Source organism: Megalops cyprinoides, chromosome 17, assembly GCF_013368585.1.
Source record: "Megalops cyprinoides isolate fMegCyp1 chromosome 17, fMegCyp1.pri, whole genome shotgun sequence".
Taxonomy (NCBI): domain Eukaryota; kingdom Metazoa; phylum Chordata; class Actinopteri; order Elopiformes; family Megalopidae; genus Megalops; species Megalops cyprinoides.
The window spans coordinates 30,640,947-30,701,894 of record NC_050599.1 but is presented as its reverse complement, the minus strand read 5'-3'; the positions used below and the strand labels follow the sequence as shown (position 1 = coordinate 30,701,894).

At 41.2% G+C, this 60,948-nt stretch overlaps 2 protein-coding genes and 1 long non-coding RNA gene across 3 annotated transcripts; 1 reads left to right on the top strand and 2 right to left on the bottom strand.

Annotated features, from left to right (window-relative positions):
- The first annotated feature begins 516 nt into the window (after positions 1-516).
- On the top strand, positions 517-26,249 carry LOC118791871. The gene is made up of 4 exons (XM_036549348.1): positions 517-538; positions 885-1,082; positions 24,873-25,214; positions 26,203-26,249. Exons 1-4 carry the CDS (start codon positions 517-519, stop codon positions 26,247-26,249), a joined length of 609 nt encoding a protein of 202 aa, XP_036405241.1.
- Positions 26,250-35,103: 8,854 nt separating this feature from the next.
- On the bottom strand, positions 35,104-41,218 carry LOC118792607. Its single transcript, XR_005005609.1, has 3 exons — positions 41,138-41,218; positions 40,896-41,022; positions 35,104-35,379 (listed from the first exon to the last, which is right to left on the bottom strand). It is a non-coding gene; the product is annotated as an uncharacterized LOC118792607 (long non-coding RNA).
- Positions 40,994-52,784, bottom strand: LOC118791870 (papilin-like). Its single transcript, XM_036549347.1, has 17 exons — positions 52,727-52,784; positions 52,021-52,124; positions 51,532-51,592; positions 50,894-50,996; positions 50,140-50,270; positions 49,628-49,751; positions 49,457-49,537; positions 49,040-49,212; positions 48,522-48,675; positions 46,458-46,584; positions 43,999-44,203; positions 43,710-43,886; positions 43,146-43,296; positions 42,777-42,860; positions 41,576-41,732; positions 41,155-41,222; positions 40,994-41,022 (listed from the first exon to the last, which is right to left on the bottom strand). Exons 1-17 carry the CDS (start codon positions 52,781-52,783, stop codon positions 40,994-40,996), a joined length of 1,986 nt encoding a protein of 661 aa, XP_036405240.1. The 5' UTR covers position 52,784.
- Between the last annotated feature and the right edge of the window lie 8,164 nt (positions 52,785-60,948).

The window sequence follows — 60,948 nt, the reverse complement described above, 5'->3', positions numbered from 1 at the left end:
TTTCCCGGGAGAAACAACAAAACGGGAGGGCGCTGGGAGATGGCTTTTGACTCATTGCAATGAAAAGCAAATACATTATTTTGTGTTTACATCCCAGTTTGAACGTGTGGCATAGCTAGCTGGTTGGACGCTCAATGCGCGGTTACCAGGCAACCAGCTACTCGGTTGGCGGTCAGGAAACACAATCAATTCCCTATTCCTATAAATAGGTTGTGGTAGCCAAAGAGAAAAGAGAACGTCTTACCTGTTTGGTTCCGGTTTTCCCCTGGGCACTCTGAATACATGTCCCGAGAAGGTAGGCTGGCGTCTTCATCCACTTGTCGTACTGCTTTTGGCAAATCTGACGAGACTTGTTCATTCTAGGTTCCTGTGGACAGACGGGCGCTGCTTGATTGAGATCGCTGTCATTATATTCCCAAGGTAAAGTGACAAACTAAATAAGATGTAAAATATCTGTAGTTGAGAGTGTCGGTTTCCCTGGCTCTTTACCCTCTTAATTCTTGCAATGATAGCTACATGAAGCATTCTACTCCTCATGGTATATATTGCACAAAGTGGGGAGAACCTGCTAAGAAAAGATTACATCGAGATAACACTCGTTTTAACTGCTTTTCCTATTTTTATTTTTAGGATGGCTGGCTGCTGTTTTGCCTGAGTGTTTTAGCTAGCTAGCTTTTATCAATTGTTGCTAGCGCATATCGTGTTACCAGACCCACGGACTTGCCTAGCAAGCAAGCCCCCTTTCCCAGTAGCTAGCAAGCGACGGGTTGCTTACATTCTGTGTGGTGTCGGGTATCGATAATCTTTAGCTTAGTGGACAAACCAACTGTAGAGTTGGGGCTCGGCCTCCGTTTTGTTTTAAAATTGTTTTCTTTTTGGTTGAGTGTGTGCGCGGTGTGAGACTCCGTGTCGGTGGAGACGGGTGACCGCGCGCTTCGGAAGGGGATCTTTTGTTCACTTAAGTGTGGGTGTGCGTGTGCAGACATTGAGTCACCTGAGGTTGTTTCACTTATTTGTGCTTCACCATTTTGCAGTGTGTGAATGTCGGCTACGGTCACGTGTGCTTGGTTGGTCCCTTTCCGGTAAGTCACTGACTCTCCCCGGTAGCTCTCTCACCCGCAGGCATTACAGCCGTACCTCCCCTACTGGCGTGGAGGAGGAGCAACTATTTTTTATTGATAAAATCTGTGTTTTTTGTGTGTGTGTTTTAATACTTGTGTTTGCTTTTGCTGTAATAAACAATATTTTTTTTTTTATGGGATTCACGTCTCTGGTTGCTTCATTAAATTGAAGGGGCCTGTGTAAGAAACCAACGTGTTACCACAAAGGGGTAGAGAATTAATTCTTTGGGTGCAACTCCCAAGGTGGCGTAGTTTGCATAGTAGCTCCTGCTACAAACGAAAAATAATATGAGCCCTGTGTTGGAGACAATGCAGACATTTGCTGTGATTTCAACACCGGATTACTCGACAAGGCTTCGTCACACAGAGAAATATAGTATCATCGGAAAAGGTAAGTTCTGCTGTTTATTTTGATATGCGGTACGTTGTGAAGCGATAGGGACTAAATGACTCATTCAACCGAGAAGCAGGAGTGTGAAAATGGGTGAAGAAATTAGTAAAGATATTACTTTGCAGAAGTTTTATCTTTCTTCATAACTTGATTACTTAGGTATGTACAAATATGTGACTAGCATCATTACAAAGTTCAGGTTCTGCTTTTCTCTGTGATATGTGTTCCATATCTATGCAATGACGAGTAGGCTAATTCAAACAAGAGTAATGGGTGTGGAGATGGATGCAGAGCTGTATACAGATTGTAGCTATGATTAAATTTGATGTAAATTCAAAATTATTTTTCTCGCCAACATTTTGTCGCATAGACAAGCAACGAGCATCGTTAGCGATGAATTCTTCGTGAGCAATTCAACCGAGAAGAAGGGATGTGAATTTGGACGCAGGCTGCGTCTGTCGGGCTTTAAGGGTTAAAAGACATTTTAGTGACAATTGAAAGTGACAAAAGTTTTTGAAGATTTTTCCAGAGCCCCTCCCCCAGTTTTTGCTGTTGAGGCTTTCAGGGGGTCTCAAGTGTGAATCAAGCGGTCTAGGACCCCCAAGACCCCCGTATTTCGCACCGCTCTGGCCAGGAGCTTGTCCGCGGTCTCCAGGAGGTCTCCAACCTAAACACCAGGCAGGCAACAGACCATGCAAGATTCCTTGTCGCGCGAACACACAATGCTATCTACTTTTCTAATGATTGAGTCCCCCACTATCACCAACTCCCTTTTCTTGGAGGATGAGGCCACCTGGATTCCCTGGGGCTCTTCAGTCCTCCCACTCTCTTTGTTCCTAACAAAGAACATAAAACATTATATTAGGCTAAACAATTTCACTAGCACATCCAATCCAATCCAAACGTAACAGAAAGTAATTAGGTTATGTTACTTTAATATTGTGACATGACCTGGCAACATATTCCATGTATTAATAACTCTTTGTGTAAAATAATATTTCCTTATATCAGTGTGGAACTTACTCTTAACTAGTCTCCATTTATATCCTCTTGTTTTACAGACTGAACTCACCCCAAAGAATCTATTATAGTTAACCTTATTGAATCCTTTTATAAATTTAAATACCTCAATTAAATCACCCCTAAGCCTCCTCTTGCTTAGTCTAAATAGGTTAAGTAACTTGAGTCTTTCCTCGTAGCTTTTATATTTCATGGCAGGAACTAATTTATTTGCCCTTCTTTGAACCTTTTCTAGAGCTTCGGTATCTTTTTTATACTGCGGTGCCCAGAACTGCACACAGTATTCCAAGTGAGGTCTGGCTAAGGCATTGTATAATTTCAATATAACCTCTTTAGATTTATACTCAATACTTTTGGCTATATATCCCAGCATCCTGTTGGCCTTTTTTTACTGCTGCAGCACACTGCCTAGATCCTGTTAAGCTTGGCTCAACTATTACTCCCAAGTCTTTTTCAAATTGAGCACATTCTAGTTTTTTTCCACCCATGAAGTAGTCTTGTCTAAGGTTCTTATTTCCCACATGCAAGACTTTACATTTAGCTAAATTGAATGTCATCTGCCAGGTATCTGCCCACTTTTGGATGCTGTTTAGGTCTTCCTGTATTACCTTGGTTGATTCTATACTGTTGGCTAGACCCCCTAGTTTTGTGTCATCTGCAAATTTTACTACTAACCTCTGCATCAAGATCATTTATGTATATAAGAAATAGCAAAGGCCCCAACACCGATCCCTGCGGGACTCCACTTCGTACAGGATCCTGCACTGATACAATTCCTCCCACAGTTACAGTCTGCTTTCTATTAGACAACCAACTTCAAACCCACTCGGTGATAGCTTCTATAATTCCTGCAGATTTCATTTTCAGTATGAGCCTCTTGTGCAGAACTTTGTCAAATGCCTCTTGAAAGTCCAAATAGATAATATCATAAGCTTGGTTTGAGTCCAGACATGCTGTAGCTTCCTCAAAGAAGTCCTGCGAAAACCATGTAGGCTATCATTTAAAACACCATTTCGTTCCAGGAATAATTGCAAATTATCCCTAATGATGGATTCTAGTATTTTGCATGCGATACAAGTTGAGCTGACAGGCCTATAATTTCCTGGTTCAGTCCGGTCTCTTTTCTTGTAGATAGGTACTACACTGCCATGTTTCCAGTCATCTGGCATTTCTCCAGTTTTAATGGATTGCTTAAAAATAACTGTCAGAGGCTTGTAAACCACCTCTGCTAGTTCTCTGAGAACTCTTGGATATATTCCATCGGAGTCTGCTGCCTTATTTGTTTTAGGTTTTTGAAGTTTATCTAGTACTTCTGCATCATTTAAATCAATTTCCTCTATAAGTCTCTGAGAACTGACTGCACCTGAAGGCATATGCGAAAACACGTCACTAGTGAAACTCTCCACAAAGTAACTGTTTATTGTATCGGCAATAGCTTTGTTATCGTAAACCATAACGCCATCCTTATTTTTTATACCTCTTATTTCATCCTTAACTATGCTTTTTCTACCGTAATATTGAAAACAACGTTTAGAGTTACTCATTGCATCTAGTGCAATCTGTCTTTCAAAACACCTTTTAGCTTCCCTTAGTTTTTTCTTAACTTCAGCTCGCATGTTACTGTATTCAATCTTATTACTATCTGAGCTCTCCAACTTGTATTTTCTAAATAATGTCCTTTTTTGTTTCAAACTGTTCCGTAGGGACTTATTCATCCGCTGTGGATGCTTCTTTTTCAGCTTCCCTTTTCTCACTTCCAGAATGAATTTTCACTGTACATCCAGAATAATCGTTTTAAATATGCACCACATTTCTTTGACAGTTTTACCACCTAGAAGAGGTAACCAGTTTATATTCCTTGTATAATCACGCATTTTAATAAAGTAAGCCTGTCTAAAGTTGAATACTCTAGCATTGGAGAATGCAGACTTAACTTGCCTAAAAACTTCAAATGTAATTGAACTATTGTCACTTGTAACGAGTAGTTCCCCTACCTCAATACTGCAAATTCTATCAGGATTATTACACAGAACCAGATCTAGGATTGTGTTCTCTCTCGTGGATTGAGTAAAAGACTGTATCAAGAACAGTCATTTACAACATCCAAAAACTCTTCCTCACATTTACCTTGACCTGACACAGCTTCCCAATTAATTGAAGGGTAGTTGAAGTCCCCCATTACTATTGTCTCACCCTCCTGACATGCTAGTTTAATGTTATCAAAGAGCATACTACTGACATTGCTGTCTGAGGCTGGTGGCCTATAGCATACTCCAACATTCAGACCTTTTTCATTTTCCCCCAATATCTTAATCCATATGTCTTCACTAACACCAAGGGGCTCCATTCCTGGTATTTCCTGAATATTAAAGTTATCCTTTACATAGAGAGCTACGCCTCCTCCTCCTCTATTGATTCTATCTTTTCTTAGCAGCTTGTATCCCTCTACGTTGTACTCATCCCCATCCCCTGCACCAAGCCACGTCTCTGTAATCCCAACAACATCAAAGTTACTATTACTCATAACGGTTTCCAGATCGAGAATTTTATTTTTTATGCTTCTAGCATTTAAACAGAGGAATTTCAGGGTACCACGTGTGCCTCTCTTGCCCTTCACCCCCGCCCCCAACTGCTCAGAACCACCTCTATTACAGTGCTGCTCTGACTGATTTACAAGCATCGTTTCCTCACTACCAAGAAAATATTCAGCCATGGTGTGTTCTATTCCAGCAGTCTGTCTATCCCTGCCCATCTCACTGTATAAACTCCCTGCCCCCCCCCCCCCCCCCCCCCCGACCCTAGTTTAAATAACCCTCTGCTACCCTAAGCATACGCTGGCCCAGTGCAGCTGTACCTGCTTGTACAGGTCACCCCTGTTCCAAAAGGAGTCCCAGTGCCCCATAAACCTGTACCCCTCTTTCCTACACCAGGTTTGTAGCCACGTGTTAAACCTCCATATAAAGGCTTGCTTCCCTTTGCTTGCATGTGGTACTGGTAGAATTCCAGAGAAGACTACCGTGGAGGTTCTGCTCCTAATCTTCCCCGCTAGCTCAATAAATTTTTCTTGCAGAACCCCGAACCTACCCTTTCCTATGTCATTGGCTCCAACATGGACCATGACCACTGGATCCTCCCCCGCTCTGGCCAGGAGCTTGTCCACGCTCTCCAGGAGGTCTCCAACCTGGGCAACAGACCATGTGAGATTCCTTGTTGTGCGAACACACTATGCTATCTACTCCTCTAACTGAGTCCCCCACTATCACAAACTCCCTTTTCTTGGAGGATGAGGCCACCTGGGTGCCCTGGGGCTCTTCAGTCCTCCCACTCTCAGGATCGTGGGCCAACTTGTCCTGCAGTGGCACAAAACGGTTGGTCACCACGATCCCTGGAGATGCCGCCCCTCTTGGAATTTTGTGCCCCTTTCTACGCCTACGCCCTACTGTAACCCAGCTCTCTCACCCTATCTAATCTGTATCTTCCCCCCTACCCGGCTTGGGTGAGCACACTATCTCTCTATAGGACGTACTAATCAGTTCCTGGAACTCTAACTATTCAGCATTACTGTGGAGTCCAACTAGTTGGGCCTCGAGATCAAGAATCTTGTTCTCCAAGTGCTCAACAAGTCGGCAACGGTCGCAGATGAACTCATCCTGGAGGTCTCCCTCCAGAAATCCGATCATCCGGCAACTCTCACAGAGTTTTGGCCACATCTTTTGCCCTAACTGAAATGCTTTCCCTAAATAAAGATTTACTGCCGAGACAGAATTACCAGCTAAAAAAGTGCTATAAGCTCCGAGATGGCTCAGAACAGTCAAAGGCAGAAATCAAGCACAAGAAATGCCACTTAGCCTAAATACAATAAAACTACGTTTACAGTTCAGCAGACGCGCTAACACAACCAGAATAAGAATATCCTAAAATCTGACGATGAAAAATAGTAGAAAAAAAGTAAACAAGCGAACCGGCTGGCTAGCTAAACTACCCGACTAGCTAGCTAAAGTGTGCTGCTTAATTATTTAAGGATTTGCTCCTGAGAGGGCGAAAAATCACAAAAAACCCCTCCTCGGATAGAGGCGAATTAGCTACGACGGAGGGAAAAAGTGGAAAATTCCCTCTCTGTCCCCTAATGGCAACAAAAGATTCAACTGTAGGAGCAGATCAGACCTACCTTATGTAATAGCTAGGTAAATAGCCCCAATTTTTATTTTTATCTTATTGAATGTAATAGCACATAGACCACTCCACAAACACAGCAGGAACTCGTCCAGGCTAGAGCAATCGAGCAAGAGCAAGGGATTCTAGATTTGTTTTACAGAATGAAAATTGATACAGCCATGCTTCAAGAGACGCATCTCTTGCAAAAGGACGTCAGGAGACTGAATAATAAACACTGCCGTGTACTGATCTCCTCATGTTCGATAAAACTAGAGGGGTCGCGATTGTGGGGAAACGCACCCTAAAATTGACTGTACTTGGGGAAGGGAGCGACACCGAGAGTAGGATCGCTTTGTAAAAACAATGATATGCGGCAGGAAAATTGCATTTGTGAATGTTTATGCGCCTAACTCATACGACCATAGTTTCTTTGATAATTTAACCAAGACTGTATTAGATTTGTCAGGGTTCTGTCTGGTCGTTGGGGGCGATTTTCATGCGGTATGGGAGCACTCACTAGATATGACTGGTTCAGTGGCAGGGAGGAATCAACACCTGGCATCCATGGCGTTAAGAAGGTGGGCATCGGAAGTTTCAGTAATAGATATGTGGCGTACGCTAAATCCCACAACTAGGTCTTATTCTTTTTTTTCAAACAGACATAAGACTTACTCGAGGATCGATTATAATTTTCGCATCCAGGGACATACTTAAAGATGTTGCCGATATATTATTAATACCTGTTGCTCTTTCAAATCATATTGTTAAGTGTTCGATACAGCTATCAGAATTATCGGACGAGCGGCTAAATGGCGTTTCAGCACCACTTTGCTGCGGAATGAATCGTTTAAATTACAGTTTAAAGTACAGCTGGAAGATTTCCTACGTTTTAATAAAGGTTCCGTAGACGATCCTCGGATAATTTGGGAGGCAGTTAAAGGTTTTGTCAGAAACAACGCGATATCTTACGCTTCCAATCTAAATAAAACTCGGTTACAAATCATTTTCACTCGAAAATCATTTAGGGAGGCTCGAAAACGCATTGCAGGTAAAGTTTTGTGACAGAACTGCTGCAGAACGTGTTATTGTCAGGAAAGATCTTAATTTATTAGAACGTCACCGGGAAGAATTCCTCATTCATAAGGTTAGACAACGATACTATTTCAACGGATCACGTCCCAGTCGGCTTTTGGCTTTACGTCTCCGTGCAAATGAACATTTTACCGATATTGCTGCAATAGGGAGAGAATTGCTTAGTGAACCTATGCGGATAAATTCAGAATTTCGTTCTTTTAATGCTAATCTGTACAAATCGGATATTTCTTACAGTCAAAAGGAATGCGAACATTTCCTTCAGGACTTGCAGTTACCACGCCTCGCTCGGAGTACCCATTACGTTACAGGAATTCGAGGACGCGGTGCGCAGCATGAGTAAAAGGAAGATCACCAGGCCTGGATGGGATTGCTCCAGAATTCCTCTTGACATTTTGGTCACAATTAGGCCCTCTGATACTTGACATGATTCATTCGGCAGTAAAGAAGGGATCTTTTACGAATGATTTGAACACGGCGGTCATCTCTTTATTGTTAAAAAAGACAAGGATCCACAAGATTGCGGTAGCTATAGACCCGTCTCTTTAATTAATTCAGATGCTAAGTTATGCCAAAGTACTTGCTCACCGTTTGGAAAGACACGTGACGAAACTAATAGCCTACACGATGACCAGACAGGCTTTATAAAATCTCGTCTTGCATCGGATAATGTGCGTAGGTTAGCCTACTACATATCATCCACTCAGCAACAGAATTAGATTCGCCATGTGCAGTATTGTCCCTGGATGCAGAAAAAGCATTTGACCGGTTGGAGTGGCAGTATCTTTGGGCGGTTTTGGAACACATCGGTCTCGGGAATGAATTTATACATATGGTAAAGGTTTTATATGATAATCCACCAGCTATGGTGGATTATCATATAAAACATCATAATATCAGGTTATAAAATCAATTGTCTTAAATCATCTCTTTTTCCCCTCAATGAAAAAAGGAGAACTGCAAACATCCCGGTGACATTACCTGTAGTTTCTCACTTTAAATATTTGGGGGTTGATATCCCCTTCTGTACAAACCACAGTCACAGTAAATTGCACTTATATTTTTAAGAAAGTGTGTGAAGATTTGGACAGATGGGACCAACTTCCCAGTTCGTTTCGGAAATGAATGTATTACCTCGGGTGAATTTTATCAGCTCTATGCTCCCTCTTTCCCCCTCCACTGATTTTTGGGACAAGCTGCATTCAAAGGTCTCTAAATTCATATGGAACAGTAAACGTCCAAGAATTAAGCAATCAACCCTGCAGAGAGATAGGAGGGATGGAGGTTTATCTGTCCCCAATTTTGAATTTTACGTGTGGTCTTTTGTTCTGCGGTCGCTCAGTACATGGTTTAATCCTAAACCAGATGTCTCTTGGCATTTTTAGAAGAGAGGCTGGTCCATCAGGCTTCAGGAACTGACTTATCAAATGTTCCACTCAAATTTTCTAAATTAAGATTTGGCCCTATAGTCTCTTACCTGTTGACGGTTTGGCGTCTTGTGGAAAAACACACAAAATAGTTTTTCATTGTAATTCTCCTATATTTAATAATTTCTCATTACTGGCAGATCTATAACCTATCCTGCATGGTCAAAAAAAGAATACATACACTGAACAATTAAGGGTGTAACCGTACGTGTATTCGTACCGAACCGTCACGGTGCGGACGTCACGGTTCGGTGCATGCAGTCGTACGGAGAATACGCGACATTTATGTGCGAAGATTGATGAACGTAATGCGGAACCATTTTACAAGCGCCAGTTCCACCTGGAAACCTTAAGCTGTAAAGCTTTAGCAAGTTTAGCTCAAGCTAATTGGCGTCTGACTGAGTCAGTCACACTATGCCGAGTGTAAACAATGCACAGGAGCTAGAAGACCCGCCTGCTTCTTTTAAATCAGCTGTGTGGGAAAATTTTGGGTTCCCAGTGAACTACGACAACAATGGAGAGCGAGAGGTGGATCGGACGAGGACGGTGTGATGGCGTTGTTCGACAGTTGTAGGGTATGTGTGCGGAAACACATCGAACATGCTAACGCATATTCGACGGCATCACCCAGATGTGCCAATCACCGGAGCTAGGCAAAAAAAAAACATAACAAAACAAAACAGGAGTCCAACTATCGCCGCTGCTTTTAAGCAGCCTCTAGATGCGAGTGCAGACAGACAGCAGACGGCTATGCGCCCATATGCAGTGGTAGAGGACCGCGGCTTCAAGTATTTATTAAAAGTGCTCGAGCCTCGTTACAATGTTTCATCCCGTGCGCACGTAAGCCAATCCATGGTCCCTGCCCTTCACAGGCGTACACGAGCAGTGATCGAGCACGAGTTGTCCGCTGCACCCGCTGTTGCACTAACAACCGAAGGATGGAGCTCCTGTGCTACCGAAAGCTATCTCACAGTGACCGCCCAGAACCACTATCGCAGTGACCACAGACAATGCAAGAAACATTGTCAATGCCGTCAGTGAAGCAGGACTAGGTCCACATATAGCATGCTTTGCCCATACCTTAAACTTAGCATCACAGAAAGCAATGGCAGTCAACCAGGTATCTCGACTCCTGGGGAAAATCCGAAGAGCTGTTAATTTTTTCCACCGAAGCACAACGGCAGCTCATATTTTAGAGAGCAAGCAGGAGATGCTTCACTTGCCAAAACAGTCTCATCAACGATGTGTCCACGCGCTGGAACTCCAGCTATGACATGGTTGAGCAGTATCTGGAACAGCAATCTGCTGTTTACTCCGCGCTAACAGAGAAGGCCCTCAAGAACAAGGAGATTGCCAATCTGTCTGACCTGGAGGTGAGTTTTGCAGAGAGTGTGATTGAGATTATGAAGTCTTTGAAGAAAATTACTACAATACTGAGCACTGAAACAACACCATCGGTTTTGATGATTCTACCACTGAAAACAATGATCCTGAAATCCATGGAACAAAATGATGACGACACTCCCACTGCCAGGGAAATCAAGCATGCCATCAGAGAAAACCTACAAAACAGATACTCTGACCCTGGTCTTCAGGACTTCTTTCACAAGTGCACTGCTCTGGATCCAAGGTTCAAGACACTTCCTCACTTGGATCCTGCCTGTCATCAGAGAATCTATGAAGATCTCATCACAGAAGTTCTGAGCAGAGCAGAACATGTATGTATTATGTATTAATTTTACATTAAGGTTTATATTTTAATATTTTTAAAAGACCTCTCATGTCTTAACTTAACATTTTACTGTTACAGTGGTCACTGAACTCACTAATTATTAATGACAATGTTTTTGTCATTTCATACTGCAGGGTGAGACCAGAGAGACTACAGAGGTCAGTCCATCAACTTCACAGGCCACTCCATTGCATCTTCCCCTCCTCCAAAGAGGTCAGCCATGGCAGAACTTTTTGGCCCACTCTTTAAAATTGGCCAGAGGAACCAGCCTGATTTGAAGCAGCAGGAGGAAGTGTATGCCTACATGGCAAAGGAGTGTGTTTCAACTGATTGCAACCCGCTTGCTTGGTGGAAGGCTCATGAGTCTGTTTATCCTAATCTAGCCATGTTGGCAAAATGTTTCCTGGCTGTACCTGCCACCTCAGTCCCCAGCGAGAGGGTTTTCTCGACAGCAGGTGACATAGTTACTGCCAACAGATCTGCCCTCACTACTGACAATGTGGACAAACAAGAAAAACTTGAAAATGGAATGAAGCTTGATTACCTTTAGGAGGTACATAATGGCCTTACAGTAGTCACATGTTAATCACAAATGTGATACATTGCTCCTAAAGGCACAGGTTTTATTTTATCTTATGTTTTATTACATTGTATTTATTTTGTATTTTCACACCAGGAAATGTTATTCAGTTATGTATTGCCTTTTATTTTGCATCAGCCTTAGGCCGAAGTAATTGGAAACACTTTATTTATTTTGTAGTATTTTCATAACATAAGAGATGCTTTTCAATTTTGGAGTCTATTGTGACCTTTTTGTTTGACATACCTGCTATCTCAGTCCCTCCCTACTACCAAAGGTGTTTTCCTTTGTCTTTTTTTTGGAAGGGGTTGGGCTTAAGCTTTGAATGTTTAAATATAGCCTAAGTGGTACAAATTGAAACACTCCTAATGCACGAGTTTTATTTTTTATTATTCTATTTATTTTGTACTTTTATAACACAAAGGGATGCTTTTCAGTTTTGAAGCCGATTGTGACTTATTGTCTTTTGTTTTTTATCACCCCTCCATAAAATATGACCTATGCGAGAGTGTATGTTCACTGTTTACATTTTACTGCTTAATACACTACAGGCTGTACCAACTGCCTCAGGGGGGACTATATGACACTAGGTGGGACAGACTGTAACTTGTAGCACTACTGTCTATTCAAAATAAATGAAGAGAAACCTAGCCTTATACATTTGGGGTTTTTTGTTGCTTTTTTCCCCCGTTGTACCGAACTCATACCGAACCTTGATGTCCAAACCGTGGTGTGAACCGAACCATGACTTCTGCGTACCGTTATACCCCTATGAACAATATTTTTGGAGATCATGGTCTGTGCTCGTTCCAGGACTTCATAAATATAATTTACCTGGTGTGACATTTTTCTTTTATTTGCAAATTAGGGCAGCTTTACATGCATATGGTGTCCCTTGGAGACTCACACTACCTTTACACACTCTTCATGGTATTCTGGACACGGGGTAAAACTAAGGGAATGGTGACTAAAATATATTCGGTTTTGATAAAGGCATCATATTTAGCTTTCTCCTCTAGTTTAATTTGGTCCAGGGATTTAAATCAATTGGAAGTGGTTATTAATTGGAGCACAATTTGGAATAATGTTATCCTTTCGTTAAGAAACCCAGATCATCAGATGGTTCATTACAATTTCATTCATAGACTATATCTGACTCCTAGGAAACGCTTTCTTATGAAATTGGTAGCTACTCCTTTGTGCCCATTTTGTCCACAAGATGATAGTAATACAGCCACTGGTACCTTTATGCATATGGTCTGGGGCTGTCCTGGGGTGGCAGAGTTCTGGCAAAATGTGGCTTCTGAACTATCAGATATTTTTTCAGTACAGATCCCCTGTTCCCCAACTCTTTTACTCCTGGGAGATGACTCAGATCTAGTCCTCCCCTGTGTCTAGAAGAGAGCTTTGCTAGCAGGCATTACAGCTGCTAAAAAGATGGTGGCACTTAGATGGAAGTCACCACACACTCTCTCCATGAGACAATGGTTCCTGCCTTATTTGGATATATTACACATGGAGACTTCAGTCACAAGAGTACATGGAGCCAGAGAGAAGTCAATACATTTCTTATACACAATTGTTACCCGGATTAAAACCAGAGATGTATGATGCTGTTTTTTATCTGACTATAGTCTACCAGGGCTCAGGGAAAGGTGGGGAGGGGGTATTGTTGATGTACTGAGGTGCGATTTTTTTTTTCTTTTTCTTTTAACCTCCTTTCTCTCTCCCGGCACAAGCCTGTACAATGGGTGGCTTGTTATATGTTGATTAATAAAAACAATTGATCACAAAAAAATCTAATAAATAATTAAGAAGAATAATAGATGATATGGCTTACTTGAAAATTATTCTCAAAGAGTGATTAAAATGACCAAAATTCAAAATGTCAAATGAGATTGAGAATTAAAAGGAGAGTAGCAGGGGTACAGAGAAGTATCACTAAAAGCAATGGGGCATACTGTTCATACTGTTCACGGTGCTCTCACCCTGACACCCAAATCAGAATCAGAATCAGAATAGACTTTATTGTCATTGCACGGTGGGGGTGCAACGAAATTGTGGGTGGTCTGCAACAGCAGCGCACTGAGGAACATTTATGTAAACACAGTACAAATAAGGCACGCGACATAGGAAAAAAAATATACAAAATATACAATAAAATACAATAAATACAGTAAAATACAAATTTACAAATTTAAAAAGAAGACACATTGTAAATGAAAAGAAATATAAAGAAAAACTTGTGCGTTAATATGGCCTTTTTTAAAAACTACTTAAAGTGCACAGTGGAATTGCACAGTTGTATTGAGGTAGAGGGTTGGGGGGGGGGGGGGGGGTCAGTGTTTGTTAGCAGTCCGTATGGCCCAGGGGAAGAAGCTATTTGTTAGTCTGGTGGTGTGGGACTTGATTGACCTGAAGCGCCGTCCGGAGGGCAACAGGTCAAACAGGTGATAGGCGGGATGTGAGGAGTCTCCTGTGATGGCCTTAATTTTACTGAGGCAGCGGGATCTGGATATGTCATCCAGGGAGGACAGAGGGCAGCCGATAATTTTTTGGGCGGTGTTAATAACCCTCCGCACAGCCTTCCTGTCCTCAGCTGTGGAGCCTGCGTACCACACCCCAGAGAGTATGTTAATATGCTCTCCACAGAGGAGTGATAGAAGGCCAGCAGCAGCTTCTTGTCCAGGTTGTTCTTCCTGAGGACACGCAGGAAGTGCAGCCGCTGCTGAGCCTTCTTCACTAAGGCCTTGGTGTTGGATGTCCAGGAGAGATCTGCAGAGGTGTGGGTGCCCAGAAACCTGAAGGTGGTGACAGTTTCCACACGTTCTCCATTTATGAGGAGAGGGGCGTGGACTTGTCTGTGTTTCCTGAAGTCCGTGATAAGTTCTATGGCTGTGTGTCTTTCCACTAGGGCTGTGTGCGTCCAGCAAAACAGAGCTCCCTTTCTTCTCAAACACTACACCAGTGAGGCTCACAGCTCTGCCCTCCCATGCAGCATCTGTGAGCCAGTTAAAGGTTGGGGTATGCAGTCTTCTGTTATATCACTCCTACAATAAAAACATAAAGATTTTTAATAATGGGAACAGGCCATTGGATCCATTGAAGTTTGTAATTTTGCCTATAGTCTAGACTGTGTCTAGGACTGTGGTCCCGAACATTCTGCTTCCACTACAAATAATGACAATTCTGAGCATGTATACCTTTGTGAGGCTAAGAATACTGCTTATAATCAGTATAACACTCAGTTTATGACTTTTTGTTCTGCTGACAGAGCTGATCTTAAATCACTTCTGTCAGCCACTTTATTTATCCCTTTAAAAAAATAAAAACCTCAGTCAAATTTCCCCTCATTCTCCTAATTTCTATACTTAAAAAGTGCCTTATGTCTGCATTCATAATTTAAATGATACCTGGAAGCAGTCTTGTTGCCCTTTAATGCTATAATGCCCTTCTCTTTAATTTTTCAAGGCTTTCTATGTCCTTCTTTACAGTGTTCTGCCCAGAACTGGACTCCACACATGGTCTGACATAAAATACCATTACAAGTCTTATTTTGGGATTTTTTTGGTTTTTTGACTGCTTCAGCACAATGTCTAAATCCAAACAGACTTACATTAAATATTATACCCAAGTCTTTTCATGGTGCACACACACTAGTTTTGTACCACCGGCTGAATACTTCTGCTTTACATTAACATTGCCAAACATAAAGTTCTAAATGTGGGCAATAACAAATTCATTACTGCTCTCCATCGTTAACACAAGAATGGAGTGACCTACATGCAAACAACAATCAAGTAGGCAAGTAATGATGCTGGCCCTAAGGTCAGGGACATGGAGCACCTGGGGCATGACTATGCTTTTTGTCCTTTGTGGTACTGCTGCTGTAGAGTGCTGTGTTCCAATGGACTTATTGTCATGTATGCAGTCTGATGTAGGCAGAAAATTAAATTTAGAGTAATACAGTATCTGATTTTTGGGTCAACATCAAGATTGAAGACTCAAGAATTTGTAAGATTCAAGAATGCACAATATTGCACATTTGAGAGCATGATTTACAAACACAAACCAGGTGAGAGTAAATCCCAGAAACAGATAATGCTCATGCACATCATGTAAAAACATACAAAAATGTTTTTGAGTTCACGTTTAATGCTGATAAAAACTACAAAAGACAAAAAACTCATGAAATTATCTCTGCATTAAACCCATCCTACACACTGTTAAAGCTTTTCAGCGCATTAATTTGATTATGTTACTTTAGCTACATTGAGTTACTTCACACAACATGTACTCACCACTGGGCAGACTGTGGAGAAATAAAACTTTACATCAAACAGGAAAATATATAGTCCTCAGTGGAATGAAGTAGATAACCCAGTAAGCATTTCATTATTATATGTACTTTTGCATTAATTGGCATTTAGCAGATGTTCTTATCCAGATCAACTTACATCATTTACAGTGTTATCCATATATACAGCTGGGGCAATTGTGGGTTAAGTACCTTGCCCAAGGGTACAGCAGTGGTGCCCTAGTGGGGAATTGAACCAGCAACCTTTTGGTTACCAGCCCTCCACCTTACCACTATGCTACACTGTCACCCCCATGCCCTTAGAAATTAGTTGCTACATAATATTTACTAATTATGTGTACTGTCACTTTCTAGAAAGTTACTGCTTCAGCCACCATATAAAACATACAGGGCCATTTTTCCAGATCCATGGAATGTAGGACCTCTTATTCTTCTTGGAATTTAAACTCTTAAAACTATTTGTGTAGACCATTGTCTGTTTCCCCAAAAATGCATCTAATAGAAAGCAAGTGCATCCATTTAATAGAAAACAATGCATTTTCATTGAATCTATGAAATTGTCATGCGTCTGAAAGTCTTCTGGGATAATATACAAGTAGAAACCTTCCTGATATAAAACATTGCCACAACTTTAAAAGTAATCCAGGAACACTCCAGGTGTGATGCGTATGGGTTTCTGTGTACTATAAATCTTACCATGCATTTAGGCATCAGATTGCTGCTAATTTATTCTCTGATACATGTACACCTACATAGATCTACTTTCATGCTACAATGAAACACCAGGAGACATCTCCTGGCTAAATTCAGTTCCGCTATCAGGAATTTCTCCTTCCTTTTCCTTTGTCTTTGCTCTTTCATATTCAGGAAGGAGAAAGCAGGACTGTTGGGGTGGATTATATAATTTTAGCTAGGGAGCTTGGTTGCAAAGTGCGAATTAGCAAGCCAATTTATTGTGCCATAACTCCGCCTATCTACTCGTAGTAATTTAACATGCAAATCTTGTTTACACTAATGTATTTGTAATGAATCAAGAATACAATAACTGGTGTTAGCCAGAGAGATAGTTATCTTAATTTGAGTCATACGGGAGAAACATTAGAGTGTTGTAGCAGCTGCATTGTAAGAAAGCTGTACTACAATGTAATATGAGCTAGCTAGTATGGCACAATCAGCAAGCGATTACACCTATTGCTGGCTAGGTAGCTAGCAAGCACTGTCTAATGGAATACCAGTAGCCAGTCATCTGAAGTTAAATTCCTTGTTTTGAAGTTATCCTACTCCTAATCCACCTTCCAACTTGCAGCCAAATCCTAGACCATGTTGTCCAAGCATAGTATAACCATGCTAAGAAAGGGGCATGTGTATCTCCTTACTGATAAAGTGCACATCTCTGTAGATCGAGAGCAACACTAGTATGAAATAATTTGTTGGGGCAAACTGATCATTAAAATCATACTAAAACATACAATTTACAATGGAAGCAGTTTACTAGCAATGTAATTATCTGTGAAAACAGGTTACAGTGTGGTCATTCCTTTCACTCTGTTATATTGTTATTATTGGCTATTTGTCATTGACCCATCTCCTCAAGAGATTTTAGCCAAACTTCATTTTGAAGTTTTTCAAGATAAAAGACACATGTCCTGTATTGTTATATTTATTGTTATTAAAATCAGGCAGAAAATACCTGTGTGAATGTATTAGTTTGATATGTGAATGTATTAGTTAGAAAATGCTTATCAGCATTACATACCTTGTGAAATGGACGAGAACCAGTGTACTCATCACAGATTGGCTGCTTTAGTTCCTGCAGCTTCCTTTCAGTTTTATGGTTGGTTAGCTACATCTGGTAGTTTGACTGGTACTGCAGGGCCTCTGGCTGTGAAAGAGTGTTGCTATACAAAAGCCATTAAAACCACTGGGGAAGTCAACATTTCAGTCATTTTAATAAAATCTAAAGCCCATACCATTATTCATTCAGAAAAATGCTATGTTAATATTCATAGAACAGTTCATTTGGAATTTTAAGAGAACACCATTCAGTAAATCGTCTGGCATTTGGGAGCAAAGTTTTCATGGATGAAAATGCTATCGTATTTGTGTTGCACAGGATTTTGCAGCCATGGTCAAAATTGCTTGTCATGGTCAGATGTGTGTAAAATCTCAGAAGAAATTATGATAAAATGAAAAAAGATATTTTCTGCTGAATTTCACCAGTTACTATAGGGTGACTACCGTACAATCAGTACCATTTATGTTTTACCATCTAGGTATGACTGTATTACCGGCTATGCATTGCAGCTTAAACTTGGATATAACACAGATGAAATTTCTTGTAATTATATCCCTTTTGTAAATATTTGTTCCTGCTAGAGGAGGTGTACAGTGTGTGCTAAAGCCTTTGAGTTTTGTGTGTGTTTCTCCGATTATTCTAACATCCCGAAACCAGCTAAATGATCTTAAGATAATGCAGCCCTGCAGTCTCTTTTCCACATGCATCAAAAGTTCTGATATCAGATATCTGAAACTGCCACCATACAGAAGTGTATTTAGTGGATTTTAGAAACGGGTTTTCTAAGTGTACCTCAGTTTGTAACTGTATCTGAAAGGAAATACATGAATACCTGAAAGTTCTTGATTTGACATTGCAACTGCACACCAAGTGCAGGGTGCCCACAGGCAGATTTGGTGCAGGGTGTTCATACTGTGTTCAGGCATCTCTGCTTCCTTTGGCTCGGGGACTAAGCTGTCTGTGCTGGGTGAGTAAACAGCTGCTCACTGCTCAAGTATTGTACAGGCAAGAGTCCCAGGAGTTTAGTAATCTATTCTTTCTGACAGGATGATGGTAATTGAAATGACCTTCATGACAATGTGAAAGCAGGCATGCATCATAGCATGTGGTCCAGCAGCATTTTCTTAATTTGTCATTGCCAGTTGCTCAGTAGACTTCTCATTGAATGTTTAATATAGATTTTAGCTCCATAACAGTATATGCTTCTTTTGTGTTTATTTGCATGTTTACTTTTCATCCATGCATGGTAGCACGTTTTTTATTTCATGTACATGGCTCCAACATATAAGTTAAAGAAAATTTAGCATCAAAAATGAACGTGACTTTAATGAAAGCAACAGTACTGCCTAAAGGTTTTACTCAAAATGTACTTTAAAATTTTCTGAGAGTCTACAAATTTTGAAAGGCTGTTTTTGTAAACAAGCAAAATATTTCACAGGGAATATCACAGTGTTGCCAGCTTGCGGGATTGTGATCTGCATTAATGCAGATATATAGTGGGGTCCAGAAGTCTGAGACCACTAGTCAAAATACTTCTATTTTGCATTTGTTTCGAATGTAAGACTAATTTTTTTTTATTACAAATGATAATATCAGCTTAACAGTTTGATGACAGCATGCACTCGAGCTGGCATGGACTCCACAAGTTTGTGCAAAACCTGATGACCCATTGTTATCCCAGTGTGATGGAGCCACCCGATTGGCTGGCAAGAAACGCGATTATTACGGTGACCTATAAATAGTAGCCAGGTAAAGGGAAAACGCCTTACCTCTTGTGGTTCTGGTTCTCCTCTGTGCATTCTGAGTTTTTGTTGTGTGAAGGTAGGCTGGTGTTTTCTATTTGGGTTCAGGCTGAGTTGAATGGACTCGGGCAAAACTAATGAACGTTGTCTATGCTAGGTTTCCATAGACGGACTGGTGGCACTTGAAACTCCCGGCATCTAGACCTCTGAGGTAAAGCAGAAATTTTAAATAGTATTAGCATGCAGAATGCACCCAACCTATTACAAGGAGGCCGTTTGGATTGTTTTGGCGTTTGTGTATTTATTGCAATGGTAACTCTGTTTCTGATCATATCAGGGAAGAAAGTGTCTCATGCAAGCTTGTTCAAAAGGAATATGGTATTAGAGTGCTATGGTTTTTAACTTGTTTTCCTATTTCTTTTTTATAGGATAGTACTGGCTGCTGTTTTGCCTGGTTACGATTTTATTACCACACTAGCTCTTAACGCTGTCCGCGAAAAGAAAAAGTAGTGCCGTTTCCGTATAGTTGTGCCGGTAACTAGCGCTTCGGTGGTGAGCTAACTTCCAGATAGCACCGGCTAATCCCTGTGTGTTACTCTACGGGAGGGCACTTACTTGGTAATTGTATGGTGTTGTGCAGTCTCCCGTTCGACAAACCAACTGTGTATCGGGTTGGGGCTTGGGGCGTATATTGTTTTTACTGCTCTTTGTTTTTACCCGTGCAGTGGGTCTGGGACTCCGTGCTAGTGTAAGAGGGGGCGATTGCGCGCTTCGAAAGGTGGATCCTTTTCCTCATCGCTTGCTGTGTGTGTGTGTACTTCACCCTTTTGCAGTGTGGGTGCGCACCACCAGCACTACTATTTCCCGTTCCTCTTCCGGTAAGTTGCCCTCTCTCTCTCCGCAGCGCCCTTACCCGCATGCACAGCAGTAACGCCCCCGATGGTCGGCAGGACGAACAGTCAGGGTTTTATTTTGTAATTTTTACTGCTATTTTTATAACTTGTGGTTTGTATGTTTTTATGTGTTCCTTTTATCGACTACTTTAATAAACTTGCTGTTTTATTGCGGAACTCACGTCTCTGTTGCTTCATTTAGTTGGAGGGACTTGTGTGTGTGTGTGTGTGTGTGTGTGTGTGTGTGTGTGTGTGTGTGTGTGTGTGGAACAAACATCTTGTTAAAAAGGGCGTTAACTATTTCTTTGGGTGAAATTCCCAGTGGTGTAGTTGGTACTTCTTAGCCCACCCCAAGCGTTTGGCCTTGTTTCCCCTCCCTAGAAGCGGTTTAGAAACTGCTACTCATCCTCTGAGACCACTACAAGTCTGCTTTCTTTTGACAGTATGTTTGCTGATTGGAGTGTTGCGTTGTTTATTTAGCAAATTCTGTAACTGTGAAGTTGCTTTTCTATCTATCAGGGAACTAAGCTTGATGTATTGAGCTTCTGATGGTGTGGTCACTTTTGGCCTGCCTGATCATGCTTTGGATACAACTGATCCAGTTTCTACAAAGCCTTTGAGTTCCATGCACTGCCCCCTTAGAAACCTTTAGTCTAGCCATGATTTAACACTGAGAAAGCCCCTCTTTGTTTGGAATAACACAATTTGACTTCTGACGGTTTCACTTAGTTCTGATGCCATTTTTCCCACTATCACAATGCTACTTAGTAATGGTCTGCTGGAAACTTGAGGCACAGCCATATTTATAACAGGTGAACACTGGCTGCAAGTTGAGTTACTTGAACAAGACTCTGAGTAGATCAAATCCACTTGAGTGTCATCTGAACGCATGCTTCAATTGAAAGGATACAACTCAAGGAAATCTGACCTTTTGTACAAAGGAGTTGAGTTGGTCAATGCCCCAAATTTGCTTAAATTTGATTGCTGACCTAGAAAGAGTGTGGAATGTTAAATATTTCTTCATTTTACATGACAACTTGTTTTAAAATGTTTCTGAATTCTCAAACTTTTTGATTATTTCCAGGCCAGGTTTATGTGAAAATGGAGATTTTCAGTGTGGTCTCAGACTTTTGGACCCCACTGTGTGTGTGTGTGTGTGTGTGTGTGTGTGTGTGTTATATATATATTATATATATATATATATATATATATATATATATATATATATATATAATTATTACACACACACACACACACACACACACACACACACACACACTTGGTTGCAGTCATTTAAAAGATGCACTCTGATAAATATAATTATGATGGATATGTTTAAAAATGAGGCATAACTTAGGACAAGAGCCAATTTCTAAAATAAATATTCATATTTTTGCAAGCATCACTTGCAAAGCATATAATTTGTCACTGATTGCCAGTACAATGCACTTAGCAAGAATTATGTCAGAATCATCTTTAGGGATCAAAAGCAAGGGATCAAAAGGCCCAGAATCATTCCTATGCTGACACTTTTCAAATGTCATATGAACCAGCTTATAAAACAATTTTGGGCTTTTCCACAATATGTACTCAATTTAGTACAATGGCACAACATAAATACTACAACAATAAATAATACAACCCTGGTTGTAAAATGCAGTGTAACAAGATGGAGTACAGAGGTTTTACAAAGAGAGTCAAAAAATGTTTTTTTTTTTTTTTTTTCTCCATCTAGTAGAAACTGAAAATTACTCCCCAGCCCCTTGTAAAGAGGCAATTGAATAAAACTCCTGGAAAATATTTCAAAACAAAAATAAATACTACACACACATACAGTGTGGTGCATTTAAATCAACAGAAGGGAATTAGCAGTCTGTTAGTGGTTTGGGAGATGGTCAGCAAGTAGGCTACAGGGGAATAATGTCATGTATCTACTCAAAAGGTACAACACAATGACGGGTTCACAGGAGCCTGGCTCTTTTTATTTGCTGACTGAAAGCACATATAACCGAAAGTAGAACCAACATACACAAGCATCTCAGGCTTCCATCTTGAGAGCACCAATTTACAGTGTGCAGCCCTATGTAACCAAACCCAGCCAATCCAATGCAAAGGTTAAAAGCTAACCAATCAGATACAACAAAAATGTATTAAATGCAACATAACTATAACACATGTTTAGTGTTACCTACTAGGGATGTACCCGAATCCGAATACGTTATTCGGGAAAGCACAAATAATGCGATGGAAACAGATATTTCTTCTACCCGAAGTTGCTCGTTATTATTCGGAAAAAAGCCATCATGTCTGTGCGTCAGCCATTACGTTTCTTAAAATCGATTCATATCATTGTGGATGGCCACAAGATAAAAATGCCCATTCTCTTTGCAACATAGGACTTTGATTTCACTGACTAAGTCGTTTCAATTACTACACATTATTGAAAAGTGATCGCTGTATTCTGTAGTCGCCCCGACCGAGTCAGATGCGGGAGTTAGCGAGACAAAAAAATGTGGCAGATGGATTACATCTCCAACCTACAGGCTACATCAAAGTGAAGCATAGAGCCTGTGGTTTTTAGCTGTACGTGTTAATCTCCTTCATTAAAAAACCAAGTCGAAAATCGTTTCATTTACTATACATTATTGAAAAGTGATCGCTATATTCTGTAGTCTCCCCCACTGAGTCAGCGCAAAGCAGGCAGCGGAGTGAGAGCTGACCGTTCCCGGCTATCACTCAGGGAAACTCATGTGCGAGAGCTAGCGAGACAAAAGCCTGGTGTGGCAGCTGGATTTCTTTCTTGGTGGTGGGTGTGGTGGATATCCCCTTGGTCTGGGCCAAATGGACCGAGGGTCTTCCTCCACATTTTGATGCCTTCCAGAAAATAATAAGTCCTCACAGAGTCTGATGTAATCATGGTTGTTTGGTTTATTGCATATGGTGATCAATCACATACAGTAAACCGGGTTGGTCCGCGGAGCAAAATGTGTATATGCGGTGTGTATACATTCACAAACACTCCCCAATCACTCCGCCTTCCCCTCAGCCTACATCCATCCTTTATGCCTTTTCTCACTCCTCCTATCCCACACCACAATTTCCAACTCCTCCCAGGCTCCTCCTTCAAGATCATCCCATTTTCCATTTTAATACACCATTCTCCTAAAAGAAAATACAAAACTAAAATGGGATGCCTATGTTAAAAGGAGGCAAAAAATGCTGACACTGTAGGGGCATGTCAGGGGGAGAAGATACAATAAGCGAAGGTGGCATGACTATAAGTCAGAGAAAAAGGATACAATAAGCGTAGACCGTAAACCAATAGGAGAAGTGAAGGGAGAGAAGATACAATAAGCGTAGACCATGAACCAATAGGAGAAGTTGGCATGACTATAGAACAGCAACATAGTGCACGAAGGTTCTGGGGTGACTTCCAGGGAGGGCCAATGCTGAAGGCAGTGTTCCTTCTCCAAGGTCACCCACTGTCCTGTAATAGCCCCCAAGATTACCCCCCTAGCGGTGTCTTACAATGGCCTACATGCAATGTTTATGACCTAGGGTAACCCCCAGCATTATTTAGGCATAGAATCACATCATATTACTTTTCAGTCGTAGTGCTTAATGCAAACAATATTTTCCACTATACAAAGTATAATAGAATACATATTATTTAAGGCTAACATATTAGATTGTCTGGTTTCCTTATACACTTCCAGACCTGCACATGTACAGTAAAGATAAAATAAATAGCTAATGTAATATATCAATAACTTCAGTTAATATGTCAATAACTGTGGTTAAAATCAAAAGCTAACATCTGTTGGCAATGCTTATGATGTTTGCTGGCAATAACTTATTTCCACCATGTAACAAGCTTAATCGTACCACGTCAAGCTCCGCTTTTCTTTGGTGGGGGGTGGGGGTGGGGGGTGAAAGTGGCAATACTCATAATTTACATATGGGGTATACACTTTATCAAAAATTTTCCACCACATGGGCTTCAGACTGTTCATAAAACTTAAGTTTAGTTAAAAATAAAAGAGAGAGAGAGATGAAAAGTACAATATGAGGATGTGAAAATATATTTCATAATTAATTATATGCCAATATTAAATAAATTTGATGCTTTGAAGAAACAAAAATTGCATTGCCAATGAATTAGGATAGAAAATACATTTGCCCGGTTTAACGTAACTTCCGATATAAACCACGCCCACTTCCAGTCTACTATCCAAATACAGAAACAGAGACAGATAATTTTGTTGCTCGAACAAATACAGATACAGATAATGACGTCAGTGCACTCCTCTATTACCTACACAACAAATAAAACAAAAAAATACTTTTAGAATCTGAATATGGCAAACTGATGATGCCATCTGATGTTCATTGCCGTAGCATAGAGCAGGTAAAACATTTTCAGAAAAAGTTTAGAAGTTTAGGACTCCCCTGAACTGCTGAAAAATAATGAACACAAGTTATTTATTATTGTGTAATATTAGTGAATCATTATTTTGATTTTTTTTTTTTAAAGGATCGCTGTCAATCCATCCCAAATGTGCCTGTGTGAGTCATACAGATGTGTTCCTCTCTCCTCTCCCCTCAGATCCCGACATCCCCATCACTCCCCCCAAGCTACAGCTTCTGCCCCCCTCTCCCCTGGAGGTGAGGAATAAGAGGACAGTCACCTTGGTGTGTGTGGCCACAGAATTCTACCCTGACCACATCAGTGTGTCCTGGCAGCAGAACAGAGTGGCCATCAGGAAGGGCAGTGGGACAGACTATGCCACTCTGCAAGGTGAATCCACAAAGACCTACAGCATCAGCAGCAGGCTCTGGGTCCCTGCCCGCACCTGGCTGAACCCCAAAAACTCCTTCACCTGTGTCACCAGCTTGTTCAATGGGACCCGTTACCTGACCAATGAAGAGCCCGTTAATGGGGAAGAAAGTGTGTACAAAAATGTATAACATACTATCGATCATAGTATATTGATTTTCATGTATCACATATATGCTGAAATGAATGTGTGCTTGTAGTTTTTCAGGTTGTCTTCCAGGTAAGTTTGATGTTTCTCTGGTAATTCATTTCTCCTTGTGTGACTGTGTATATCTATGTATTTTCTAAGTGTTTTATAACCGTAACTGTCATCCTCCTGCAATCCTACTGAACATAAAACAGTCCCTGTGCACACCCATGGGATATCTCTTCAATTCTTCCAGACAATAGACCACTTAACCATCGCTTGTAGCATAACAGCCACCTCTGATTACACTAGACTGCCATTTGGATGGTGTTCTAATATAACAACAAAAGCAATCTTTCTCTATATGCATACTTGTCTGTGATTTGCCTTTTCTACCTCTATTTCACTGTTGTTACTTTAATTAGTTGTGGTGAACTGTATTTAACTGGCTCATCATGAAATTTGACCCATGTTCCTATATTACATTCACATTACGTTTAAAACAAAAGAAAACAGAAGTGTATCCCTTCAAGTACCTGTGCTAATCTGAAACTATGGGAAGTCAAGTTAAATACATACAGTACTGTATATCTCAATGTGACTACATCACAATTTCCACAATGCAATACTACAAATGAATAATCAGCAAGTAATATTAGTAAGTAACACTAGTTCCCTTATTTGTGTGGGTTATTTTCCATGTTTCTTGTAGATGCCTAACTCCTGAGCTGTTTTAGCAGATGAACTAAGGAGGGACCTGCAAGCAGCTCGCCTTAGCTATGCTCTGTTCTTTTGTAAGAGCCTGGTGTATGCCTTGCTGTTGAGCGCACTGGTGTGGAAATTCCAGGTACACATCCCTGAGTCCCTCAGAGCTACTGTGCATTTCATTTCCAGCATGTGTTTTGCTTGTGCAAGATATCCCAAAAACCCTCACTCACACCCAGTTTAAGCCATCATGTTTCCCACCCTCAGAGCTGAATGGAGAGAAGCACCCCACATTAGAGTGTGACAAATCCTGACCGTATCAGCCTGGTTTTCCTGTTAAACTGCTAATCCATACAAGGCTATTTTGTCAAAATAAAACTGTATGCTTTGCTTTTTTAGTTATTAACATTTATAGAAAATAGTTAAATTCTACATATAATCTATGTAATGTAGAATTTACTGTACTGAATTTACAGTAATACAGTAATTATCTCAATAAAAGGAAGTAGTGGGCTTTAATGGTTTAAAATTGTGTAGTGCATTTTCATGCTGCATGCAAATGAAATGAATAAAATAAATAAGTTGTGTTAAAGCAATTTCCTGAATTTGTGTTTTTTTTAGTTTCACTAAAACAGAAAGGTGATATGATGATCCCTGCTGTTCTGAAGGCAGTGGTGCATGTCTACTCAGGCTGCCAGTGCAGAGCCTGACTTTGGCAACAGCATCTTGTAGTGTTCAATGAATTCTTATTAAAAGTAAAATCAAAGAAATTCACAAACCAGTAAAACACATTTCAGATTTTAATTTCCATACGATGCAATTGTATCTATTGGAGACTATGGAAGCTGCTGTCTGTTGAGCAAGCTGCAGCCAGAGATTACACCACTGTGGAAATGTGACTCTGTGTGCTTTGGTGGTGATTTCATTTTGAAATTGTGTTGCAGTATATGAATTATATGAAATATGCTGCTCTACTCCTTGTCTTGGATAATTGGTATGTCCTATGACTTCAACACCACTATGGCTTGCTTACAAATGTAAACTGCAGCTAATGTGTGGGTCTGTGGCTTTCTATTTTCATGTTTTGAGACAAAATATGACAAAAATGTCCTGCTGAGAAACCCATGTCCAGGGAAGTAAATCAAGTTTCACGTTTCATTTGTATTGGAAAATCTGATTCTCTTGATGTGTGTGTGTCTGTTTCATGTGAAACATAAGTGTGAAGTATAAGACCAACGTCGGAACAGATTATTTTGAGTAGATTAAAAAAATTATGAGTAGATACTTAAAGTGAGTATGGAAACACTGCATCACTGTAAAACCATCACGCTAAATTAATCACACTTTTAAAATGGCAAGATGTATCTTATGTATGCCTTAGCAGCTCAGATTAAACTCAGGTTCATGGTATTTGAATAGAAGAGGCACTGTGGCAGTGAGAACAGTGCTCCGGCATTGCTGTTTGCCCCCACTGGTGCAAGCTGTGTTTCTCTGCAGGTAGTGGAGAAACACACTGGGTGTGACTGATGTGCTCCATTTGCAGGCTGTGAAACCAGAGCGTAGGTCAGGCGGGGGAGACTAACAACTCGGAGAGGATGTGGTGAAGACAACTCCCACATCCTGGTCCATTTGCACACTTGCCATTCTGCAGTGCCTAAACACAGCCCTGTTTAGTGTGTTCCATTCCATTTTTAGGGTGTTCCATTTAGCATGTCACTGTTTAGTTTGCATTCAGTATCTCATGGAGTCCACATTCTCTAACCAATTTCTACAGCTGTGCTGCCTTTTCAGGCTGCCCCTTATAGCTTCTTATTAGAAGTATGCCAGTATGCTGTTTTCCCACTGCTAAGACAATGCTGTACACTCGATATTCTAACTTTCCAATTCAGTGAAGATACTTGAAGTGTAAATTTCCTCTATAGTGAGCAAGCACCAGTAATGTGTAATTCTTGTATCATTTCCATGTAACTGCAGCTAAACTAATCTGTGGAGTGATCAGGCCAGCTGTGTTTGTTTTCCTGCAGTTACTCAGAATCTACAGTGCACAACACACCCTGCTGGCCAATGAACCTTATGCCCTGGGCAGCTGCCTCACCCTGTATTCCCATTTTCACTTCAATGAAGCACTTAAACTGGGAATGACTGAACTGTTATTTTCACAAGGATCCTTGGAACCAAAGGAACCTGGTGATGAGTTTGCGATATGACAATGTGTTTAAAATAAAGGTTGCTTTTCAACTATTTCCTATTAAATGTATACAGCTTAAACAAATGTAAGTTTAATAAACATTTAGATTGACTGTCCAAGGTGATATGAAGTGAACATTACGATCATTTTTTAAAATCTTTCCATTACCTTGAAAATATTATGCATTCTAGAAGGACAAATTAAGTGAATTAATTCATATTAAGTTAAACACCCTTACTATTATGAGCAAATGCTTCTAGCTATTAAGGACCAATGGCATTACAGTGTACTGAATGCCGGAGTATTCTTCATAGCAGCTGAAACCTCACTGACTGAACCAAGCTGGAACAGTTGCTCCTGCAGTCCTACAGGTTGAATCACATGTGTAAAAGAGTAGAAAAGAGTGTTTAAGTGAGATGTGTGCCATGGTTGTGGTTTATGTATGACCCTTGGCTGTGTGTGTGTCACTGTGAAACTTCCAGCGCAGTAATACCGAATTTAAGACAAGGCCAGCAGTAGAGAAGATTTGTTTTGTAGCTACCAGTCATCCATCCATCTTCACACTATGCTGCATTGAAAGCGTCCTTTTTCCATATTTGCAATGCCCTTTGTGGTCAGTAATTGTCAGCCATTCTCAGAAGGCTGTATTGCCGAGAAAACTATGATGCTTGGTGTGTTAGCTTGCAAAATCTGTTCAAACAAACTAGCTATCAAAGTTTTTAAAATATATATAACAAGTGCCAATAACAGTACTACTCCTATAAACCAATTCTATTATCTACACAATATATGAAATATATGTGTATGTCTTCACACCCATAGTAGTGGGTCTCTGCATTGTGTTGTATCATATTGAAGACCACGGGAGTCAAGGATGCCCATTCCATTTTTTTCTTTATTTTGGATGAAACATATAGAAGATGTTGTATGGGGTTGCAGGCAGCCACAGTCTCATGCATATGTGTTAGACGGACGCTCACAGACTAAGCGCTAATCTATTAACAAACATATAGCAGAATAATGAATGTACCTGGATGAAACATGTAAAAGATGTTGTTGCAAGCAGTCACACAGTCTCATGCATATGCTAAAAGAAGAAACAACAGTTAACTATGTTGAAAGCTAATACCTCACAACATTTATCTATCCCATGCAAGCTAGCCCGCAATGTTACAACACACGTGTGGCTATACTAGCCACTGACAATGTACGCATACACTGAAAGAATATTTTGACAAGCACTAAAAAGCTACACTTTTTCTCGTGAAAAACAAAACCAATACATTACGGGAATGAATACAGACATAATCATGTTACTTGTTCATTCTGATCTGCAGTTATATATATTCAGTTAGATATATGGTAGAGTGAGAGATATATGGTAATGGTCGACTTACCATTAGCGGGGCACTCATAGACTCAAAGATTCACAGTTAACACAGTCCCCTATCTGTGAGATGGCTCACAGCAGCAAATAACCTACATTGACATGTAGAGCAGGACAATAGTTGAAAAAAAAAAAAAACAAAAGGATCTGTTTTGTTTTCAAATCGCCAAGAATAATCACAAATTACCTCGGTGACGTCCACCTCCTCTGACTTCCACCTACGCTCCTAAAAAAAAAAAAAAAAAACAAAAAAACAGGACGCCAGGTACAAAAATATATGTGAATATATATGTATATAATATATACAGTGCATTCAGAAAGTATTCAGACCCCTTCACATTTTTCACATCTTCTTATGTTGCAGCCATATACTGAAATTGTTCAAATTCATTTTTTTCTCAGCAATCTACACTCAATACCCAATAAGCAAAAACAGGATTTTAGAAATTTTTGCAAATTTATTAAAAATAAAAAATTGAAATACCACAGACATAAGTATTCAGACCCTTAACTCAGTACTTAGTTGAAGCACCTTTGGCAGTGATTAAAGCCAAGAGTCTTCTTGGATATGATGCGAGAAGCTTTACACACTGGATTTGGGGATTTTCTCCCATTCTTCTCTGCAGATCCTCTCAACCTCTCTCAGGTTGGATGGGGACCCTCAGTGGACAGTCATTTTCAGGTCTCTCCAGAGATGATCAATTGGGTTCAAGTCCGGGCTCTGGCTGGGCCACTCAAGGACATTCACAGAGTTGTCCCTAAGCCACTCCTGCATTGTCTTAGCTGTGTGCTTAGGGTCATTGCCCTGTTGGAAGGTTTACCTTCAGCCCAGTCTGAGGTCCTGAGCATTCTGGAGCAGGTTTTCATGAAGGATATCTCTGTAATTTGCTCCGTTCAGCTTTCCCTCAACCCTGGCCAGTTCCCCAGTCCCTGCCATTGAAAAACACCCCCATAACAGGATGCTGCCACCACCATGCTTCACCGTTGGGATGGTATTGTGCAGGTGATGAGCGGTGCCTGGTTTCCTCCAGACATGACACTTAGAATTGAGGCCAAGAGACCAGAGAATCTTGTTTCTCACAGTCTGAGAGTCCTTTAGGTGCTTTTTTGCAAAGTCCAAGCGGGCTTTCATGTGCCTTTACTGAGGAGAGGCTTCTGTCTGGCCACTCTGCCATAAGACCCAGAACGGACAAACTGGAGTGTTGCAGTGATGGTTGTCCTTCTGGAAGTTTCGCCCATCTCCACACAGGATCTCTGGAGCTCAGCCAGAGTGACCATCAGGTTCTTGGTCACCTCTCTTACCAAGGCCCTTCTCCCCCGATTGCTCAGTTTGGCCAGGCAGACAGCTTTAGTCCTAGTTGTTCCAAGCTTCTTCCATTTAAGAATTTTGGAGGCCACTGTGCTCTTGGGAACCGTCAATACAGCAGAAATATTTTTGTAGTCCTCCTCAAATCTGTGCCTCGACACAATCCTGCCTCTGAGCTTTGCAGGCAGTTCTTTCAACCTCATGGCTTGGTTTTTGCTCTGATATGCATTGTCAGCTGAGAGACCTTAGAAAGACAGGTGTGTGCCTTTCCAAATCACGTCCAATCAATGGAATTTACCACAGGTGGACTCAAATCAAGGTGTAGCAACATCTTGAAGATGATCAAGAGAAATGGGATGCACCTAAGATAAATTTCAAGTGTCATAGCAAAGGGTCTGAATACTTATGTCAATGTGCTATTTCAGTTTCTTATTTTTAAAAAAACATTCTGCTTCACTTTGTCATTATGGGGTATTTAGTGTAGATTGATGAGGAAAAAAATGAATTTAAATGATTTTATCATAAGGCTGCAACATGCCAAAATGTGAAAAAAGTGAAGGGGTCTGAATACTTTCTGAATGCACTGTATGTATATATGTACAGAGAAGAAAGAAAATTAAACTAAATGCAGTTGTTAAACATTATAGATGGACAGTACTTACACAGAAATAACCACATTGTCCAACAGTGCAAATTTTCAAAAATAAAAAGTATATAAAAACTATCTGCACATTTTTTAGTAAACCAGACATGAGTGATACACCACACACTGGAGTAAGTCAGCGATATGAGCTACCTAATAAAGGTTTAGAGAGAAAGTAGGTTGATCAGGCCTCAAAGCTCTACAGACAAAAGATGTGCCTTTTACACCGGAAACACTTAATTCATTACTCAAACAATGCAATTGAAAAAAACATTTGTGATTCAGGCGATGATGTAATGAATAAAACAAGTTTATTAACACAACTCACACAAACACTGACGAAATGAAATAGACTAGAATATCTAAACAAAAAGATAACGAACAGAAAATGAATTAATGGCTGAATCATGAAAAATGTTATTGTCAGACAGGACAACACGAAAGGGTGAAACGTGATGATAATATTCAGCATGTGTGCTCTGGCAAAACATTAATCAGATGTGTGTCTAACCATACAAGTTACCTTATTTGACAAGCTTATCACAACTATTTGTAAATCAATCGGTGTTGTAATGGTAATTGTAACAGAAAAAAATGATCATTTTACGAATTGCAGATATGTCTAATCACATCTCATACAAGATCAAATCAGCTATGCCAGTATATAACAATAATACTCATCAAGCTATTGAGGAGGGACAATCTATCAGACTTGAGGGGATAGAAGCGCATTTGTGGTAGGCCTACTGGGAGGCCACAGTCCATTTTCCACTGGAGGCTTCTGGGTTTGTTCCCGCAGACAGAGAGACGTGCAGGAGAGATCTGTTACCCGACCATCGTTGGGGAACAAATGTGACATCCAGGTCCATCACTGGAGGTCCACTTCTTCTGGTAGCAGGGAGACAAGGGATATACAGCCACTTCAAACACTATAGTCCACGTGGGCACATGCTTCTGTCACTGATAGAAAACTAGTGCCTCTAATTGCTGTGTGATCTGATTGGACGAGAGGAGCCCATGTAGACATTATGTGACAAAGACCCAAGAATCTCCAGGGAATTGTGTATGACCCCATCGGGCTCATGTCTCAGGTGCCAAGTGTCTCAGAGGCATTACATGCCTGGCTGTGTCAGGATGTTTGTGTTTGTTTTAAATCAAGAGCAGTTGTCACAAAGCCCATCTATAAATGGCCTGAACTTCTTTTATGGCCTGACACGGGTGAGGGATCATGCAGGGCCTATTCCTCTTCTATGGCCAGGGCCATATACATTCAGAAAATGCCAGGAGTAAGCATTGTAAATAACTTCGTTTTTGGTTGTAGATATGTGTCCATTTTCCCTACAACACTTTATTACAGTAATGCATAAAATGTTATAAATGTTTTAAAAAGACTCAAAAATCATGGATAGCTATTCACTGTCTCACTTCTCCCTCTCGCATTTCTTGGATGAAACTTTCCCTCTATTATTTAATTAAGGCCAAACATTAATTAAACTTTAAAAATTAGGAGAAATTGTGTTATGTGTTTAACATTTAAAAATTGAATTTGGATAATATGCTGCTAACTGTTAGATTGTGGTAACTGTTATGGTACTGCTTTAAAATTTGGGGCACTTTGAAGTGACCTAACAAATATGACTAGAATTGAACCACTGCTGAATGACATTTGAGCTATTGCATTTCAAACAGCAAATTTCCAATAAATTGATAGCAAATCAACTGGCTTACAGCAGCCATAGCAACCATGTTTTGTTCATTGATCCATTATTTCCTCACAGATTCTGAGCTCCTACATGTGTCACTGAAGCAAACACTGTGGAAAACATTTCTGAGACCAGTCAACTAATCACATTTTATGTTGCGTCTTTACAATAAGAAAAGAAATACACTCATGGCAGGGCCATTGAGTATGGAGACTCATTTTCTGTTATTAATTGGAGGGCTGGTGTAAAACGGACAAACGAGCATTTACAAGAATGTATTATTCAGTTGCTGGGGCTGAGATGGTGAATTCTGTCGAAGTTTTTGAAGTTTATCTTGTGGTTCAGGGATTGACAGTTGTGTTTTTCCAGTGACCAAGATCCATTTTTATCCGTCTGAAACCACAACTGGCCACTACAGTTCCAACCAGCCAAGTTCTGAGGTTTTTTGAATGGTCTCACTGCATCAAAAACAGAGAGGAAACACACACACACTGGAGGTCTGCTTCTTCTGGCTTCCTTGTCAGGCATCATCAACATGGGGGTTGTCAAAGAGATCCAGTTGTCTTTGCATCCGTAATAGCTGTCTTCACTGTCAGTCCCCAACCTCATGTTGGGTTGCACTCATATGAAAGGGAAAGCACTACATATTACCCACAGGTAGGTGTTCTGGCATCTTTGCCAGGTGGAAATGTCATTGACATAGAGACAGAGACACTTCATGTTGGGGCATTTCGGTCTTTAAAGGTCCGTCGTTTATTGATGAGCAACCTGCTTCCAGAGGCGGTTGTGAGTTCATAACAGAGTGTGTTAGAAAGAGCTTGGCTGTCCAGAGCTGAAGATGAGTTCAGGATACATTGCCAGTGAGTTCGGGATATATCAGTAATTGATAAGTTTTTCTTTTCCAGAGCTTGCTGAAGTAAGAAAAATTAGGTGCATCTGTTTCAGGGGGAAAGAACGCCCCACTCCCAGAGCAAGGAGGAAGGGTCTAGCTGTGTGATGCAGACCTAGCTGTGTGATGCCATCAGGGAAGGGAGAACAAGGAAACGGGGGACTAAGGGGGCAATAATTGGACAGGGGGAAATAAGGAGTCGGACATTGTTTTTGCTACACTTACATGGAGCTGCTATAAATGCTGTAGTCCATTTACAAATGGCTTGAGGTCATTCAGAGCCCAACCTCTCCTTACCAGATTGCCAGGGCCATATACATTTTGAGGATACCGGGATTTAAGCATTATAATAAACTTAGTTTTGGTTGCAAATATGTGTCCATATCCCCTATGATTGAATATCACATTACATGTTGCAAGCAAGCCCAAAATCACCTAAGCAAATTGGTCTTACTAAAAATATTTACACCTTTATAATATAGGTAACAACTTTAATATAGGAAAAATTCCATCTGAGTGTTTTTTACCCTGCATGTGATTGACTCCTATATCAGTAATTATTATGCATGGAGTGTGCTGGATTAATAAATCTCTTATAAATGGACTACACCGCATTAATAAGCCTTTTCAGTTTCTCTGCACATATTTACAGCTGTATGGTTGGTGGATGTAAGATATGGACAGATCACACAGCAGTGTATTCTTTAAAAGTTCAGTTTATTGACAGCAGTGAAAAATGGGGACAGGGACAGCAGTGTAGCACAATGTGAAGTTGATATGGAAGCAGGCACTATAGTTTTTACATGTTTCACACTACAAGCAAATGAAAGGAAAAGTAATGAGTCCACAAGCAGAATCCTGTTCAGTTGATCCAGGACCTGGATCCTTCCACACTGTTAATTACCCTGACAGGGTAGGGGGATGCCCCATGTCCTACCTGGCTGCAGTGTAGGTGGGCTGCCTGCGGGCAGGGGCTCGGCGGCTCGGGTGGAATGGCACTCGGACTCTGTGAGCCTGTGCTGCAGCGCTGGCCCCGAGTCTGTGGCCTATGCTGGAACCAGGCAGTGCCGGGACTATTCTCCTCACACTTCCTGTTGGGCTGTGGGTTGGGCCCCCCCTAGACACCAGGATGGGTGGTTGCTGGCTCAGCACTTCACTCTGACAATGCCTCTGGCACTCCTCTTTTGTGACAAAGTTATTACGGTTGCCGTGGCAGCCACCGAACCAGAAATGCACACAGCTGCTAGTGGTGATGTCATAGTAAAAGCGGGAGGTCCAATCACTACATGAGCCAGCGTTGGAAGGCAGGAAACACTCTGGTCTGTGGGCTAAACACAAATGCACAATCAAATACCTGCAGTAATACAATACATCAATACATGGTGGGTACACAATAATCTGTTAGTATATTAATAACACCTAGTGAATATATCTGCAAGCAGTGATCAACAATGGTTTGCTGCTGACCCCTTTGAGTAATTACAGAGCAGGAGTATGTACTAAGGTGTATGTTCTCAGAGAACTAGCAGAGGTGGTTTACAAGCCTCTGAGAGTTATTTTTAAGCAATCCCTTAAAACTGGAGAAATACCAGATGACTGGAAACATGGCAGTGTAGTACCTATCTACAAGAAAGGAGACCGGACTGAACCAGGAAATTATAGGCCTGTCATCTTAACTTGTATAGCATGCAAAATACTGGAATCCATCATTAGGGATAATGTGGAATTATTCCTGGAACGAAATGGTGTTCTAAATGATAGCCAACACGGTTTTCGCAGAGGGAGGTCGTGCTTAACAAACCTCCTGGACTTCTTTGAGGAAGCTACAGCATGTCTGGACTCAAACCAAGCTTATGATATTATCTATTTGGACTTTCAAGAGGCATTTGACAAAGTTCCGCACGAGAGACTCATATTGAAAATGACATCTGCGGGAATTACAGGAGCTATCACCGAGTGGGTTCGAAGTTGGTTGTCTAATAGAAAGCAGACTGTAACTGTGGGAGGAATTGTATCAGAGCAGGGTCCTGTACGAAGTGGAGTCCCGCAGGGATCGGTGTTGGGGCCTTTGCTATTTCTTATATACATAAATGATCTTGATGCAGAAGTTAGTAGTAAAATAGTAAAATTTGCAGATGATACAAAACTAGGGGGTCTAGCCAACAGTATAGAATCAACTAAGGTAATACAGGAACACCTAAACAGCATCCAAAAGTGGGCAGATACCTGGCACATTCAATTTAGATAAATGTAAAGTCTTGCATGTGGGAAATAAGAACCTTAGACAAGACTACTTCATGGGTGGAAAAAAACTAGAATGTGCTCAATTTGAAAAAGACTTGGGAGTAATGATTGACCCAAGCTTAACAGGATCTAGGCAGTGTGCTGTAGCAGTAAAAAAGGCCAACAGGATGCTGGGATATATAGCCAAAAGTATTGAGTATAAGTCTAAAGAGGTTATATTGAAATTATACAATGCCTTAGTCAGACTGCACCTGGAATACTGTGTGCAGTTCTGGGCACCGCACTATAAAAAAGATACCGAAGCTCTAGAAAAGGTTCAAAGAAGGGCAACTAAATTAGTTCCTGGCATGAAATATAAAAGCTATGCGGAAAGACTCAAGTTACTTAACCTATTTAGACTAAGCGAGAGGAGGCTTAGGGGTGATTTAATTGAGGTATTTAAATTTATAAAAGGAATCAATAAGGTCAACTATAATAGACTCTTTAGGGTGAGTTCAGTCTGTAAAACAAGAGGACATAAATGGAAACTAGTTAAGAGTAAGTTCCGCACTGATATAAGGAAATATTATTTTACACAAAGAGTTATCAATACATGGAATAGGTTGCCAGGTCATGTAGTTGAGGCAGAGACCCTTGCTGTGTTCAAGTCTATACTTGATGCAGTTTTGGATACTCTTTAATTAAGAAATGGCGAGCTTAGTTGGGCCGAATGGCCTGTTCTCGTCATCATATGTTCTTATGTTCTTATGTATGTAACACCAGACTCATAAATATGTCCCATGAGTATGCATGAATGTATGTGCAACAGTGGACTGTTGAATATGCACTATGAGTATACATAAATGTATTATAGTGCAACGATAGCCCTGCAGTATCAACCCACTGACTGTAATGGAGAAACTATCAGTGGGAAGTTCTACAGTCAACAATATATCTGAATGGAAGCTGCAGGACTTGAAGTAGCCAGTGTGACTGTAGAACTTCCTATTGATCCATTTCCCATTGACTGTAATGGAGAAACTGCTAGTGTTCTCTACTAAACAGATTAGTATTTTCCACCTGATTTTATTCATAAATACAATACAGGACATGTGTAATTTGTCTTGACATTTAGTCTTGAGTCCCAAATGAAGTTGGGCTGAAATCTCTCTTCACTGATAATTTTGCTAATAAACTACATCCAATAACCTGTGCATTTTGTTATGACTGTAATGAAAATTTAGCTGTAACAAATTAGTGCATATTATTAATGTTGCTCTCAATCTACCCACGTGCTTCTTACTTAGCATGGTCACGTTACACTTCAATAAACAATCTTGGATTTAGCGGTTAGTTAGCCAGTTAGAGGAGTGGATTAGGAGTAGGACAGCTACACAATTTGGAATTTAATTTAAGAGGACTGGCTAAGGTGACTCCTTAAGCCTTTGTGTTTTGCCACAGTCCACCACTGAACTTAATATTAAAGTGCAAAGACAAAGGAAAAAGAAGAACTTCCTGACAGCAGAACTGAATTTAACAAAGTGGCAGAGCTGGCTGCTGGTGTTTTATTATAATATTACAGTACCCACCCTATTGTGTAACCATGTTGATGGCGTTTCTATCATGCGACTGGCGTGAAACCAGAAGAATACAAACATCTGGACGGGAAAAAGAAGGGTCATTTACATGAAGACGGCAACGAAAATGTCTAACTGGAGAGATGACGAGATTCAGGAACTTCTGTCAGTAAGGGCCGACACCAAAATCGTCAGACAAATTCGGTTGAAACTCGGTTGTTTATGACCAAATTACACACCGGCTATGAGACTGCGGTGCTGTAAATAAAACACTGCGATTTCCGCAGCATACTTTTTGCGTCATGTCCTGCCTCCTGCACGGTCTACCCAGGTACCACCCCTCGCCTAAACCAAACGGAGTATTTCCAGTAGGTGAGAACGCGTCTGACACGGACGATCTCCCGTTGTGTGCTACATGTGTGGAAGGGCAACTCCAGACAATGTCTGGACCTGATTCTCTGGACATTGTCCGGAGTTCATATGAGAAAACGTCTTAACTGAAACCTAACTCCTGTGTCCTGACCAACACACCACAACAACAGCAGCATTCTCCTGAACTAGTGTATGGGTGAAACTGCCCCTTCAGTTTTAGTTTTAAAGGGGAGCACAACAGATTATACAAGGACTATAGCACCTTTTGACTTCATATTTATTTTGAGGAAACTTCCCATAACCATCTACACCTCAACAAACCTTGAGTTTGAAGAATCAATTAAGACTTCAATTTCAGGAGCAAGAAACCTTTACTTTGTGACAAATGACACGTAGTAAAACTTTAAAAACCACCATTCCATTTGGTCAAAGAAGTTTATTTCAACCAAACTTTTCTTTCACTGCTTGGATGGCAGGAATGCCATCTGCAAAGTTACAGGCTGGTAGAACATATCCCATATCTGTACAGCACTGTGGGTTAGGCCCTTTATCTCACACCCATACAGCACTGGGAGTTGGCCCTTTTCCCCAGACCTATACAGCGCTGAGAGTTAGGCCCAAAAAAGTACTTATAAGTACAGCAAGTTCCAATGCAAAGCACAGAAAAGCTGAATCTTTTTCAACAGCCCAGAAAACAATGTTTATACTGAGGGAACATGGATAGTGTTCTACAAGGCTACCAAAAATTTTCTTTTCTTTTTGATGAATATACATGATATATAGACATTTATAGACTATTCATAATCATGTTTTTATATTTTAAAATTCAAACAATAACAAAGTGGTGCAGACACACCTTGGTTCATAGGTTAAAGGGTAATTTTGGGGCACTTAAAGTAAAAAAGTAAAAAAAAAAAAATCACCATCTGCTTAAGCTCATTTACCAAGCTTGTTTACAGACCAAAGCGCCTCAGGGTGAAAGTACTAATTGCTTATTTGGGATCAAGTTTCTTCCTCGTATCATTATATCTACGTGGTTTGGTTTCATCTCAAGGAAGCAGACTAATTCCTACCACTTCACTGACATTTTCCTTTAATTTCAACATTTTTTCTGCTTTTTATCTACCATTTAGATGTACTTTTTTAAACTTTTACCACAATATTGTGATTCAAAAATCGATTTTTTCCCAAAACTGTCAGCTATGATATGTAGCTGTGCCAATATATGACCCAGTGGAATCTTTCACAGACACGCACTCAGAGACATCAGCCACATCCCAATCCACAAGTGAACGAGGGGAGTGAGCGAGAAAGTCCATACTTCTGGTGTTCAGGAAGGGTGTTATTTGGGGGCAAATTGAGACACGCTCTGCTGTCTTTCAGTCTAGTTTATAATTGACCACAGTGGACTACCTACCTTGTAGCAAAGGGCAGTCACTTGTAAATCCTGCTTTATTGCAAAAATAAGGGGATTGGTATAAAAAGATTTGATTGTCTAACTACTGAAAATTGTTGATCGACAGCCAGACACACATCATGTTGACTCAGATTAGCTTGAATTAGCTATTTCTTTAAATCCAGGGGCTTTACTTTTTTTCTTGAGTCTCTCTGGATAATAGTGTCTGGCAAATGAATAAATCAAAATGCAAAGTTGTTTGTCACAGCTTTTCTTCACTTTAATTAAAGCATACTACAATCATTAAGTTCAACGTACAACGGTGTGGGAAATTTTAATTCGTGCAATAAAATTTCAATACTATCAATGATAAAATTTAACTGTTTTTAGGCAGCCATCCTGTGGTGCTTTCCACCACCAAGGCCAGAGTTATCAAAACGATCATTTTAATGTCATTAGGTTCTGACGCTCTAGTTATGTATTTGTCAGTTGCGTGTTTCTCAACTGAGAGCATGTAAACCAACCAACTGAAAGCTGTTGGGAATCGAATCTGCTGGAGCAGTAGGAGAACCGTAAATGATAACTCTTTCTCTTCCAATGTAACAGCAGTGAGTAGGACATGCAAATTCTTGCCATAAAATATTAGAAGAATCTGCTCCTTCCTCACCACCCATGCCACACAGCGTCTAGTTCAAGTTCTGGTACTCTAAGGCCTGGACTACTTGTGTTCCCTTCTCTCTGACTTCCCTGTCTGTGTCACTAAACCCCTGCAGGTAATACAGAATGTTGCTCCACACCTTGTTTTCAGTCTCCCCATGCATGCTTATGTCACACCCCTCCTCATCTCACTTCACTGGTTACCTATTACAGCTTGCATCATATTTAAAACCATAGTGCTAGCCTGCAGGGCAGAGAATGGAACAGCTCCACTGTACTTCCAGTCAACCTTCAAACCATACACCCCGGCCACATCCCTCTGTTCTGCAACCTCAAGGTGACTGAATACTCCCTCCCTCAATGGTCGTGTCTCCCAACCACAATGCCAGTCTGTACTGCCCCAAAGTTTTCAGCCAGGACTGGCACCGCTGCTTATATTAATCCAGTAAATGCACTTATATTCTCTCACATTATACATGGTCTTCTAAATGACCACTGCATCTGCTAAATGACTGTAATGTGATGTAATGTAATGCAAGTGTAAATGTGGTCATGATATTGGTAATGTTCTAGCATACCAAGTACCCTACTGCACTTTACTGTTAAGTGCCTCTCTCACCATTGGTAGGAGGACTGGGACAGCTTTCCCCATTGGTGCCGGCTGCTGGGGTCACCCCATCATTGCAGCACCCATAGGTAGCAGTCACACATGCCCCTCTAGTGTCTGGCCTTGTTGGAGAAAGGTCCTGTGGAAGAAAAGAGGGATGTAAATCAGAAGAGCATGAAGAAAACAGCCAGGTGTCAGACAGAGAAAAGGAGGGGCACAAAGAAAGACAGAAAGGGGAGATGGCTAGGCCTCACCACTGAAGTGTGGTCACTTGATTCCAAACATCCTGCCCTGTTTGGACCCTGAGCTGCAGTTACGCCATCCAGGCAACATCCGTACCTGCGAGGACAGATGGGCAGGCATAACCCAAGTGCTGCAGATCTTTATCAAAATAAATGGCTGATCAAACATGAGAGGAGGAAAAACTTTAAGACAAAAACTCAAGGCCAAGTTACACGAAGGAGATAAGGAAACATTGGGTTGCATTGCTTTGGAATAGCACTTGTTCATCTTGTGTGAGATAGTGTGGCCCAAAAAGAGACTTACATACTCCTATTCCTTTTTAACGCTTCAGAAGATTCAAATAGATAGCAAAAGTTTTGGCATTCATGTTACTAGAACACATACAAGCACAGTATGATCATCTAGTTTTATGTAGTCCGCACAGGTAAAGGAAGTAAAGGTGCAGGTACCTGCTGCGTGCACAGGCCTGCAGAGGCTGGGGGCAGTCCTGGCCATGGGGGCCACTGGCAGGGGTGTGTCTGTCAGGGCAGCAGCCATAGTGGGACCGCGTGCAGTGTGGTCCATCCATAGGGCCATGGGGTCTCTCTGGGATCTCTGGCCTGGGGACTGAGAGCAGCATAGTCTTACACAGGCACAAAGACAGATTTACACATAGACACAGAGACCAATTTATTTAGGCACATACAGGCACAGAGATAGATTTACACAGACACAGAAATAGATTTACACAGATACAGACCAGGGTTTCCACTAGGATTTTTTCTTTCTGGTTCAGTGTCCGAAAAGAATTTATTTTACTGGACAAATTTGAAACTTACTGGTCACATTTCAATAAAAGTCTATGTTACAAACGCAAATATAATGTACACCTAGGCTGATGAAAGAATGACAACAACCTCAAATCAGTTTGAGACTATTTAATGAACAGTAACGATTAAGCAAAACAAACAGTACCAATTGACCAAAACCTCAACATTAGCCACTAAAATGTAGGCTATTACGAGACATCTGTGACCTGTAACATCTGTAGCCTGTTTAAAAAAAGGCTAGGCCCACACGGCATCAAATGTAGCCTATAGGCTACCAGTTAGCATTTCATTTTCTCCTTTTTTTCATTGCGGCAAAGTCCTCTGCTGCTGACTTGAAATAAAACGTGTCCAATGTGTCTTTGCAGCTTGCAATGTGCATAAGTTGTATCACTCTCTTCTCCAGATGACTTTGCAGTGCCGTCTTAATTTGATTCTACAGAAAGAAGCCCTCTCTAGTAGCAAGTATTGCGCAATAAAAGAGCGCACCCTTTTGGGGAAAAAAGTACTGTAGGCTGTTAATAGGCTGTTTTGCTGTTTACGGACAGCCTTCGTTATAGCTATGTTTTGTTTGAGCATTATTACCAGACATTTTGACCAGCAGGTTTTTATAAAATTTACCAGGCAAAAACCGGTAATTACCTGCTAACGGAAACCCTGATACAGATACAGATTTACACAGAGACAGTTTTGCACAAACACACACTGGCACAGAGACAAATTTACACAGGCACAGAGACAGATTGACACAGACACACAAAGCACTGCAACAGATTTACACAGATACACAGGCACAAAGACAGATTTATACAGATACAGAGACAAAGTTACACAGATACACAACCTGCAGAGTACTCCCCAGGCACATAGGGCAGGAACCTGTGCCAGATGCGGTTATGGCCTCTGGGGTCCTGTACGCTAGGCACCACTGGAAACACAGTAACGAGAAACACACACACAGACATGCACACACACAGGCACACACACATACGTGCACCAACGCACAGACACACACGCATACACACGCACGTATGCATGCACACACAAACATACGCACATGCACATACACGCACGAATACAGTTGCACACGCACACACACATACGTGCACAGACACACACACACACACACACACACACAGGCAGACACATAGGTCAGTCACAGTGAAATACGCAGGAAAAGCAGACTGCCAGAGGGCAAACATAAGACACTCACTCTGTGGGCTGTGACAGGGCTGCGTGTTGCAAGTCTCTACTGTGGGTGGTTTGGGGGTGGCATTGCAGTGCTCCACTCCATACAGGCTGAGCTCCGTATCAGAACAGATCACCTGGCGCTCACGCACCCCCGAACCACAGCTCCTTGAGCACTGGGGACAGCAGGAGAGGACACCAAAAGGAGGGGTTCACACTTCACTGGTGCATATTGCAGATTTATAGGTATGGTTGTGTGTGAAAGTTATGAGGGTGCATGAGGGCATTGTGGAAGTGTGTGAAGACGTGGTGAGTATATGTGTGGATTAGGGCATTGTGGGTGTGCATGAGGGTGTTGTGGGTGTGTGGGTGTGGGTATGGGTGTGTTTGTGAAGGCGTGTGTGAGGGTGTGGGTGTATGTATGAGTGTTGGTGTGGGTGTGTGTGAGGATGCTGTGGATATGGTATGGGTGTCAGTGAGGGCACGTGTGAGGGTGTGGGTGTATGTGAGGGAGTGTGTGAGGGTGTAGGTGTGTGTGCTGTAGGTGAGGCTGCAGTGGCTATTGTGGGCCTCTCGCTTTCTTGCTCACTAGGTTCCAGTGTCCCACATGCCAGGCAATGAAGTGGTGGCAGGCAGGCTTCTGGCAAGGCTGGACATCGTGCGGCCGGTGAAGGGAGCTGCAGTCTTGGTCCTGGAGCCGCTCACCTCGGCCCCCCACACACACCACCTCACGCGTCTGCTGCCCCTCCCCACAGGTCACTGAACACTGCCAACATGGAAAAACAGCTCACTACAACCTGAGTACAAGATTCTTCATTTTAAATTCCTTTCCTAACATTCCATACCCCCCCCCCTTCCAGTCTGCCTGCAGTACCTACCACACTCCAACTAGAGATGCTGTACTCTGCGCAGGGCAGCATGTTGCAGGCCTGCAGGCTGACAGGTTGTGGGCCGGCAGCAGTGCAGAAGGAGTCCTCGACTACACGGGGGTGCATCACTTCCTGGGACACACACCACACACTCCGGCTCTGTGTGCCCACTCCACATGTGGCTGAGCAGGAGCTCCATGTACCCAAACTCCAACTGAGGCACAGAGAGCAAGGTAACTCAACACTTGGTCTCACCTATAGAGACTGATACCTGCACTGTGGCTAACAAGTCCAGCAGGCATGAGTTTCTGAGTCACAGAAACAAACGCACACTCACACATACACACATGTACATGCACAGATAAACACACATACTCAGACAGACAGGTGCACACAGCATACCTCTACGGCAGTGGTTCTCAACCCTGCTCTTGGAGGCACACTATCCTGCATATCTTCTATTTATACATGCTGCTTGATTAAATCAGGTGTGCTCAGCTAATCAAAAGTGCCACTGATGACTTCAGTCAGGCAGGTAGATCAAGGATAGATAGAACATATGCAGGACAGTGTGCCTCCAGGAGCAGGATTTAGAACCACTGTTCTACAGGACACAAACACACACACACACAAGATTTAAGGAGAACATTGAACACTCACAGTAGCAGTATATACTATGAATTAAGGGACTAATTATTTAGGCTTATTAATGATACACACAGTGCATTCAGAAAGTATTCAGACCCCTTCACATTTTTCACACCTTCTTATGTTGCAGCCTTATGCTGAAATTGTTCAAATTCATTTTTTCCTCAGCAATCTACACTCAATACCCAATAATGACTAAGCAAAAATAGGATTTTAGAATTTTTTGCAAATTTATTAAAAATAAAAAAATGAAATATCACAGTCACAGTATTCAGACCCTTAACTCAGTACTTAGTTGAAGCACCTTTGGCAGTGATTAAAGCTTCGAGTCTTCTTGGATATGATGCGAGAAGCTTTACACACTGGATTTGGGGATTTTCTCCCATTCTTCTCTGCAGATCCTCTCAACCTCTCTCAGGTTGGATGGGGACCCTCGGTGGACAGCCATTTTCAGGTCTCTCCAGAGATGATCAATTGGGTTCAAGTCCGGGCTCTGGCTGGGCCACTCAAGGACATTCACAGAGTTGTCCCTAAGCCACTCCTGCATTGTCTTAGCTGTGCGCTTAGGGTCGTTGGGATGGTACTGTGCAGGTGATGAGCGGTGCCTGGTTTCCTCCAGACATGACGCTTAGAATTGAGGCCAAGAGACCAGAGAATCTTGTTTCTCACAGTCTGAGAGTCCTTTAGGTGCTTTTTTGCAAAGTCCAAGCGGGCTTTCATGTGCCTTTACTGAGGAGAGGCTTCTGTCTGGCCACTCTGCCATAAGACCCAGAACGGACAAACTGGAGTGTTGCAGTGATGGTTGTCCTTCTGGAAGTTTCTCCCATCTCCACACAGGATCTCTGGAGCTCAGCCAGAGCGACCATCAGGTTCTTGGTCACCTCTCTTACCAAGGCCCTTCTCCCCCGATTGCTCAGTTTGGCCAGGCAGACAGCTTTAGTCCTAGTTGTTCCAAACTTCTTCCATTTAAGAATTTTGGAGGCCACTGTGCTCTTGGGAACTGTCAATGCAGCAGAAATATTTTTGTAGCCCTCCTCAAATCTGTGCCTTGACACAATCCTGCCTCTGAGCTTTGCAGGCAGTTCCTTCAACCTCATGGCTTGGTTTTTGCTCTGATATGCATTGTCAGCTGAGAGACCTTAGAAAGACAGGTGTGTGCCTTTCCAAATCACGTCCCATCAATGGAATTTACCACAGGTGGACTCCAATCAAGGTGTAGCAACATCTCGAAGATGATCAAGAGAAATGGGATGCACCTAAGATAAATTTCAAGTGTCATAGCAAAGGGTCTGAATACTTATGTCAATGTGCTATTTCAGTTTCTTATTTTTAATAAATCTACCTACATACCAAAATGTGAAAAAGTGAATGGGTCTGAATATTTTCTGAATGCACTGTATACTTTACAACCCTATGAGCTTGGTATGCTATGATAATGTCCCTCCTGTCACACAAGCTGCTAACTCTTAGGTTCAGTGTTTGGTGCTGTAAGACCACATGCTGCTGATAGTGCTAAGCACTCTCTTTAACAGCAGTGAAACCTACCAGCCTAAGCCTCTGTGGTCGCTGAACATTAGGCTTGTCTCCTTGGGACAGCCTCTGCAGTTGCAGAGATGCAGGGCGAGGAGAACACATTCTCCTGACACATCCTGCACCTGGAGGAGGATGTCTTTTGGGGGACAGCTGCATCTTCAGTATGTCATCTGATCACCTTGTAAGTGACAGAACAAGCTGCCAGACACCAAGGAACGCTGGCCACCCTACCCACCTCTACCGTTAGTGGACACTGTAGTCATCCCCACTGAGGTGTTTTCACTCACCTGTACAGCTGTTGACATGGATGCACATTACAGGTGCGGTTGCTGTGAGGGCGGGGTAGGGAGGCACACATGTGACCTGGGAACACTTCATTGCCAATAGCACAGAACACATGACGCGACTGGTATCCTGGAGGGAAGAGCCAGCCGTCAGACTCAGGGTTTACGTTACATATTCTAAGATATGAGCTCATACATAATCAAGACTAATAACAATCATTTATTTATTTATTTATTAGTTATTTCTGTGGGAAAGGGTCAGGCCATTTATTCTGTGGGAAAGAGGTGAGCCCAGTTACTCTGTGGAAAAGGGTGAGCCCATTTATTCAGTGGGAAAAGGGTGAGCACCTCATAAGTGACAAAACAAGCTGCCAGACACTATGTGAAAAACAGTACAGACTCTATGTGCCAAACAGGACAGACTGTCTAATACTGGACTGACATTTTAGAGACTTGTTTGTCCAGTGCCAGCACACAATGGGCACAGCACAAATGGAGACTTTGTAAGAAGGCTCTTACTTACTATCAATGAAAGCACATCATAGCAGCCAAAGTACTAGTAAAGAAGTATTTTGTTATGACTTTCTAATTGAGTACTTGGAATCTTGGTGTATTTATAACAGTAATAATCTAGGGAAATGTTTATGAATATGCAATGTTTAGATAAAAGGGAATTTGTGTAAAGTAATACAGTCATTTGTGTAAAACAGTGTTTAAGAAACCTTATATGCACCATATGTTTCTATGTATAGGGTGGTCTCATTTAAATCTCCATATGTTTGTATGTACAGCATGGTCTGGTTTAAACTTTGACGTTTCTATGTACATGGTGGTCTCATTTAATGCTCCATATTTTTCTGTGTACAATGGTAGTGGGTTTGTCATTCATTGGTGTAGTATGTTGCCCTAATACCATTACCACGGTTATTGTGATGGTCACCAGGGTCAACATCTGAACATCCATCTGCAGGACGACTGCAGCAATGCATCACATCTGCGTGGCTCTATTACTCCTAGCTCCCCCAAGTGGTTGGATAAAGGAACTGATTTTCCAAGTACACCTGTTTTTTTTTTAAACCTGGCTGATTTTGAAACTATTGTTCAAATGTTTTCTGTGCTTTTTTGTCAATTGAGAAAAATACATATAATAAAAAGAATGCAAATGCATTTGCTTGTCTGTTAATTAAATCAGCGGCATCGTGTCTCTATGGTTTACCTACTTTGCAGTACTGTGTACCCAAAGAGGTTGGACCTCCTAGAAAGCTGAACAGATGGTGGTATTATTTTGGTCATCCTGCCCCAGCTGTATGAGAGGGCTGCCAGGTGGAGTTACACACTGTGGCATTATTCCTCACCTCAGATGGGGACACAAGCACTGACAGCTGTATATGGCAGTCTCCACAGTGCTTCAGCTGATTAGACTGTCCTTTATTTTGTTGACTCTTTTTTTTTTTTGCTTGTGTTGCACTCTGCTTCACTTAAGTCGCTTTGGATAAAAGTGTCTACCAAATGAATAACTGTAAATGTAAATGTAACTCTTTATTGTAATTTTAAAACATATTTCTACACACATAGTTATAAATGTACATACTCTAGCACTTCCTGAGAGGGGGGTAAGTTCACATTTGACATGAGTTATTCAAGGTCTTAGAACAACCTCAGTTCATCTGTGGGCCTTTCTAAAATAAGTACATTGCATCCCAAAAGTAATGAAGCCACACAGACATGAAATGAACACTATGTTCCAACCAGCCTTTCAATGTTGACTTCTTGGACACTGTCCTACACTAATCACAGTAAAATAAGGAAGAAAATAAATATATAGTAAAAAAAAATGAAGCCCAGCAATTTTAGCCAGTGGAACCAGCCTCTATGGGGTCCTGATTGCCACAAAATCAACACATGTTCATCCTGGAAAACGTTAGGTGTGCTAAATTTCATCATTCTGTTGTGCTGTTACTGTCATCACAGTGGACATTCACTGTGAGCTCGTATTTTTCTATGTGCAGCTGGGTTATTGCTGTGATTATGCCTTGATCCTCACCATGAAGGGATTAAGGTGCTTACCTGAACCACACTCCCTGCTGCATGCCGACCACGAGCCAAAGCTCCACGTATAGCCCCTCTGGGCAGGGTCTTCGGGCAGGTAGTGCTCTTGGGTGTGGCTCTGGGGTAGGTAGTACTCAAACTCCACACCCAGGTTCTGCTCTTGGGTCACTAGCTGATGATGAGAGGGAGAATGGGCACACTTGTGCATCACACTCAAGCACAAATGCACCAGTCAATCAGCTATTCAAGGTAAGGAGCAAAAGCAAATGACATAAGAGTGTTCATGAACGTCTGTGAATGTGCATGTGTGTCCAAATGCTTGTGAGTGTCTGTGAGCATTTGTGCAGGTGTTCAAGTATATGCCATTAATATTTATCATTATTCCAAAGTAGCAACAAAAGCACGATGTAACAGAAACAGTATATTTTTTTCCAATTAAAAATGTTTTTGTTTCTGTTTAATCAGGGATATGAATAAACATAAAGAGTATGGTTATTTTAAGCATTTGCCTGAGCTTTAAATTAAATCAGTCTTACCTCTACAACAAGCACCTCAGTTGTGGGGCCTCGGGCTATGATGGTTTCGGGGACCATGTCCCCTTCTAAGCCTCGCTGGTAGTACAGCATGGTGCCAGGGCCAGGAATGCCACGGGCATAGTCCACGACCCCATGCCCATTCAGATAGTACTCTCCATGTTGATTCCTAATTGCTGAGACAGAAGCAGGCACAACTGTCACCTGAAATGTAGCTGATAATCACCAGTATATTGTCTCATTTGCCTCCCCATAGAGGAAAACCTACTGGCTGTCACACTATTAACCAAATGAAGACATATTGGAAAAGACCAAACAAATATTCAACAGAATATTCACAATTTCCAAATTCAACTTCAGAACTTTTATCATTGTTTGCTGAGCCAGCTGTAAGGAATCTGCTCTCCTCAAGTTGCTCACCAAGGTAGTTGCGTGTGGCAACCGTCTCTCGGATGTGGAGCATGGTTGCTCCAGCAGGGATAAGGAACATCTGATGGTATCCTGGAAGGTAAAGGAAGGACACAGTTAGCTTAGTTGATGTGTATCAGGCATGGGGAATTCCGGAGGTAGTAACTCTTTGGAATGGTGTACCGTGTGGTGGGTTACGCATGGTAAAGGTGTTCTTGACAAGGTAACAGGACTGTCCATCCCCCCCACACTGCAGGCAGGGGTCCTCTTGCAGGGGTGACTCAAGTATATTGTCACAGCCGATCCGCTACAAGGGGACAACAAGCAAAGGACAGGAGATCCAATGAAATTCTAACACAGCTGACAGGATTATGACACACCTGGCAGGTCAGGCTAACAGCAAGGTTGTGCTCCTAATCAGAATCAATGACAAGTCTTGATGTGCAATCCAACAGAAAACCTTTTATATCACTACTTTGTATAATATAGTATAGCGTATTTGTGTGATTTCTCACTGTTAGGGTGATGTAGTGGAGTGTATTGGTGTGATTTCTGTATGTTAGCATGATGTAGAAGAGTGAATAATGGTGACTTCTCCATTAGTGTGATGTACTGGAGTATATTGGTGTGGTTTTTCTCTGTTATGGTGAAGTAGTGGAGTGTGCAGGTAACACACACACAGCTGTTCTGCTGACCTTGCATGCCCCATCCACACAGATATCCTTTTGTCCTGGGTAACAGGGTGTGCCATCCACCACAGCTTGACGATGGCGGTAGAAGAAGTTCTCTCCCCTGGGGACACAGTTCAGCTCACATGGGTTCTCTGCTTCAAGAGAGAAACACAGCCACTCTCTCAGCATTACAGCGATGCAGAGGCCTCATTCTCACCAGAATATATTAAACATGACTGACACTGAGGCATCATGCTATTAAATTTAAGATTGCTATAACTGAGCTGCTGATGTGAAAGTTCATGCAGAAGAATGTATTCCACTGCTGTTTCAGTATTCCACTGCTGTACACAGACTGTGTGCCTGCACAGATGTTGCATGCCTTAATGTTACAAAAATCAAAACACATGCATTTAATAATATTTACTATTAGAGGATATCCACATTTCAGATTCATTCATGTTAATCAGGCAAGTTAAAAATCCATATAAATTATTCTATATACAAAGAATAAATTCATTTCAAAATTTAGAAAAAATCTGACTAAGCAACCTCCAAAGTGAAAAATAAATCCTTGCATGAGACTTTAATACAGACGATACTCCACCAAAACAGCATTGAGTTAGGCCTTTTTTAGGGCATCCTCCTAACAGTAATGCACAATGGCCCTCAGGTTCTACCTTCTTTACTAAAACCAGGCAGAATCTGAATGCTCTACCCACTTTACTAAACAGGCCATGCCCTCAAGTTGTACCCGCTTTACTAAAGCAGGCTTTACCTCCATAGTAGGGCAGCCAGCTGTAGCGTTTCCCTTGGAAGTCCAATCCATCAAAGCGTGCACACTGCTCTTCTCGGAAATCCTTGGATCCCATTGGACAGTCCTGAAAAGATAGACACAGACTTCAGTGTCTGGAAGCATCAGGCCCAGTCTGATATAACTCTTCAGAAAGCCAATTTTGCACCAACACTTAAGGACAAACTGGGCATACCTGAGATAAAACAACAGCCACAACAGTTGCAGAAAGAGGTGATTGTGTACTCTTACACTAAATTGGCACAGACTGCTCCATGAAAGGTGCAATGATCTATAACTCGCTACCCGAGGATATTACAGTCAAGAAGTGACAAATCTGAAAACTGTGGCCCAGACCAGACATCATAGAGAATTTCTCTGCTTTAAATTGTGCTACAATATGCACAATAAATGTGCATCTATATACACATGAAAACATGTGATAGCAAAGATACATTATGCAATTTCTGTGTATGCTTTTGTTTTGACTATTTTGTTTTTCTTTTTGCAATATCATTTACATTTTTCAATAAACTGGACTGTCAGCTAACAATGGCACAGTGCCTGTCATAGTTTTTACACTATGGTTGTATATGTCTAATAGGTATTGTGTGTGTCAATACCTGGATGTTGCAAGAGCGGTAGGATATCTCAGGCCCTATGCAGTTGCTTCCTCCATCTGTCCTGCAAAACCCAGGGGTCAGAGGTCAAGAAAAAAACTCATTGCAGATAAAGCAACCACAAAATTTTCAGTGCATAAGGTGGATTTCAGTCAAATTTATATTACCTTAATGACTGAACGCTGATCATATATTAACAGAAAATCTTGGTTTATAATATAATAAATTAAATTATATACATAGAGAGGCAAGAGTATACCAAACACAGCCTATCTATTTTTAAGTCCCCTTTGAAATAAATTTGTTTAAACTTATTGTCTCATTCTCGAGGATTTTATTACCATTTGTCCCTTTTAATACACTAAAACAGTCTTTCTATTTTAGATCAAAGTTCTGACTGGACCCAGAATTAACATGCACAGTATGAATTCCCACACTGTACACATACACTTACACATCACCAACAAGGCCAGTGTGAATATGAGCACTTACCTCTGCGTGACACATCTGCGCATCCTCTTAGTCACCCCACCCCCACAGCTGCGACTGCACTCCCCAAATGGTCCCCAGTCCTCCCAATAGTCAACAGGAGGCAGCTGGAACACACAGCAGCAGCACACTCTCAACATACTTGCCAGAACACAATAATCAATAAACTATACAATAATAAATCAACAGAAACACACTTTCAACACACTGGCCAGATCACATCATCATCATGCAGATGAGTTATGTGTTTAGAGACTGGAAGCAAGTTATTGAGACACAACCCTCATTGTTAAGATCTGTTGTCTACTGTCTGTGTTCTTAAGGGTGCTTTGTCCTGTAGTGTGAGGTACTACTAAACTGGCTGTGCTGTGGGGTAATGCATTTTAAACTGGGCTCTGCTGTAACGGACTACATTTTAAACTGGGCTGTGCTGTGGGGTACTGCATTGTAAACTGGGCTATGAGGTACTGCATTTTAAACTGGACTGTGCTGTGGTGTAGTGCATTTTAAACAAGGGTGTGTTGTGATGCACTGCAGTTTAAACTGGGCTGTACTGTGACGTACTACAGTTTAAACTTGACTGTGCTGTGGAGTACTGCATTTTAAACTGGGTTGCACTGCGGAAAACTATATTTTAAACTGGGCTCTGTTGTGCTGTGCAGCGCTAAATAGCGTGTACTGATGTCTTGTGGTAGCATGTTCTACTCACAAAGAATGCTGGAGCAGCCAACATCTGCAGCATGGCCAAAAACAGCAGTGTCTTCATATTGTCTGGAAAAAAGTATGTTGTGAAAGAAAGAAACTTCTCTAAAGAGAATATAGAAAACCTTCACATATGGTTAATATCTCTGTTAGTGCTTAGCTGGAAAGAGCAAACATATCCGTGCATGGAAGCGCAGCAATCATTAAGTGTGGCAGTGACACCAAGAAAAATAGTGCTTTTCAGCGCCTTTTGTATTATGTCAATGTCTGAACAGTCACCAGCTACACCACAACAGCAGGGGTGGCAGCAAAGGTAGGGCCAGCAGCAGTTTGTCCCTGTGCTTATTTAAGGGGTTTGGCAACACTCCCATGTCCTTTTCAAACACACAGTAATAATTTCAAGCAGTGGCTTCTGCTCTTCTGAGAAATGTACTAAATAACAAAGAAGTAATTGCATTATAAGATTCTTACATGTTCACACCAGTTAAAAAATTCCTTTGGTAAAGTGCATGCATCAGACATTAGCAGAAATATAAATGGAATGTCTAAATGGAAGGTATTATTCAAATATTTACAACTCACAGTATGTAGAAACCCATATACAGCAAATTGTATCCAACAAATCCCATTTGTGGACTTATTTTGAATTTTCCTGCTCAGATCAGGATGGTCTCTACTTGTAATATCCCAGAATAGTTTTGGACACATGGCAATTTTATTAATTTCCCTTAGTTTCTCAGGAAATGAAAGAATAATACAATGGAAGCTGATAAAGGTCACGTAAAATCCAGGTAAAACATATTCTTCGGTTTTGAGTTTTGATTCAAAATCATCACTGGACTCAAACGCACTTAGATACAGCCATTCTGTTCCGAAGGCCGGGTGGCTGTATACATATACCACATACTGAGATGCTGTTACTCGGACAAGTAGGAGGGAGTCCTGACAACCGAAGAAATGTTCCCAAAATAATATGTAAAAGAGCTCATTATAAACAGAAACATAATCTTTCCTGTTCTCAAAGCCTGTCTTTGTGAGCAGTCAATTGCGCAATTTTATTTTTTTAACAGTGTCAAAAATAGCAATCTCTGAGGCTTTTGAGGAGAAGAGAACAAGTTCTCTTACCTTGTTGTTGGTCAGCTCGTCCTCAGCACCAGCCCTGCAACTGCAGCACATGTATTGCAACACAAAGTCTTTATTACAAGCGTGAAGGAAGAGGTCACATATCAGATTACTCTTAACTCCCTCTGCTTGCAATTGTCCCGTTTTACTGCCGTCTTCAGCCTTGCCAAACAAACCTTTAGTGCCTTTCCACCCGTAGAAATTGAGGCAAAAGAAAGCCTTTTTTTGGTAGTTTTAATTGTTAAAACATTTTCTTAAAGACAAATAAACTGATCAACCTACCTCTTGCACACCTTAAAGGAACTGCAGTATTAGTGAATATTTATAATCATTTTGTTGCAAGTAGAATTATTAATAATCAGGTTTAATCCCAGGAAAGTCAGAACAGAGTCTAGGTAGCCCATATGGGAAAGAATTGCTTCCAAATTCAAAACGGAAGCAAACGCTTTGCAAAACTGTAGTGAAAGATGATGTTTTGCTCTGTCAGCATGGTGACTTTCAATTAAAATGTCATTATCCCAAGAAAGATTAAATAACACATGTGAAGGAAACCAAGTATTGCAGGTGTCAGTCAGTTTTATTTTCAAATATTTTACTCATTACAGTTAAATGTCCAGTCCGTGGACACCCATTTCTGTCCCGTATGGCAAAATCATAGCAGCTGAAGTGTTCATTTGAAAATTTAACTGAAGTACTCATTCCACTTGCATCCAGTAGTTTCTGCTTAAAGGTATATACATTATTCTTAATAAGAAAATGTTTTGACATAGAGACAGCTTGGCAGGTCAGATGATTAATTTGCATATTGTATCACACATTATATTTCCTGGCTTATGCCAGAGAAAAGCACATGGAGACCCCATTTCCATGCATTTATTGAGAGAGGAACAACCATAAGACTATCACTAATATAAAAGGATTAGGATACAGTAAAAACAACTCAGCAACATTTTTTTCACAGGTACTCTGCTGCTATTCACCGGGAGGTGAATTAGGAGGCAAACATGTATTTATTTAGAACAGGGATAGCCAACCCTGTCCAGTCCAGCTCTGACTCCCACTGGATCAATATGATCAATTAAAACAGGTTAGTCATTCCGAATGGTGAAATACCTTGGTTACCTGCTGTGATTCAGTGTGGCAATTGATCCTATTATGTGATTAAGAGCTTGAATGGAATTGGAATGGAACACCTCTGGCATGCCAGGAACCAATGCTCCATACAAACTGATGAGAAAAATCTAGTGTACACTTCAACTAGATAAAGACAGATAAATCACTGGACAAAACCATACTGGAGACAAGTAATTTAAGGTGGTATTCTGAGTTTTAAATATGACCCATAAAAGCCAACATGGAGTCTGTGTTTAGGAAAGTAATACCACAAGCTGGCCTCCTCCCACATGTTTTCACCAGAGAGCAGCCCTTGGGGCCCCAACATCAGTTCTACTTTTGGAACAAACAGACAAACAGCAATTATGGACAACCACACAGAAGAGAAAAATATATACTTTAGTCTAATCAGCAGTGCCTGTCTATGGTCCCTGTACTAGTATCTACGTGCTTACATATTTACACTGGTTAAGTGGCATTAGCAGGGACTTGCTGAGCTCTGACACCCAGAACCCCAATTCCCAAACATTCAGTCTCCCGTCCAGAAGCATTAACCTTTAAATCAAGGTTGATATGAAATTGATCAAAGCTTTTGAATAACAGATTGAGAGGAAACATTCAAAATGGCAGCTACATGACTCATAGGATCCTGCTAATTTGAATGCCTTCATTCTAAAAGCAGCTCATTGGATTGTCCTCAGGTGTAAACAATTGCATGTTATATCACGAAAGTTAAGTCTGTCCAATCTGATTGTCCCGTGGTAGGATGGGGGTGTAATGGCTCTATCCATCCCTGAGATGGGAACCATGCTGTTAATCACTTGTGATCGTGCGACTTGAGTACAAGTGTCAAAGTGATGTGGCTTGCTGCCTCCAGCTCGCTGCCACTACCGTCTTCCTAGTCTTCAGAGTGAAGATCCACCCTAGGCCATCAAATCTAAGTTGGCAGTTGTTGGCAGTCTTGGTTTAAGAATAGCCTCTGTGTATCACAGTGATATCCAGTTTAGGTCTTGGAGGAGGCTGTGGTGCTGCTGGTATTACAGTGTACTTTAAATTACTAAAATTCAGAGGAAAGTGCTGTGAGGGTTGAGCGTTTGAAGGTATCGTGGCCAACCACCAACAGCCATTACACTTTGAGTTCTCCAGCCCACAGTACATCAGCTCCCTCCTCCACATTTAGAGCCAAACCCCTTATCCCTTTATCATAGAACACATCTACTTCCAAGAATCCCTGGATTTTGTAACTCACTCTTTACAATACTCCGCACAACTATATTGCATTACAGAAATGTTACAGGAATGCTTCAACTTTACCCTAATCGCCCCTGTAACTACCAATAACACTGCCACATCTACAGTCTCCTTGGTCCATTCATTTCCCTTTGCCTGTACACCATCTGTTCCCTCATCCCTTTTGTAAAAAATTGTCTCCTGGTCTCCCTCTCCCCAGATTCCCCTTTCTTCCCAATATCTGCTGCTTTAGCATGCATGTGCCATACACAACATCCCACCCTCAGAGCTGGCGGTTTAGCTTCTGGGCCTGCCGCTCCTTGGCGTCAAAGGCAAACTTGGTGTCCTGCAGCTGTGCAATGATCTCCTTGGCCTCCCGCATGTCCTGGGCCAGCTGGTTGTACTTCTCAGCCAGCTCTTTGTTATCGCGCCGCAGCTCCACCACCAGCTGGCCCAGCTCCTCGCTCTGCCGGCTGCAATGGGACCTCAGCTGCTCTACCTCGGACAGCATCACCTCCATGCTCTTCACCAGTCCCTCCAGTTTTTCCTTCGACATCTTCGTGCTCCTCTCACAACAGCTGCAGCTTGGCTCAACAGCAACAGGGGCACAGAGTCAGTGCGCTTCGCTTCTCTCCTGGGGAGATTGTGAGGTGCAGGCAACCAGTGTGGCTAAGATAATGCTTAATCCCTTACACAGCCTCCACTGAAGAGACACCCATCACTCACCCTTATGTCTCCTCACATGTAATCCCCTTATAGGAGCTATCCTGGGAGTGTCTACACAGACAACAGCTAAAGCCAGTCAACTAGGGTAGCCATGGAGGTTGAGTGAATGACAGATTACTCCCTAGTGAACCAGATTAAATCCGATTTAAGAGCAGTAAGGCCTTTGAAGCATCTTATTCATTATATAATCATTAAACGGAAGTATCCTCTGTTCCTCTGGGCTAAAGACACTCTCATTTAGGCAGGGAGAAGACTTTTGCATTTACCTACACAAGTAGCAGGTGCACCAGAAGTCACTGACACCTTAAAGATGGCCTTTATGAAACAGCACATCTGAGCACTACTTATTTCGTACTGTTCCACTTTGTGTGGGAAAATATTTGCCAAAAATCACCATAATTTTGTCGGTAAATGGGAATAACTTCAAAACTATTAAAACTCGAATTTGCATTTGAAAGTTCAATGCAAAGCAATTAAGCAGTGATTTCTCTTTGAGAGCGTATACTCTTTTTGTTGCCAAGAATCTGTAAGAGAGGTACTGAAACTGGCCACTGCCTGCTGTGTCATGCAATCCAAAGACAAAGCTTCCACGGTTTTTAATGAAAATGCTACAGCATGAATCTTTCAGCCATTAACCTGAACTGAACAACAACAATGTCTGAGAATCCATATATGATTTTTCAGGTTTAGTGTGAAATGGTCTGGTGAGTTAAGAGATGTAATTTATTCTAATATGTTTTATCTAATAATATTTTAAATGTTGTCACAGGAATTCTTCAATAAATTATTAAGATTCTAGTAATTTATCAATTATTGGTTAATAAATAAAAAAATAAGTCTATAGTTGTGTTATCATGAATGGGCTGTTGTAGAATTTGGGATAATTCATGGGTTGTGTTTTTGGTCAGACTGTTTTGTAAATATACATTAACATGGCTAAAACATAACTGGCTGTTCAAAAATGTTGGGTATATCTGTGGTGATTTTTATCCTTAACATGCCGTACAGTTTCTTCAGAGCTAATCAACGCCTTTCAAATGCCTTTCAACCAATTACAGTCACATTCAGCAATATAGTCTCCATCTCAACAGAGCAGTTGGCTCATCCTGAAAAATATAAATATTTCTCAGTGCATACATCATTTTAAACATGTCAACATGACTAATGGGAGTCAAGGATTCTTGTAATAAACTTCATTTGTGTAGCAACATAAATATGACAGAAAAGAATAAGAACACTTAGTAACAGTAATAACAATGTGAAATAAAAGCAAAAAATGCACACATCAGGCACTGATGTTCCCCACATCTGGAATTAAATAATGAATAATAGAAAAATAATGACTCCTATTCTTGTCCAGATACAAAACATATGGAATGAAATATGATCTGAAATACTGGAATAAATACCATCACACTGTCAGCTTTGCCGATGGAGTTTTGGTGATGAAAATGCCACAACCTGCCAGAACAGGGCCCACCGTGACACGGCACTATTCCCACACAGTCGTGAGTATGGTGCTCCACTCCGTTCCCCAGCAGCCTGGACCACACGGGCTCCGTTAACCCCTCTTCGCACCCAGTGTATGCAGACCAGGCCACATGGCTGCACTGAGCCTAGAAATTGCTCTGTCCTTACCCCTAATTGCTATACAGATTTTGGTTTGTATTTCATGCTTACAGAAGAGCAAACTATATGGAGAGGTGCATATTTAGATTTAAGCCTTGTAATTTTCCAAATTTATGACTCTCTAATCCTTCCTTTGAGATCCATAATCACCTCAGTCCATTACCAGAGCTGGCGCCCCTGTTTTCCTGGGATGGGCTTGATGTTCCTAGCTAGTACACACAGGAATGTATGTTTGAAAAACCACTCTGCCCTCTAATTAATGCACCTTGGTAAACTACACTGCAAATGAGTTTCTTGGAATAAGATTCATACTCGCTGCATGTGTGCATTTTCCCATTTATACACACTAACACTAATTTACCAGGTTTATCCATTTGTTTCAGGTGTGGTACACTCTTATTTGTGTCACGGAAACTCTGATGGTAGGAATATGACGTGCAAATAAATCAAAATAAATGTGCAAAAAAATTAAATCAAAAATGAATAAGTGGACATAGGCGCTAAAGGTACAAAAAGAAATGTATTTACCATTGTCTTAAATCCTCTCAACAAGACCAAAACATAATATATGAAATAGTATCTGATAGAGATAGTGATAGAAGTAGCAGAAATAGTAACTAAATATCTATGTTTTCTATCTATGTCATCTGTGTAACTATAGTTAAATACAGATTTTGCAGCCACAGCTAATACAAGTGGTATGAGGGCACTGGTTCAAAGAAAAAAAAGCAAGCCATCCTATCACTACCAAACATTCAGAAATCTCAACTCCAGCAAGCCAACACAGGATTACCCGTCAATTTGTGGAAGCCTGAGGAAAAAATGTCTAAATTATGAAAATCCCTGCAAGTCATGGGTGGTAGTGTAGCATAATGGTTAAGGAGCAGGAGTCATAACTGAAAGGTTTCTGGTTCCATTCCCTGTTGGGGCACTGCTGCTGTACCCTTGAGCAAGGTGCTTAACCCATAATTGCCTCAGTAAATATCCAGCTGTATGAATGGATGATATTGTAAAAAATGCCAATAATGTGCTAAATGCCAATAATGTAATGTAATGTCATGAATCTCTGTAATGCATGAATGCATATCAGAACCAAAAGTTATGCTCAAAGCATTTTAATAAAGCTTTCTCAAACTTTCCTCAAATTTCACAAAATCAGGATGTAAAGACAATTCTTGCACTGATTTTCAGTTATATATTTGTATATATTTCAGATCAAGGAAGAGACAAATATTTGAAAATATCTGACTTTGTAAAGCATGAAAAATAGAAGGGACACTGGGTGTGATTCTGGAGCATGTAATAAATAGCAGTGTAGTGTGATGCATTGAAGGCAGTTATAAATAAAGCCACAACTGTGATAACACATAAGCAGTTCCAGTTATTGTTTGTGACAGAAGTACTTAATTGGCTACTTAACAGACATGATTGAATTCTCATCCTGTCTTTAAACGATGGAACCCCGACATCATCCTTCCCGCTCACTAAACAGTCATTTAAGAACTTTAAGAACAGAATTTCTGTGAGGACAAAACATGTATGACCACTACTGTAGTATTTGCTATAGTGTGAGACACCAATTACAAAACAGTATCTGAGTATAAAGGAACAGTCGACCTTTTTCAGGTTACTTTTCTTCACTAGCTAATTGCTTTGTTCAAGAATTGCCTGGTACAGTTCACACTGATCAACTACATGTTCTTATGTTCTTATGTTCTTATGGACAATTGGTGTGTTTCACTAGTTTAGCGGTTTGAGACACTATTCAACAGGTATGTCACTGTACCACTGTACACCATAGTGGGTCATAATTTACTCGATAGCTAAATGGCATCGCTAAAACTAAAACTGCTGCTACAAACCACAAAACACACTACAGCAGAGTGGACACTCATTGGTGGACAGGTGGCAAGGTTTGCTGACGTTGTCCGAGCAACTTGCAGACATGTGACAGATCACAGGGCAGTGAGATGAGGAAACCCTTGCCAACCCCTGGTTACATGCAGTTTCCAAATGGCAGCCCTACCATAAATATCAATGAAGCTCACAACATAGTTTTTTTTTTTTTCAGACTGGATCACAGAGGTATAGATTCAGTTCTCTGGTTATTTTTGAGGACACTTTAGTGGTTTTTAACAATCGTGTTAAGGTGAGCTTTGACTTGTGACCAGTGTTCCTCTTTCCTGATGCAGTTTTTCCTTGTTTGGCGTTTGACCACACAATTTTCATCCCTGCTCTCCTGGACACATGAAATATTTTTGCCGTTTCTGTGACTGACGCACCTGCAATTCGGCAAAATGTCATTTCTTAAAAAAGCATAATAAATATTATGTAGACATAGGGATATAATTAGACAACTGGGGGTGCACTGAGGTCCACCTCTAAGCACCCCCATAGCACCGACCCTGA

What these genes read in the sequence shown, in the direction of transcription:
- LOC118791871 (XM_036549348.1), top strand. Translation starts at nt 517, where the DNA reads ATGAAGCATTCTACTCCTCATG. An exon ending in GAAGCATTCTACTCCTCATG is followed by an intron (nt 539 to 884) that starts GTATATATTGCA and finishes TTTTTGGTTGAG; the next exon opens with TGTGTGCGCGGTGTGAGACT. An exon ending in GCTTGGTTGGTCCCTTTCCG is followed by an intron (nt 1,083 to 24,872) that starts GTAAGTCACTGA and finishes CTCTCCCCTCAG; the next exon opens with ATCCCGACATCCCCATCACT.
- LOC118791870 (XM_036549347.1), bottom strand. Translation starts at nt 52,783, where the DNA reads ATGAAGACACTGCTGTTTTTGGCCATGCTGCAGATGTTGGCTGCTCCA. An exon ending in CTGGCTGCCCTACTATGGAG is followed by an intron (nt 50,271 to 50,893) that starts GTAAAGCCTGCT and finishes TCTCTCTTGAAG; the next exon opens with CAGAGAACCCATGTGAGCTG. An exon ending in GCATCTCTAGTTGGAGTGTG is followed by an intron (nt 43,887 to 43,998) that starts GTAGGTACTGCA and finishes CCATGTTGGCAG; the next exon opens with TGTTCAGTGACCTGTGGGGA.